Source organism: Bombus impatiens, unplaced genomic scaffold (assembly GCF_000188095.3).
Source record: "Bombus impatiens unplaced genomic scaffold, BIMP_2.2 scf_0319, whole genome shotgun sequence".
NCBI lineage: Eukaryota > Metazoa > Arthropoda > Insecta > Hymenoptera > Apidae > Bombus > Bombus impatiens.
Window position 1 is genome coordinate 90,117 of NT_176738.1, and position 68,135 is coordinate 158,251.

General features: G+C 37.3%; 2 protein-coding genes and 1 long non-coding RNA gene across 4 annotated transcripts; 2 read left to right on the plus strand and 1 right to left on the minus strand.

The window, feature by feature from the left end:
- Positions 1–10,772: 10,772 nt before the first annotated feature.
- Positions 10,773–11,585, minus strand: LOC117151620. Its single transcript, XR_004461664.1, has 3 exons — positions 11,441–11,585; positions 11,008–11,331; positions 10,773–10,910 (listed from the first exon to the last, which is right to left on the minus strand). It is a non-coding gene; the product is annotated as an uncharacterized LOC117151620 (long non-coding RNA).
- Positions 11,586–51,243: 39,658 nt separating this feature from the next.
- LOC100743670 lies at positions 51,244–54,922 on the plus strand. 2 transcript variants are annotated; one of them, XM_024367398.2, is made up of 7 exons: positions 51,244–51,428; positions 52,000–52,245; positions 52,329–52,583; positions 52,651–52,808; positions 52,984–53,147; positions 53,214–53,356; positions 54,761–54,922. In XM_024367398.2, exons 1-7 carry the CDS (start codon positions 51,426–51,428, stop codon positions 54,890–54,892), a joined length of 1,101 nt encoding a protein of 366 aa, XP_024223166.1. In that variant the 5' UTR covers positions 51,244–51,425; the 3' UTR covers positions 54,893–54,922. The 2 variants fall into 2 exon arrangements, with proteins under 2 accessions (XP_024223166.1, XP_024223165.1); XM_024367397.2 differs by lacking the exon at positions 51,244–51,428 and having other exon boundaries at positions 51,842–52,245.
- A 725-nt stretch (positions 54,923–55,647) lies between these two features.
- Positions 55,648–56,997, plus strand: LOC105680724. The gene is made up of 3 exons (XM_024367399.2): positions 55,648–55,966; positions 56,398–56,497; positions 56,575–56,997. The coding sequence occupies exons 1-3, from the start codon at positions 55,674–55,676 to the stop codon at positions 56,893–56,895; spliced, it is 714 nt and encodes a 237-aa protein (XP_024223167.1). The 5' UTR covers positions 55,648–55,673; the 3' UTR covers positions 56,896–56,997.
- The last annotated feature ends 11,138 nt before the right edge of the window (positions 56,998–68,135 follow it).

Here is a 68,135-nt window from a genome sequence, read left to right on the forward strand (position 1 = left end):
CACTTACTTTACCAGTCAGGCAATGAGTTATAAGGAAAGTAGTTTCATTATTTTTTGATCAGACCGCATATGCGAAACCATACATACAATGTCGACAACCTGCATATTGTTCTTTATCTATTTCACACATTTACAATGGGACATTAAAATCGACAGATAGGTATTTTTAGATTGCGTATATATGGTATTGTTCCGAATGCGAAAATTGAAATGTGAAAATTTGAATGTGAAAAGTATTTTACAATAATTCATATTGGACACATATGTGAGGTTCCACGATATAAGAACAGGCATTGTATGAAAATTATTTATTCGTACAATATCGTAGGAAATGAAAATGGGATACGTGGTCCACGTGTTAACACTAGAACTACCACACCAGTAAAATTGACTGGTTTTACAACTTTATTTTAAAATTCCTACTTCGTGTTATATTTTTTCCGCAATGATGTAATGACTTTCGCAACGATAACTAAAGGAATAATATAATGAATTTTATTTTGTTTTTTATGTATTCAAAATAATTTTGTATCAAGGCTACTTGTACCAACATCAATCAAAATGACTGGTACTTGTCACAGTCTAAGAGAATTCTACAATCTGTTTATCTAACTCCAATTAACCAGTTTCCTCGTTTTTCAACTTGCCACACGTTTTTAAAATTTTTACCGCGTATCATTCGATACGATGATATCAGTTACGAGGAAAATTCCGAATCGATCGCTAGATCGCTAGATGCCAACGCTAGAAATACCACAGCAGTTAAAATGACTGGTTCTACAATTTTATAAATCCTCGTTTAGGGATGATGGTCCCAGATGGATTAATAATACCAAAAATATTCTATTATTACGTATTTTTTGAAGACCAGTCATGTTCACTGGTTTTGGTAGAAATAGTTTCGCGTTAACTATCGGTAGTTGTAGAGTTAAAGCGAAATTCCGCGATAAACTGCGGGTTTTTCTACATTTATAGGAAATTTGATAGTGCAAAATTATAGAGAATTCACATAATATGAAAAAATATTAGCGATCCCTGTTCTTATTTAACTTTATTCCCCAAACATACAAATCTGTATAAAACATAATGTGTTGTATAGAATTATCCTTATGCAAGGAAACAACGTCGAATTTCATATTTTCATTCTTAGATGTCTGAGTAACAAATACTTTGTCATAAACCACGTTGTTCTGACAGGTTACGTTCTTTCACTGAGAACGAACTATCTATTCTATTCTATTCCAACTATCTAACTATTCACTCAGATAGAACTATCACTAGTTCCAGTGTTAAACATGCGCGTCGAAAACTGCATTTTTGCTTGGTCAAGAGATAACCACGCTTATTCGGATAGAGCTGAAATTTCTTATGATCTCTCGTAAAGTGACGAATGAAAAATCGTTTAGTTTATCACGGAAGCGTGGTAAATTCGACGTCGATCGATTTAATATCGGGATGGAGAAAGCACGGTCGACAAAAGGACGAGCAAAGAGGAAGCCGAGATACAAATTTATTCGCGGAGCGTGTTTGGTAGGCGTTGGAAGTGACGCAGCCCGCGCCGCCAATTTATTCCGGCGTGGTAAAGGTACCTTGAGAGCGCGAGAAGACGAAGTTGCCGCCGCGATCAAGTCATTCCATTATCTGAATTGAGTGCTGCTCGTGGGTACCTGCAATCAGTTTTTTCCCCCACTCTGAGCTTCGCTTCTGCTTCGTATCCTCTCGTCACGCCCTCGACATCTCTCGCCGAAATGAATGCACTTCAGAGAAAAAAAGTGAGAGATCAGAGGGTTGCTTGGTGCAGCTGCACATCGGATATTACGTGTAATAAGCGATTCTTCTTATCGTTGTTGTAGTCTGTTCTGTGCACGACGTTTAGGATGTTTGTCGACTTTTATAGGTGAGAGATTATGCTGTTGGACGAGAGGTGATATTTTGGTTTGCAGTTCGGGGGATGGGTATATTCGTTTGATGGAATAGGATCTTTGTTCTGATTATTAGATTGTGGATGCAAAAACGTACAGAATGTATGTAATGTGGAAAAATATATAAAATATTTCAAGCGAAGGACTTATTTAATGTTTAATGTATGAAACAAATCTGTATTTAGATTTTATATATTGGTTAAATTATTGTTATTGTATATATTGCTAGTGTATGTGTGGTTATATTGATCAATTTCCTCTATGTAAGAAATTAATTGAAATTTTAGTGTCTTCTTCCGATAATTAAGAGGACGCGACGTCATGAAAAAATAGTTCATATTCATTAAACAGGACGAGTATTAGGTAACAGTATTAGCATGACGCGATCTTATTACGCGAAGCAAAATCGTGAATTCGAAGTAGTTACATTTACGTAATAAAACCGTTATCTTTTATTTAAATGTTTATTTTATTAAAATTTTATTTTATATGTGTATAAAAATTATATACACATATAAGCTCGATGATGAGATTTTTGGTGAAAAAAATTATGGTAACCAAGAATCCTAAGAGTAGAATTTTCTAAAAAATATTTGTTGTTTTTTTCTACATTCCAACTATACGAATACTTTTATCTCTCATTGTAATATTCATGCTGTCCTTCGATTTCTTCGAACATTCCTCAATGAACACCTGTAGACGATCTCAGAAAGCTGCGTTTTCGTAAATGCTCGATGCAAACAGTCATTTCCTTCGATATTAAAATAATCATGGATTTCTACCGTGCAATAATCGCGACTAAATGTGCACTTTGGGTCTGACCGGTTCGTAATTTACGTCGAGCTCGTATGATCCAGACGTTTCTCTGGTGCCGCGACTGCGTCTCTTTATTTTTCGTAGAGAGCGTGTGGAACGGTTCGATCAACGGAAGCGGCGTTCAATGTCTCGAACAAAGTGGACGAGGGGGCACCCCTCGAGCAACAACAACTCGCCCCGAATTACAGGATCATTAAATCCAATTTGGGATTAAAATATTGCCTGCTAATAAGAATCGCGCCAGCCGCGTATGTAGCTCGCGCATAATTGCATTATTACGCTCTCCCTTTTAGCGAACAAATTGCCCCCCTGTCTCTTTGCCGTGAAACCGACCGATTCTTTCTTCCCCTTCCTATATCCCGTCGTTCCCTCCCATTATTTTCCCTCTTTCTTTTACCATCATGATTTTGTTCCACCATCTCACCGATTTCGTGAGAAATTACGCGGCGAGCGAGACGAATATTCCTGTTCTTGAGGCACTCTTTGAGAAAGATAGCCTCCCCGAATGGTTCTTTTGAAAGATTGCGTTGAAAGGTTTGAATAAACTCACCGGTAAAAGCGTGTGTTTTTCATACGAACGCGTAAGTGAAATAAGGTGGATAGATCAGACACGGATGGCGCGAGATGTGAATTTTAAGAAGCATCGTGCGTAATTATTTTCTCATTTAGATCGGTCGGTTGATAAATTCCCAAATGGCTTATTAATATTATAATTCGAGTATGTTTGTATGAGTTTGCGTGTATGTATCGCGTGTAATTAAAATTACACCTAACTAGTCACGTTATATCCTCGTTCGTTTATGGTTATGTGGTCGTTCTCTTCTCTTTATCCACGACCCTCCACGTCAACTTTCCTCCCTGACAAGCCTTGCACCGAGTATCGACACTTTCGTGTGAAATTATGCAAGCCTCCACGCCAGTTTAAGTCGCTAGTTTAATTATTTTATCGCTTCTTATTCGAGCCATCGTGTTTTCCCCCTTTCCTCTCTCTTTCTCTCTCCTTGTCCCTCTTTCACGTAATTTCACTTCCCTCTATGTCTCTTAATTGTTTTATTTACTTCTTTAATCTCTTCGGATTTCTTCTTGGTATTTTATATTGTTCCTCTTTTATTTCCTCGCCCACGTAAACTAAGTCCGCGTGAAAATAATCGGTGAGATCATCCATCGTGAACGATTTTTCTTCATGGTGCATCTACTACCTACATAAGGGGTGGGCCGCAAGTATGGCGCGGGAAATTTTACAGTTCAAAGCACTTTTCGCCGCACGAAGATTCATTTTTCAGAATAATTTTGACATTCTATCGAATACATTCGACTGAGACTTTGGAAAAATCGAACTAACTGCTGTGTTTAGGCAGATAAATACGAAGTCTGTATTTCAATACGACTAACACAAATTACGAATTATTTGCAAACGAAATTCTCCTGCTAATGAAATGTTTAAAGAAAGATTATTCTTATCGTTAATTGCAATATATCGACTTCCAGCGTTGTAGTATAGTATTTCGTGAACATAAGGCAAGGAATATTCTTCGATTGATCCTAAAAATATATTTCTTATGTGAAATTTCCTGGATTTCAGAATTGAAACAAGAAGCAAAAAGCGATGTTTTTATGAAACAGTGTTCATCACGAGTATTATATTTCTCAGTGGCACAGCGATTTTACAAAAAGCGCTATTATACCAAAAAGCAGTAGAAACGTTATACAAATTTACGCGTACGTATTATATTTCGGAAACAAAGATGCGATTACCGATCATCGGATCAAACTTGTAATTTACTTGTCACTTACTCGCATCTCTGATCATTTTATCTAGATCAGTTGGTAGGAAAAATTCAGATGCGTGCTCGGAGAATCTTTTGTTTATAAATCAACGACTATTCGCAGCTTTTTTCAACTGATCTTCCGCCCTTATTTATTATGTAATTGATCGTAATTGCTCGGGGAAATTCTTGTTACCGTTTCGATTGGGTAAGCATCGTTGCTCGCGAATATGGCGAGCTAACGGATCGGTGGCTGCTCGTCACAGAAAATCCGCCACGCTGCCTTTTACAACGGCTCGTTGTTACGTGAACGTCTGAAACGCGAGCTATTTCCTTTAACGGGCGTAAATCGCGTTCACGCTGGCCAACATTAAAATGGCGCGTGTGTTCAGGCAAGCCGAACGAACGTTCAACGATGTCGAAACCCGTCTAAACTGTTGAATTATATTTATTTATACGATCCGACACGGCCACTTTACCTCGAGATTATAAATTTCCTCATTTAAATTAATATTATCGAGATATCTAAAATGAATTCCAAATAAATGGTTACTCAAATAAGAGACGATAGCGTTCGATAAGAAAATGAAATTACCGTATAACGTAGCAGAGTTTATTCCTCAATAACAAATCGATTAAAACACACTGAAGCATTTCTGAATTAGGTTAGGCTAATAGGAGTATAACATTTTTGATATTTTACCTTACTGCACCTAAAACACACGATATTTTGATTATTCTGTACAGAGTGTAAGACTGAATTTTAAGTACAACCCTATCCATGCTGTATTTAGCTTTATTATTAGGTACATAAGCAATGAAAAATGGGGTAATAAATTTTGAAATTATATTTCTTTTTAAATAAATGCTTATGCCAGCCATTATCCTTTTCAATGCATGTACATATAACATTTCGAACGCTTTCGAGATCTTTTTCTATGGCTGTTTCCGGTAGCCTCTAAAACATACTTATGAGAAGTATAATTTTCAAAGTCGCGAATAACGATCAAATGTCCTCGTCAATTATTCGACAAATATCGTGTACTCCTAATCTAAAATGAGCCAGTAGTCATGCCAATCGTGAGGGTTAGTACAAAAGACGTTTAAAAGACGCAAGATGCAGCACGGAAACGCATCACGATCGCAAAGGAAGAGGATTTGGAAGCAGCGTGGCGCGACATTCGTTCTCGTCCAGGTGGTCAGCGCCATCAGCGAGAAGAACACCGCGATAGGACGAACGACGGGAAGAAAGGGGGATGATCAGTGGTAGTTTAAACGTTAAGGCCGAAAGTTTCACGAGACTGGAAAGCTCGAGGAGAAGTCAGGCCCACGATCTAATCTACCGGGGATTTATCCTCTCCGGCCCCCTTTCGGCGCCATAATATCTGCGGGCGCAGCTGCTGCTGCCGTTTCGGCTATCCTTTCTGGTAGGCGGCGACTTATCTCTACTTTACGACTGACTACGTTCGACGCTTAACGTCGAATCCGGCCTGGTGCTGCGCTGCAACAGATAAAATGGTGGTCCACCGGTTCCCCCGTGGTGGCCATTTTGCCTCTAATTAATTGACGGGACTTTCTTGCCGACTATCGGCCACCAAAAACCCTTCACCAGGCCTCGACAATCCCATGCACCGCGTTTCGAACCTGCTTTAATGTATTCGGATACCTATCTCGCCTTTGGTCGCCTCCTCGCGGCCCTCCAGACGCGCTTCTACGTTTAAATTTCACATTGACTGACGATTCAATGCCGCCTGGTCTCGGCGATCGTTCCACAGGTAAATGTAAATCCCGGCTCGGGAGGAAGACGCCACGTTCCTCGAGCATCGTGTGTCACCGACCCTCGTCTCCAACGAACCGATACTCTTTGATGCCTTTCTGCTCGATTCTCGCGTCGACGCCTGTTCTCGCGCTTCGCGATACGTGTTGCAAAGCGCCGGTTACTCTTATAGTCGTCCTTTTGTGCTGCGATTGTGTGAGAGAATGTAGGATATCGCGGAGGATCGTCTTTGGTGTTGAAATAAGCAACTTCTTTGTAGAACTTGCGACTGTATCGTGACTTGTTATCATTGAAAGGAGTTTTTATCGAATATCAAAGTCTAAAGTTTGTTTCTTGCATGCTCTGCTATGATTAATCACGAGAATTTCTTTACGGTGCCTGAGACTATACTACGGTGTTTATTAATAACAACCAATTTTGATCAATTCGAATATTATAATTCTTCGTGTGTTCCCTCTAATGAACGTGGTATGGATTTCTTTATATCGTTTGTGACTAAATACATTGTGAAGCTACTCAGTTTGGTTAATTGCGGTTTCAAAATTCACGAATATTCGTTAACAATCATTGTGAAAATTTTCTTATAACGTTTGCAACCATATCATGTGTTGCAATACAACGATATTGATCTTATACAGACACCTACACAGGCATTTGAACAGGACACTTACACAGGTCATACTCACTACTGTATAGAGAGTGGGGTTCAAAATCTTTTAAAGGAGCATGGGTCACTACGTACAGTCAGTCTGGGAGTAACTGGCCAACTGTCAACAATCCATAAATTCTTTACCTGCACACTTTGTTAATTATACCATATCCCTCACTTATATTTTAAATACATTTGGTTCTGTAATTCTGCATTAATAAATATCACCTAATATTATTTCAACATAAACACAATAATCTTCCACAGCTTATTTATCTTAACTTTAAGATTAAATTCTAACATCATGGAATCATTATCATTAAAAACTATTTCTATTCAATTTTAATTAATCCCAGACCCAAAATACCTCATCTTATCGACACTTCTTGCCAATGTTTGCGATCATATCGCGCGACTATTACCATTTTGTTTAGCTTTTTCTTTCAATTTTAACTGATTCCGATTCCAAAATTCCTTTCTCTTCCAACAAGCATCCTTTATCTACTTTCCACCCTCGATCCAACGATCTACGATTCACGCGAAGACAAAGGAGCTCGCCAAACAAAATGGTAATAACCCTTCCACGTACTCGGGAAAGTGGTACCAAACGGTTGGAAGAAGGTGTCGCGGCAAGTTTGCGATTCACCGGTGGTGGTAGCGAAGAAACGCGCAACAATAAGCGCGCATCGTAGTCGGTTCATTTTTCTCGCAGCCTTAAACGGTTGCCTTCTCCGGCTCTCTCGTGGTCGCTTAGAGGAAGGGAAGATCGTAATCTGAATGGGCCTCGGTGTTGTTGCCGGCGTGGCGGGTGCCAGCGGCAGATAGGAATCACCCGAAGGAGCGCGTATCGTGAGTCCCCGGGCACACTGTGTCTACGTACACGTACAGACGCAATCCACGCCGGGATATAGGATAACGTAGGACCCCACTTAGCTACTAATGCTGTCGCTACTCGCCCTTTCCCAGCGTAAATTATGTCCTCGAGCAGGATCGTCCGTTTCGCCTCGCGACTGCCCTCGCCCACGGGGAATATAACACGATCTCCAGGCTAATCGGCTCTCTCGTACGTGCTCGGGTCCCGACAATCGCTACTAGAGACAACCGTAAGACCTCCACCGGACCTAGATGCCAAGCCATGTCTTCTTTTTTTCCTTCTGTCTCATTCCACTTTTTAATTTTTAAAGTCTTTTATTTTTTTTTTTTTTTGCTCTTTTTCCATTGATATCGAGGTAGGCGGTTGTTGTAAGAGGATACTTCGACGATGTTGCGCGTTCCATTTTCAGCGACCGAAGAAACTACTGTTCGAGAGCGGCTTTTGGGGGGAAGATTTTTAAAGGATTGGTAAATAGGTAACGAGAACTCACTGTTGCAATCCGTCAAATATATGTGAAATAATTAAATAAATATAAATAAATATCGTCGCGAGACGCACGTACAAACGTATTCGCTAGACAGTGTAATAACAACTCGCAGATAACTCGTAGATACTGATAGATACTGGGTGTATACTGGACTCTTCTCGGTTGCGTCCGTTTATTTATACTGGTCGGGGGAAAGTCGGAAAATTCAAATTTGTCTTTGTTCGATGGTTGCACGTGGCGGCGACATCGTTTGTCCGGAGTTTATTTATTATTACATTACTCCAAGACAAAACAACATGATTTAAATTATCCTCTACTCATGTGCCGCAGATTCATTGGGAAAATAAAGTGAGAGAGAGGATTTAATATTAGTTTGGAGAATTGAAGCGATGCTGAAAATTTCCGATGTTGCGGAGGTGTGTTTGTTAATTTGTCTAACAACAAATAGAAATAATCACGAAACTTAATAAATACGAAGAAGCGTGAGTTTATATTTAATACATCAACATTGATAGTTTTTAATTAATATTTAGAACATTATATTATACTGAGAACCTGAAAGAGTTAAAGTCAAACACATATTCCAATTAAGTCTTCAAGATCTAAGGAAGACGATCAATTTTCAAACGTCAATTCTGTGCGTTCCCATTCTCACCGAGCAGCCAGCGCGAGAAGCCTATCTGCTTGGCGATTCAATAAGCTCGTGGACTCGTGTAGCACCTATGCAAAGTCTGTTGGAAGTTGGCCGTCAGCTCGGCGAGAAGCAGCCTCGTTAGCGTCATTTTAGATCGGATCGTGGCTGGCTAAGGTGGATCGAAGAATAGAGAAAAGGAAAGGTAGAGGGGGAAACGGGTGATTTGTGGCTTTTCCCAGTACCACGCGACGTTCGCCCGGACAATTTGTATTTCCGATTTCTATGGCGAACGCTTCAGGGCTGCCAGGTGCTGGAAAGGTGGCTGTTAGATGGTTCGCGTCGCTCGTCTCATTGTGTCGGCGACTTTTGAGACATGTGGAGTTACGTTGCGTGTCATGAGAGCCACGAGTAGAACGGATAGACCAACCAGAAGAAATGTTTAACGAAGGAGCAGACTTTCGAGGATCGATAAGGATGTCTTCGGCTCGTAAATTGGAGAATAACGTGGATAGTAACGCACAGCCTCTGGCCATGAAATTATAGGGCCATTCGAAATTGAGGCGCGAACAGACTTTGTATATAATAGTGAAGATAATTAGCTTTGATTCCAGCTCATACTCTTTACGTACTGTATCTTATTACGTACTTTATGTACTTATTATTTTGTCTCAAACATTTTGAATTCTTTGTTTTTAATCGAATAATATGGTGTTATGGAACGAGTGCAAAAATGGCTTAAGCAGGCTGCACACATTTCTATCAAATCAAGTAAATTGTCTAACAATAACGTCTATCTATTTAGAAATAAATTAGACAATCAAACAATTTTCTGTCTATAACACAGTGATGCAGTTAGGAAATTGTAGATTTAACGATTAAGCGTCGTAAAAGAAAAAGTGGAAACTAGAATTAATCTTCTCTCGTTATCTTTTCATTTCAAAGTTTCGATGAACTATAGAGAACATCTGAAGTTGAAAGATTTATCAAAAATCTACCCCTACAACATGTCAAGCAGAGAAAAACAATTCTAACTAATAAATGCCCAAACACGAGGTAAAGGACATAAATAGAAGAAAATGAAAAGTTCTTGAAAAAGAAGCACCCCATGAACTTAATACTGAGAGATACACGTGCACTTCTAGAACGTATCGTCCTATTGTGACGGTCGTATAGGGTGGTCGCTAGGACAAATCTGTCCCTTTTGTCGACGACCGGTGACGCTCATTGTGCATCGCGGTAACGTCGACAGCGAGCACGGCAACAGCGGCAACAACAGAACGACAATGCCAATGTACAAACGATCGAGTGGGCGGTAGCCGTGTTTTCGGATGTCCCGTCCCTTTCATTGTCGCCGCAAGAGCGCAGTATCACCCTGATTCCTTCTCCGTCGGTGAAGTCTGCGCCCTGCTGTTAGGACACGCGCGTCCAGCCATTCATCTTCTCGTCTTTCGTGTTTTCCTATTTTCTTCTATACAGAGAAATCGCTGGTACGTTTCTTTTTCAGGGTTGAATAGAACAAATACCGATTTTGTGTCACATACGTTTTGGAAATTTGCGTTCTACTATTGGGCTGGCAACTAAGTGATTGCTAATTTTGTCATTAGGCGGTATTGACAAAATCCAACATATATCTGGAATCTTCTCACAAGTGTAAACTTCTTAAAATTTCCATGAATTTTGGGAAATTGCTCTATGAGAACAAGTTTCAGTAATTTAATGTATCTAAAATTCTGAGAATTAATTAGAAACTAATGTGTTTAGGTATGCTCCAGAATATTCGTAAAGTGACAAATCAATTTGGTGTGCGATGATTTGAATATGCAATATATGTATGAGACCTCCGCAGTACATGTAAAACCTCCTACTTACAGTTACAGACAAAACGCGATCACAGTAGCTTCCTTAATCTATAGAAACGCTTCCGGTTGTCCAGAAAAATTTCACGATTGCTATGTAGTCTACCAATGCATCAGTAAATTTGCAAACTGAAAAAAATAGAGTCTTAAAATCAGTAAAAAAAAAAAAGAAAAAATAATCCATATCAATACTTAAGACGACAACCCTTCGAGTGGCAACCCTTACGTTTCGCTGAACCGCAGTTTGTAATAAAATATTTCTTGTGGATTCTCAGAAAAGCATCTCCCACGTATCCTCCGCAGTAAAGTCAACCCCTCGAACGTAGATTGCCCAGCAGTTACGGTTTCCCAGACGTCGTCGTTTTGCCAGGCATCATCCGCGAGACCGTTGCCTTTTTTCCAGGGTGCGTACACAAAACGTGGGACGTAAAGCCGGCTTCCACCGAAATGGAACATAGGTATCAGCGATGATCCCCGTGTGAGGCGCCAGCTGGCTCATATTGAAACCAACCCCCTAACGTGCTCGGCCAATGCCCTCCCCACCATCCTTCTACAAAGAACCTAAATCATTTTCAGCCCCTCTACCGGTGCTTCCTGCGTGTACTAACAACCCCTGGTTTCCTCAGGGGCCACACCCTGGCTAGCCAGGCTCCACCTACCGAAAGGTCTAGCGTTTATAGAGTCCTCCTTCGCCAGTCAATGGAATCGTCTCTCCCTTTTTTTCTTTTTTTTTATTTATAGTTCTTTCTTCATTTGCGGCTCTTTGACTTCTTTATACAAAAATGTCGACAACTGCGTTGTATATCCGAGAGAATAGGGAATGAGAGCTGGAGATTTTTTATTTTGTAGCTTATAAAATTTGTTTGGGCTAATTGATTCTTAGAATTTCAGATGTAATGAATTAATAACATTTTTAGCCGTAATATTGGTTTTTTTTTGGCAATTGGGAGAAAATAATGGAAAAGTTAATTTTTTTATCAAAGTTTAATAGTTTTTGGAATTTTATACAGTAGATCACTGAAGCTTTTACTCATGATTTTGTATCTTTGGGAATGGAGAACGAGAGTGTTACAGCAAAGATACTTATTTCATTATTAACATTGGTCTGAAAGTTAATTTGAGGTAACTAACAGTTAGAATTTTAGATACATTGAATCACTGAAATTTCTATTCATAACGTTTTCAAATATAAGAATTTGATTGATGAATAACGTCGTATAAAAGGAAGAGAGTATGTCATGCTCGATAAGGCACTTTTCATTCCGTTATTAATGAGATTCCTGTTCTCACGATAATCGATTAGACGCGGACCTGGGAAGGATTTTTAATTAAATCGAACAAATAGGAATTTCAAGCGTACACATATCCGTGCGATTTTCAAATGATTATTTAGAGTTTCTGTTGCTAAGATTTGCCTGAACAGAGTTTCCAGTGAAAGATATTAGCTTTCTCTCTTCCTTTTCCCAGGGATGTAATTAGATAATAATCACTTGTAGACCTGACGGAGCAATCTAAGCGACCGAGTAATGACTCACGCGGTTGACAAGCCCAAAGACAAACGATGATCGCGAACAGAAAGGTAAAATCGTTAGCCACGAACAAAGCCAGAGCCATATGTAACGACGAAAGGAACACTGTGTGAATTCAAGTGTTCTTCATCCTTGGTGAGCTCTCATTGCCAGACACGAGAAGATTGATAGTGTAACATTCTCGTACGAAAAATATGCCAGAAACTATGATCGTACATACCGGCGAGTGGTTTCCAACGATTTTTGTTTCCTTTTGCTAAATGACAAGAGAGTGTTCGAGAATCGAGGCGCGAACGATTCTTCAACGCCGTACAACTGTACAAATATGGAACGAACGGACGCGACGCTATACAAGTAATTCAGACTTCATTTTGCTTAAATGATATTGACACAACGTCTCACCTATTAGCACGATCCTCTTAATTGATTTCAATCCACCATTAATGGAACAATTTTAACTATACTCGTTTCCATTAATCATATCATCTCAGTTCTTTCACCGATCACCAAACAGCTGTTCTCCATTTCGTTTGCATTTTATTGACACTCGTCGTGAGAGCAAACTTAACTAATTCGCAACTGTACATTTTTTATATGAATTTATACTATGTAAAGTTGTATATCCTTGATGCACGTTAATTTTATTATTTTTTTTCTATAGATCGTTGGACATTTGATTAATTAGATTTAATATATGGAGAATCGAAGAGGTCAATGATTTCTCCACTTCTATATCGGAATATCGATTTTTTAGAGGATGAAAGTATTCTTTCGTATTTCGGTCGGACAAAAAGAAAGAGAAGCTCTTTCTGGTCACGAGTTTCATTGGCCAATAAGAAAAGATGCCGGCCACCAATGTAAGTACGTTGTTCATCGGTTGAATTCGAGCCGCTTCGAAGGTAGTCCACGTCGTAATAGAATCGTTCGATACGGACACGAAACCGAGGCGAACGAGACGCTGAAGACGTAATTACGTAGGATCGAATTGCCGGCAGGATCTGACAAGTTCCTTCGGTTTCATCGGTTAAAAAAAAGAAAGAAAGAAGGAAAGGAAAGAAGGGGAAAAAGGATGTCGACGCGGGACGAACGAAATTGCCGCTTTCGTAAAGCGTCGCGAGCCTGACGTTAAAACGATCGCAAAGAATCTTCGTGGAATTCAAGATCCGTGGTCGTCCATTACAATGGGGCAATTAGAATTTTTTTGCAACTGGACGTATTAATACGATCTTACGGATGGAATTCGCTAGTAAATTGGGAAATCGTGTGTGGAGTTTTTCAGGGCCATTTGGGCACCATCCAGGTACCACGACCAAACGATTTTGCTCATTGGTGAAACTGAAAAAGGCGATCAGGTAAAAACGAGGTTGGCCCGCAGGTCTCCCGGGAAGATAGCTTGGGTAATTGCGGGCCTGGAAATGCCCAGGGATTAATCGCGAATGAAACATGCACCGCGTCCATCTCGGGCCTTAAAAACAGCGACGCGAGCCAATTATGCAGGCAATTGTCTAAATTGAAACCAGCCAATTGTTGTCTTCGGACAGCTGGTAGAATTAACGAGATAATTGTCGGTGAAACTGCGTTCGGTAAAAGGTAGGTTAAACTATGGTTATCTATTTTTCCTTTGTATAATAATCTTTAACTAGATAGGAGAGGCAGGAATTTTCCTTGAAATATTCTTAAGCCTTGATAATATGTAGGCTTCGTTACAAAATTCTAGATTCATTGTCAGTCGTATATTTAGGAAGATACACTGGCAATAATGTTTCGTTAATTGGATAAAGCCATTGGAACCTTGTCTGGACATTTGTTGAAAGTATATGTATTTCTAGAAAATCGCGAGTATCTATTTTTCCTTTTCATTGAGTGTACACGTAAGACCAAGGACAGTTTGTAATAATTTACAACTTAATATTAATGAATCGAGGAAATATTCGATTCATTAATTATACTAAGTTCGGATATCATCAAGAATGTTTAAAAAAGTCTTTTAATGTTTAAAAAGTACCTTTTTATCCACAGCTGACCATTTAGCTGATATTGCTTTTCACGTGAAATTATAACGAATCGAAATCCACGTTGAAAATGAATTTCCTGAATTTTTATTAAAGAAAATTCGCAAAAACATTTAACTCCATATTGGAGAAATTTTCGCTAGTAACTATAACTTGTAACTTGAACAGTTTTATTAACGATATCGTGTAATATTATAGTTCTGCAAAAAGATTTCAAGACGGACGATAAAATTGATTCTAAAAGCCGGGTATAGCGAAGGACAGTTAACGAAGCACTACTGTAATCTTTTACGACTTGATAAAGACCTAACTATAACAATATTTCTCGTACCGCTACTTCGACGTGAATTTAACCAGCATACAAGCAATAACATTAACGAGGCTAATAGCTCGTCTTACGGAATATTCACAACAAAATGTTCAAAAGGTAATCGAACAACAACCACGTGAATCACGGATCGACAGGCGGCGAACGAGCCGAAGACGAATGACTCGAGCGAGTTCCAGATTCCCTGATCGATCATGACGAGCGGCTATCATAATCGATAATGGTCCCGCTGACAGACAAGCGGAGTCGAATGGCCACGGTGCTGATCGTTATTCATTTCCCTTACGAACCGACAACACGCGCATCGTCATCGCATCGTCATTTGCAAGATTCTCTGCTATTTTTTTCGTTCGTGTACGACGCCTTTTCATAGGCCCTTCGCCAGCTTCCATTTCAGAAGAATCCAACTCCAAGCCTGTTCTTCCTTCACTTTCTCATTCTCTACAAAAGATGGACGCTGGAAGTGGCTTCCAGATCGAATTTCTGGCGCTTCTCTGCATCCGTTGATTTTAAACTCGTTGCATTCGTCTGTTCGATGCAAATGATCGTAAAGTAGACACAGATGAAGGAAGGAAATTTTGTTCGTTGCAGTTGTTTATTCAGTTGCGATTGATATTTTTAGATATAGTTTTCATATGAATTAAATTATACAGAAATATACGTAATTTTTAATAAGAATTTTGCAGTCTGAGTCATTGAACAATTAGCATTTTGACGACGGAGTACTCTAATTGGCATTCTATGTGAAATAATCACACTGCAATGTGTAAACATGAAATAGGTATAAATATTTCAAAAAACATCTATGTAATTAGAACGATATTAATATAAATAATATAGACATAAAAATGAAAGTTTCTTCGATATATTCTTAACTTTTGCCCTTTTTCCATATTTTCATTATGAAATCATTATTCACAATACAAGGTATACTAATATTTAAATAAAGATCGCAAACGAAGCCACATAAATACAAAATTAGACTGTAATAAATATAAAAATATTCTTCGACGATAGAAACAAAATTTTCTCAAAGATAAAAACATCGAAATTGCTAATTCGAAGGCAAATTCAACCATCGCAACGAATGGAACGTTCGATAAAGGGATGACGCATTCGATTCCATTAGCGGTTCCCAGTTTGAACGAGCAAGATCTCTCTTACCGTTTCTAATAGACCGATGTTCGATCAATCATATTACCATGTCGTTCTGACAAACGATCGCGTCCGTTGCGCCCGTAACAGATAACAGATCCATGATGCCGCGATCGGTATGATGTATCGCGAGGGAATCGAGCGTTCAATAGCCAGACACTTAATATACCATCTAAATCACAGGTAGTATCTATCGACCGGAGCCTGTGTACTGGTAAATACAGAATTCTCTTACGATCAACTTAATACGTGACAGGAAGCGGGAAGTCAGATCTGATTTCCTGAACGAGCACAGTTAGGAAAGAAACTAATTCCCTTAGCTAATATGAAACAATGAAAACGTTGTTTGTTATTGTCGAAATGGTCACCACTTCTAAGAAAACTCTACATCTGGTCTTTTTAATTTTCTCAAGCACCGAAGCCATCGACAGCGTATAGACAAAAGACTGCGACGAAGGCAGACCATAAACAGTAGACAGGCGACGTTGGCTTCGGGGTTTTCAGTTATTGGGTAACACAGCTAGCGTGCGGATCTGGACCAGCTCAAATTGTATTCTTACTTATAATTAAACTTCTATTTAAATATATTTTCTACCTTACAATTTATCCACCAGTTTCTCTGTTTACACATCAAATAACCTCAACAGTTATTAACCTGTTAAGTAGGAAACAACAAGTTAAACTAAACGCTCTTTCTACCATATACGACACGCGATCTCTAACACTTTGACTGCCACGCCGAAGTTACATGTTTTGCTCAGGACGCCACGGGAGTATTTTTATTATTCAAAGCATATAATGGCAAAATAATAACAAATTGATGATGTAAGACAACATTCTTCCTCAATGGGCCGTTTATCTTATTGGTGGTCACGGCTGATCACCGTGGCGCTTTGATAACAGTTGATAGCGACATATTATAACAAGGTTTCGTTTATTTCAACAAACCATTCGCATTCGTTATTTCGTTGCAAGCAGAACGTCCAGAATATATTGTTGAAACGTGTAGAAGATATTAGTAAACGGTATTTACTCATTCTACATATAATAGTAAGGTAGAGAGACAAGCGTGACATTTTCATGATTTCGACGAAACATTCGGCTGAAATGGTGGAGGTTCGCAAAAAAATTATGTTTGTGATAAACCAATGGTAGTGGTAGATCACAACAGAGGAAACTGTGCTGTAGATTTATCGGATCAAATGATAGCATATTCTACACCACATAGAAGAACTCTCAAGTGGTATATCAAATTAGCTTTAGAGTTATTGTTAAATACATCAATTTCAAACGCGATGATACTCTATAAACAAGCAACAAACACAAAAATCAAGGTATCAGATTTTAGAATGGCACTCGCAATGCAGCTTACACAGTGCCATTCACCAGAGCCGTCAAACATACTTATTCGACAAAGATTGCGACACGGAATGCAGAAGAAAGAAGAGCAAGCGTATCTGGCACGAAAATTTTGCAGAGAGTGCTATAAAAAAATGTTAAACAGTCAGGATCAAAAATTGCTAAGAATCGGACCAAAAATGTGACCACCTATCGTCCAGATTGTATCGATGAGTCACATTTATGTTTAAAGTGTTTTGACACAGTGCACCGTTAGATGCAAGATTTCTTCTCATTTTTTTATTGATGTTCTAATAAAAATGTTTAATTGTTCAATGGGACACTTTTTATTTCAAAGTATTTTCTATTTATCGGTTATATATAAGTAAAACGTCCAGAATATATTGTTGAAACGTGTACAAGATATTAGTAAACAGTATTTACTCATTCTATATACAATAGTAAGGTATGTTCACACTTCTAACTTCAATTATATAATTATAAAGCAGCATTTACGATTATTTTTTAAGGTGTGTTTATAATAATATTCGTAGATTACTCTTGAAAGATATGGATGCAAACACAGTGCACCGTTAGATGGAAGATTTGTTCTCATTTTTTTTTATTAATGTTCTAATGAAAATATTTAATTGTTCAAAGGGGCACGTTTTATTTCAGAGTATCTTCTATCTATCGATTATATTCAAAATGCCCTAACTGTCAATTTTCATTCAATTTTTACAATTGTAAAAAGTTCAAGCGCTCCGATCACCAATGGCCACGATGGCGTCACAGGAGAAACTGTGGCGGGTCATATATGACCATCGTGGCAATCAAAGTGTTAACACTCGTATCTAATATTACATCGATATCTCGTACAAGATGTTAATTACATCTACTTACACGAGATATATCTAGGCTACTGGTTTAAGTATTTCATAAGGTAATGAAATGACGTGCGATTCAGAAAAAATGATTTTTAGAATATTTTTAGTTGTTTTAGCTAATTCCTTTTAACAGTAGTTACGTACCAAGGAATGACGAACGACCTTACTGATTTCAATGTGCTTGAACTATATTGTCAAAGTCGACATTTTAAAAAACTTTTTCCTATATATGTTACCGTCGCGTCGCTTGGCTTTAGCTTTTGCGATATTTGCAAAAGTTTCTATTTCGACGACACTACGATTTTGACAATCGAATAGTCGCTTTTCTAATCTATCATGACTGAATGCTATCATAGTTATTTCATGATTATATAATATAAAGTTTAGTATGAATTGTATCTGTCTTATTATTGAATAATTTAACTTATTTCACAGCCTAACTATGTTAGGTTGTCTGGAAAGTGTTTTTCTTTCGCAAACGTGTTTTTTACAACAGTGCACCTTCATATAAACATAAAACCAAGCCGTGAAATGTCATGGTGTTTATCTCAACAAAACAAAATCATCGCACGTAATTTGATAAAATAATATAAAACAAAAAACGTTGTGCGTCTGTTATTTCCTCATAAACCGAAAGAAACTTTTGGGATAAAATAATATTATCTACCCTAAACCTAATGCCTTGATTTCTCTTTCTTATATCAATTAAAAATGATTATCGAAAATGATTTAGGTTGATTTATATAAAAGTATACAAAAGGATGCCCATAGCGGAATGATATGTAATCGCAATGTAAATTGAATTGAAGTACGTTGCCAATATTTCGGAAACTAAAGGCGAGCGACGGTAACATACGAGGAAAAGTTGTTCGGAGCGTTGATTTTGACAACGTATTTCAAGGTTTTTGAAATTATTGGGATCGTCCGCTTTGTAAATAATTGTCGATTAATCTTTTACGATACGAAGGTTTGCCCCCCAAAAATTTACTTTTTACTTTCAATCGTTTAACAGTCTAATATTTAAATTTATTGTAACTGAACTAGTTTCTTCCAGTTTTAATTCGCAAAATTTATAAGATAACAACAGAAGATATTCTTCTAACAATCCCGATTTCTAAACCAATTTTCCTTCATAAAGTAAATAAAAAAACGTTGTATCTCTGCCGTGCCTATCCATTCAAAGTAAAAACGAACAAAATTCAAGATTCACGTCCACAATCACAAGGTTAATAAACCAGCGATTCCATTGATTCGAATCGCTAGTGGCGCCCACTTAACCGGCTCCATCGAATCCAGCGACCGATCGAGTAACAACCGCAAGAACGCTCCCGAAGGTGCAATTAACCCGTCGATCGTACTGGATGCGGAAGCATCGAAAAACCGTGTGCTCCTCCTCGATCGGATCGTATCGTATCGAATCGAAATCGAATCGCGTTTACGTAGGCGAAGGAGCGTGTCCCACGGCGGGGAACGCTGCGAATAAGAAGGGTGAGAGGGGGTGAAAAATAGAAATTAAGGGCCGGTGAGTTATCGCGGTTGCGTGAGAAGCGGCCCAAGATAAATCAAACCGCAGCAGCAACCACAACGCCACCCCGAGTTCGGATCACGAACGCAAAAACCCCCATGGCAAATCCCCTGGGATTAATAGTGTGCCACGTCTGGAACCGGTGCTCCTGATTGGTCCAATTCCCTGGGGCAACATGTGCTCCTTTTTTTACCCCCTCCCTATATCTTCGCCTCACCCCCAGTGTGCCCTTTTCCCTTGTTTCCTCGTTCTCGTATTGCCGCTGATCCACGGAGGACCTTCCTCGTGCTCGATGCAACTCTCGTCGAATTTTAAATTGACCGATAACCTCGACGTCGTCGAATCTTGAACGTTTTTTGCTTTCTTTTATAGAGAATCAAGTGGAAGGGTGGAACTGTTGGGTGGCTATTTCGATAAAGATGTTTCGATTTACGCGGAGAATCGTATTGTTTGTTTGCGAGGCAAAGTGGAGGAATTGGTTAGGTGGTTGATCTTTTCTAATCTTTTCGTGTTTGAATTTGAATAATTATGATGTCTATGATTAATATTAGGCGATTATTGTAGATTATATATAGGGGCTATTATTCTTTTTCTCTAAAATTATATTATTTTCCTGTGTTAAATGTAATGTACGTAAATATGGTACCAAAGCACGCATATACAGTAAATATATCAAAGAAACAAAAAGAACTATACACAACGAAAGGAGAATATCTATTCAATTTTATATTATATCGTGTTCACGGTCTTTGTATTCGCTGGACTAAAAAGAAAACCACTTTCATATCGCTGATATTCAGGTGATTGTTTTGTCGTATGGTAACAGCGCTACTACTGCTTTACATTTTACATTTGACTTCACTCAAATTCTAAGACAATTTTAAATAGAAACATATCAAATCCTTGTTATTTTGAATCTATTATTTCGGAATTTATTATTATTTGTTATCTTTTTGCATTGACAGTAATGCAATTTCATCAATGCGAATTTAATATTATTTTGCAATCATTAGAAATCTAATGAAAGATCATTTTTATAATCGTCACAGAGCCTTCACGAATCTTCTCAATTTCACACGATCGAACGCAGATCAAACGCTAAGGCACAACCGTCTACATATAAATACACACCGAACAGTATAACAGTTTTCATCTCACACTTTCTTCATCCGGCTTATTCTAACTTTAACACCAACTGTACGATAAACCGACTACCTGAAGGGGTGCTAGTACGTCAATAGAGATCCTCTGGGTTAATTCCTCCGACACCGTTTCGAGGAACAGGCCATACGGGACTGGATGAGTAAGACAGCCGTCGAGAGAGTTATGATCTTCACAGACTATTAACGACGATCCGGCCACATTCCACGGACTTGAGTTTCTACGCGGCCTGTGGGCTGTAGAAAATGCAGGTAAGATGGTTAACGATTTGGTCGCGTTTACATATATAACCGGAGTTAAGTAGGAACTAAAGCTTGATGAGGGCTCTCACAAGGGGGCCGTACGAGGCATCGGTTCCACGGTCAGAAAAAAATTCATGTTCCCCTTCTTGAAGCGTCCAATAAAATGGCTGCACGTTCCATCCGTTGTATATATTAAAACTATAGGTGTCACGATTTACGCTTAATATCGGTGGACAGAGAAAAAAGAAGATAAAGGAACCATGAGCTGCGACCAACTTCTATAAATATCGTTAACGTTTCTGATGGTCAATTTTTCAGAGAAACGAAACAATATTCGGTGGATTTACGATGTTTCGAAGACTTGCTTGCTTTTGTTAAAGTATTTCGTCTAGCTAGCGCCTAGGAGAACTGTGGAGAACACTCCACTCCTTATCGTGCAGCTGTGACAAACGGGAAAAATATTTATGTACCACCCAGAGCGTTTCCGATTTACCTCGGAACGATACATTATTATACCGCTGGAAATGTGACAGTGAATATTATTCAGATAGCTGAAATCGATTTTTAAAGGACAAAATTAATCCTACGAAAGATTCACAATATCAAGATTAAAAGGCGAATTAATATTTCATATCTGTGAACATAACAGAGAACGTGGAATTTTACATATTAACTCTCAATTTGTATTATTGTATGATAAATAAGCTACAAGGGTTAGCTTAAATAAAATAATTCATTTTAATTTATATCTTGTATTTTAGGTCATGAAGACTCGAAGTAGAAAATTATAATCGAGCAAATCGATGAAATCAAATATCAAATAAAAATGATGGAAGCTAACTAAATAATCTAACTCGAACCATATAAATTACCTATGATCCAACGATAGAAATAAACATTAATATTCGACGATATCCCTTTCGAAAAAGTACCATCGTGAGTCGATTCACATAAACATAATTTAACTTCTACCGAAACCAATCCAGATATACTTTCTGGAAATCAGTATTAGATAGAAAACTACAATCATCCCTTTCACCATGCCAACAAAAAGCCAACAAGGCTTTCAAACAATTGTTCCAACCGATCGATACAACGACAATAATAATCAATGAAGTGGAAAAACAAACGTAACGAGAAGAACGAGATCGATGAACGAATCGTTAAATATTTCGCTCCGTTTCTATTAACAGCGGCTCGTTGAAAACAGGCGCGCGTAATTGAAGGTGGAAAAATATGGCTGCATGTGAAGTGTGTGGTAGGCGCGCGAAAAATGGCTGGGCAAATGAAGCTCGTTTTGTCGCGGGCTGCCAGATCCTCATCTAAATTACAGCGCCGCGTCGGACGCGCGTGTGCGTGGTCGCGTGACACAGACAAGTGTTACGCGTCGATCTTATCCGCGTCGTGAATCAAGTATGAATGCTGCACCTGTCATTATCTCATTACGCGACGCGACGATTCCGTGGTGTATCGGCTCGTTAGCAGGGAACCCGGTCGAAATTCCGATCGCAATCGATTAAACGATCGCTGCCGTATCGCGTACTTTCATCGTGCGCGCTTAACAATTTCAAAGTAATGAGTCGGATTGGCGAAGGTTTAAACGGAGGGAATGACGACGCCTCGTTAGTGAAAATAATCTTGTTTTAATTAGAGAAATTGATCGAGGGTAATTTCTTCTTCTTCAGGTTATTAGATATACGAACAGGGTAACGCGTGGATAAATTGTAAAGTAGAAAATATATTTTAATACAGAAGTGTAAGTACAAGTAGGAATGTAATTTGAGCTGGTCCAGATCCGCACGCTAGCAGTGTTATCCTATAGCAGAAAACCTGTCTACTGTCTATGGTCTGCCTTCGTCCCAGTCTATTGTTTATACGCTGTGGATGGCTTCAGTGTTTGAGAAAACTAAAAAGAAGATGTAGAGTTTTCTTAGAAGTGGTGACCACTTCAACAATTCTTTTTAAGAAACAAGGGAAGGTTACGAATTTTTATGGATAAATGAAATGGCAAGTAAGATGATTTTTTTATTTGTAGTACCACCTAATGACAAAATCCGCAATCACTTAGTTGCCAACCCAATATATTGTATCTTTTGCTAGTTTTGTTTAAAAGTTTGATTAAAATATTTTTGCTCTAATACTCGTGTTATATTATGTGATTCTAAACGCAATTGTTAAACAAATAATTGCTAATAAATTATTATTTGGTAGACTCTTATGAAACTTAAACTTTGGATTTAACTTGGATTTAACTCAAACTAGTGATAAATAAGAATTGATCTTTAAATTCCCGGTTTTACTTAAAGTTACAATTTTTATTCTATCAATACATGGAGGATTCAAGTTTCAAAAGTTTCACCGTGTATTTCTAGTTTACCCATAGGGGTTCGATGTACGAGGTATTATCTGACGAAATTAGTAGCTAGGTGAAGACTCGATGAAAACCGCAGCCCCTTTGTACTCAAACGAGGTCCACAATTTCACGAAGAGCGCAGGAGTGATATTAGAAGCAACATTACAAGGCTTCGCGTTCCGTACTCTGAAATCATAGCTGATTCTAAATGGCGGTGCGCGAAACGCACGAAACGTTTCGATTACACGGTTTTATCCGTGAACTCGTTTAACGCTCACGGTACTAACTGATCTGCGTCGACGAATGGACTATGTTTTCCCTCTTAAAGATTCCTAAGGGCTGCAACCACGTCTCACTTAATCGAGAGTGCACGAGGAGTGGTCACCTTCAGCAAGAAGAATCCCGCGAATCCACAGGATTGCTAAAGGAAACAACATAAAAGAAAGAAAAGGTAGAAAAAGGTGGATAGGTAGGTACGAAAGAAGGGGGGTTCCGTGGCGTTATGCGACCTGGCTTTTACTTCATCTGGACACGAACTGGTAGACACAGGCCGGCCTGCGTGTCCGCCATTATCTGATCCATACGTGGGGAGCCGGTGACCATGCGCGAACTTCCAGCGAAATGCCATTTCAATCGTTGAAACTCTGCAGTAACTCGCTGCTAATTTCGGCATCCACCAAGCTACTACCACCAAGCCAAACTTTGCCAATTTCTCTTTGCCAGATATTTATCTACTCGTTGAGTTTGCTGGCTCGATTAATCTGCTTCGGTGTTCCATGTGCAAACTAAGTACATACGTTGTGTTTCCAAACTACGTTCCTGCCATTTTCACCATTACGTATCGCACGAACGAAGCTACTGCTAAAAAATTTGAAATCATTTTTTTAATTGTATCTATATTATCACCTATATAAACTATATAATCTGAAATCTCTGCTAAATTCGTTAGTAATTTGTTAAGGCATCAATGGTAACTTTTCTCGTTGCAATAGACGTTTAACTAAATAATTTTCTAAAGGAACAGAATTCAGATATTGATTTTTATAATACAGATCCTTGGTGGTTTTTCGAATTCTTGGGATCTATAGATATTACATAAATTATTGGGATTCATAAGAGTGTATATATTTTTGAACGTAGCTTATTATAATAATGCGAGCTTCTCGCGATTTTGTAGAGGGGCAGATATTTATTTTACGGAAGGAAAGGAATAATGCAACGAGGTAAAAGAATAACGCGACCATGGTGAACGTGCGAGACGAAATGCGGGACACGTCGATCATTGCAGATGATGAAGATCGCAGAAAGATAACCAGATCACGGAGCTCCTGTTCCAGCTTTGGTAAAAATCGTTGGTTGCGTCCGTGTTCCCCTGTATTACTCGCGAAATAATCGTGCTACGGTAGGAAAGGGATGGGATAAAGGGCTGGGAAGGGAGAATGGAACAGAAGCTTTCGTGGAGAAAGAATGTGTCCGGTGTACGAATGAGCGAGCAGAGAATGGAAGGAAAAAAGTCTGCTCTGAAACGGGGTGCGAAGGATGAAAGAAAAAAGAGGAAAGAAAAAAGAAACCGGCTGATGAATAAAAGGGAACGAATGGTAAGAGGAAACAGCGGTACGAGGAATACAAAAGGAAAACCGAATGAAATAAAGTAACACGTAAGAATAGAATGAAGCAGACCAGATGTACAAATAAAATAAAATAAAACAAAATAAAACAAAAACATAATGAAAATAAAATTCATAGAAACACGTTGGAGCAAATTAAAAATGGTAAAGGTGGACAATTTTCAGAAAACCAGCAACTTGTTTGTTGTAGAACGCAGAATAGAAATGAGTTAAGGAGGAAATAGTAGCGAGAGTACACGATGTCCCTACTTCGCCCTTCCTTTTATAGCGTTTCGTCGGCCAAAAAACAGAGAGAAACGAAGAGACGTGTAGCACGGTGCCTAGAATGGGACAAAGAAACAGCGAACAAGTCAGAGGAGAAACGGAGACGCCGAAAACAGAAAGTCCAGAAATAGGGAGCAAAAAGGAGTCAGAAAAAGATCGTCGGTATTATGTGGTCGGGCCCCTACTTCATCGAAACACGAGCGGGCAAACAACAGGCCGGGGGCCCGCGTGTATCCGCCATTGTTTGGCCCATGTGAGGAGGCATGCGGCCATGTTTCCCCACGTATACCGGGCGACCGGATAAAAAGAGGACGGCGGAAGGGGAGCAGAAGGTGTATGTGAGGTCGACTGGGGAGGGAAGTGGGGACTTGAAGAAGGGTGGAGGCGAACGAGGCCCTGTTAAGTCCCTTGGGCCCCTCGAGGCAACGCATCGATACATGTATAGGTACTGGCCTTTGTGTGCGCTATGTGCATACACTAAACGTCAAAAGTTTCGCTACGTCTATTAGAACGTTTCTGCTTTCTTGAAATTGCTGCCAGGTGTGACGCGACTGTATGGGTTTCTGTGGCGCATAGGCCGAAGGGAAGTGAAATATGGCATGATGGAAGCTTAGGTTCAGATAGGTATATCGATATATAACATATTAAAGATTACATTTTGGGGACTTTTGCGAAATATGGGTAGATGGAAGTTCGTATTGATACAAGCATGAGATATGGGCAAAGATTTGCATCGGTAGATATAGGTATATTAATGTGTAAAAAATTGAGAATTACATTTTTCAAGTTTTACGGATATATTGTCGCGCGAGAAATTATCCAACGATAAAGCATATACTTATCATAGATACTTAATCGATTGGTAATTACTTCAAATTTCACGCATACTGAAGGTTTTCAAATTGTATCTTTCCGACGAAGAACACTCTTTGAAGAAAATAATCCTCGAAGCTATATTTCATTTCCTAAACGCGTAATAAAAGGAACATCGAGAGATTACAGAGCGTACAGCTTTCTCGTTAGCATACGTACTTATGCGTTTAAGTTTTTGCACGACGGTACATAAGACAGACCGGTATTTGTTCGTTTATCCGTATAGGTATGAATTCGCGAGCGTGTGAGAATGTAAGTAGATATGTACGTGTGACTGTCTTAACATTAATTATTGAGTATCGATAGGCATGCACGGCGTGCATTACACGAGCTAGCGCGTAACACGTTTCCCCGCGGACAATTCCGTTCGTGTGTGCTTCAGTCCCTGTAAATTTACGCTTATGCGCGCATCGATTTTTATATTAATTATCGCATCGGTGGTCCGCGAGACACGCTCGGACCGAGAAATCCTCCGAAGCTGTTCGTTCATTTTTCTTCGAGCCTTTCAATGTAAACACCGTAAATAATCGTATTCGCCGATGAGTATCGCGATAGTAACCCAGGCGAATATCTCGTGTGATTAAAATCCAGTATTTTCTTCGACGCCATACTGATTTACAGCAATAACTTCGTTTCATTCGGACGCATTTATCAATCATCGACGATAGGAATCAACAGGATCCGATATTTACTTCGAATTTTTATACCGCTTCTTTTTCAAATGGATTATTCAACCCGTTTCCAAGTACCTTCGTTTCGTGAACACGATAACACTCCATTCATCTGAATTTCCTTTTTTAAAAGAAAATTTCAGTTACTGTCTGATCAAGTGAATCCTTCGATCACCTTGCAGGATGAAATTGACGAACGATGAAGCTAATACGATCCAAGTGATATAACACTGTGCATAACAGTGACGATAGCAAATGAATTAAATTTTTACAAAGTAATTTTTTAAGCTACATATTATTTGATTGTGCAGTTTGACTAAAAATTACAAAATCGTAAAAGAGAAATCTACAACTTATAATTTATATCCTGTTCAAAAACAAAAAATCATAAATAGTGGCACTGATGAACTGTAGATTCACATAAATCGAGTTCTACTATACTACGAACCTCCGAAAAGCCAAAGAATATAAAGAAAACTTGAAAGTATCCATTATTCAACGATGTAATTAACGGATCCACAAATATATTCCTGTACCGATCCCACGCTCGAAACCGTCTTCAACGGCGTATTCGTCGTATTCGAGAAATTAGAGATATTCGTGAGCAGGATCGGTGATGCACGTAAATTGGCATATTTAATTTTTCGCCGAGTAAACATACGTGTAGCCGCAATCACGCGTACTCGCGTGTGTATAAATACGCTCGCAGATATATTCCCATAAATTGACACGTACGGGTGGCCAGAGCTCGACGAGCGGCACACATTGCCGTGCAAACTACACGTTAGCCTGTTGTGTGTGTACAGAAAGGACTGGTTCGGCTTGAAAGCTAATTATAACCCATAACGATCGGTCCATCAAATCTGATCACCTGGACGGCAGAAGATCCTGCGGAACGGCGTCGGTGTATGGGTGACTACCACCAACGAGCCCATGGCTACCATAACGTTATCCACCGACTTGGCAATGCCACGGCTAAATGAAGCTTTTACGCACGCCGTTGGATTGAGTTTGTTATGGGATCAACACTTCCATCGCGCCGCTCCGCGTTAGGCATACGAAGGCCAGCCATCGCTCGCGTATAATCGTTCCTTAAGCGTGGACGTGCCACTTCGACGAGTGAATCGAGAGCCTCTTTGTTCCTCCTACTCTCTTCCATAACGCTGACTATAGTCTTCCTTCGCATCTAGATAGTCTTCTCGTTCTTGTGGTGACTAATCAGGCTTGGAGAATCGTTGTATTACGGCTTGCAATCCTTTTGCGTTCCATGGCTGTTAATTTATTTGTCAAACTTTACTCTACTTGAGTAGAATTAATATATATGCAGATCTTTTATGGTAGGGACAATTTATGGAAAACTGTGAGTAATGATGGAAGGTAAGACAGGTCGTGTGATTAAATAGAATATTTATTATGCGGTGTATACTTATTACGAAAATACACTTGTTGTCGATAGACGTTGAAATAATAATTTCGCGAAACATGGTTGACACGTATTATATTGTCATTTTTGCTGCGATTGGAAGGAATGATTTATGAAAATGTGCTTGTACTTTAATGGTTGATTAAGTATATAACGCACACCACTTGGGATTCTAGTCGATGCGTATACAGTGGCTCACGAAAGTATTCGAACGCTTACATTTACAAATTTTAATTAATAAAATGAGGTGTACTAGACTAATTTGTTAAAACAGTTTGGTATTTATAGTGACGAGAAAGTGTCAAGATTACATCAATAAAATTTGAAAACGATTCAATAGTATAGACAGGAGTTGTGACACATTTATTAGAAACATTCACGATAAGTGTTTCAGAAAAGTATTCGAACGTTGTAACACTGTTGATAATTTTTCATCTTCCTCTGCACCGAATGTAAACATCATCGCTAAATGGAAATATTGGTACGTTCACTTGATGTTAGGATATCGTTTCAGTAACAGTAACGTAAAAGTGTGCACAATAGTATTTAAAATGAATACCAAAAAGTCTGAAACAAAAGTGTGAAAGAGAAATAATATTCCGATTACACGAGGATGGCAAATCATGTAACGAGATTGCCGGAATTGTGAACAGAAGTAAGTCCACAATACATTGTATCATAAAAAAGCCAAGGAACGAGGAAACATTTGCAAACAAAGCTCGATCAGGTCGACCAAAGAAATTGACCGGAAGAGAAGAGAAAGTTATCATTCGCGAATTAAAAAAAATCCTACTACATTCGCTCCTCAACTCGCAAGTATGGTAGCTGATATGTTTGATAAAGAAGTTCTCCCGGAATTATGTCGACGAATCTTACGAAACAATGATTTTCATGGCAGAGTACCACGAAAGAAGCCATATATTAACGCTGTAAATTATAAAAAAAGATTGACTTTTGCAAAAACCTATATTAATAAAGATAATTCTTTTTGGGACAAAGTCATCTTTTCGGACGAGTCAAAGTTTAACATTTTTGGCTCAGATGGTCAAAATTACGTGTGGAGAAAACCAAATACGAAATTGGAAATTCCACATTTGCATGAAACGGTGAAACACGGAGGTGGATCGGTCATGGTGTGGGGGTGCATGGCTGTCAGTGGCACCGGAAATGTGATATTTATTGATGGAATACTTGATAAATATAAGTATTTCAATATTTTAAAAAATAACCTTAAAGAAAGTGCCCGCAAATTAGGATTATTGGAAGATTTCCACTTCCAACAAGATAATGATCCTAAGCATACTGCTAGAATTGTGAAAGAATGGATCGTATATAACACACCACACATGTCAATTACTATGTGCAGACATAAATCCGATTGAAAATTTATGGGCTGAAATCGGAAAAAGATGAAATAAATTTCATATAATCTCAAAGCAAGTATTGTAAGATGAAATTATAGAAATATGGAACTCCGTTGAGTGTAGTTTTACAAAATCATTGGTTTACAGTATGGAACGTCGATTGAGCCACACTATTGCTGCTAAAGATGGTCCAACAAAATATTAATATTAAATAATTTAATTATATATGTAGCTTTCAAATACTTTTGCGAGTCATTTACAATTCGTATTTTTAATAAATGTATCATGATTCCTACTTACATTTTTGAATCCTTTTCAAGTTTTACTGACATGATCTTAAGACTTCCATCTTTCTATTAACATCTGCTTATCTAAGCAAATTACTTTAATGTACATTATTTCGGCCATTCAAGTTTGCATATGGTAAGCGTTCGAATACTTTCACGAGCAAGAGTATCATAACTCCTACCTACGTTGTTGAATCCTTTTCAAATTTTACCGACATAATCTTAAGACTTCCATCTCCCTATTGACATCTGCTTGTCTAAGCAAATTACGTTAATGTACACGTATTTCGGCCATTCGAATTTGCATATGTAAGCGTTCAAATACTTTCGTGAGCCACTGTACATTACATACACACGCAGATAGACGAATTCGCATAACACACATAGCTACTAGTAGAATTGTAATTTGTTTTCTTTCGAAGGATTTGAAAGAAAGAACGTAGATTTCCATCATCCGTGACTATTGTAGGATTGAAATCCTCAGAACATCATCGAGCAGTTAATAAGAAGAGGAGCAATAGCAGCAGCCGTCGATATTATCAACCTTCACCCTAGTTTCGCTTCATCCCAGCGTATCTAGCGTTCATGAATTCGCGTTGGTTCATCCTCTAATGGGGGAACAAGTTAGCCATAGCGGTGTGGTGAAGGGGTGTGTCGCGACAGATGTTCCGTCCCCGCCGCTAAGGGGATAATTGAGTATTGTAAGGCGACAACAAAATCAAATTTCCTTCTGTATACACACACATTAGTCACCTCCCCTCTGATGGCGAACTCTATTCTCATTGCGAATAGTCAAGCGGACGACAGATTTTCGAGGCCTCCTGGTGAATCTTCCTGGGTCCCTGGGTCCAATGTTCAATGACGAAACGATAAATAATTCAAGCAAATATGTAGTAACGACAACGATTTGTGTATATTATGTGGATATGATTTATGAGTGTTGCAAAACTGTGCAATAGGAAGCGCTGGTCTAGCTTTCAATACGAAGCAACAAGGTGCTTAATTAAAATTATAAGGTTTCAAGTTCTTGGAAATATTACGAGATATGTGAATATGATTATTCGGATTATCCGACGAAATTAAGTAAGAGAAGATTAGAAGATTACATCAGGAAGTTCCAGGAAAAGATTTTTCAAGATCTCTCAAAGTTACGTGAAGATCATTTGAAGGCTATCCAAGGTCATTTGTGTTTCATTTGTGTTTCAAGATGTCTTGAAAATCATTCGACATTCATTGAAGATCATCTAAGAATCAAACTCACTTAAATATCACCTAATCACCACCTAAAAAGTTTATTAAACGCATCAAATTCTCAGTGAAGATTTAATTATCCAAGCACCGTTGAATCTTTTGGTAAAATCGCTATTTGAACCAAATACGAGGTGACATTCCGTTTGCACGGATTTTTCCATAACAACAAATACGATCTGTCCCTGGTCCGAAGGGGACATTCTTCATTTCAAGGTCGATAGATGGGTCACGAACGAATCGACGAATTGTCGAAACGAATTGGTCTTCGTTGGCAGATGTCCCCTCGTATTCGTCGGTGAATTCTAGCGGTTCGCAAGGACCATCGGTGGTGGTGCGATAAAATGTAAATCGTAGGAGGGACGATGACTGAAAACGATGCGATGAGCGGTTGATCGTAAATCATGGGGATCTACGATTCACTTACCGCTTTTTCTTTTATACCAACGAGCGCAGGCGATATACCGCGGACAGGCAGCAACGTAATTCCACCGATCGGCCCGTAGATTAACCCTTAAACGGACTTATTCGTTCTGACAGACACCCGTGATTCCTTTTTACCTGCATCTCCACGCTTCGCGAGCCATTCCTTTCACGGATCTCCACTCCGCCATTTTCTTCTATTCACCGTTTATTAACCGACAATTTCGGAGAAACAATCTGCTTCTCTTCGTGCAGGATTTTTAACGGATCGGCGTAGCTTTCGTTGAAAATCAACGATGGAATAGCAAAGGTTATCGACCGATTACATACCTATATAGCTTTGCAACTAGGATCACACATGTGTGTTCAATCTTCCTGGCTTTTTATTATAAGAATGTATATAGGTTTTTCTGGACGAGGTTCGCAATGTTGTTGAACAGTATCAAGAAGAAGAGAGTAAGAAATAGAAATTTAGAATAGAATTTGCAGATGAAATTAATAATTTTAATTGCAATGAAGATATTATCAGACTTGTAAAGCGATGAAAGTACGAAAACGATGTAACTGATTTTGTGGAGAGCAAGTACTATTAAATTTGTGTCTTGAGAAAAAGAGATATTGTACTTATTAGTATAATTATCAAATGTGCTCATAATATTATATTGCTCAATTTAATTATTTTCATACCGTATAGAAAGTAATGAAACTAATTTACTGTAAGAAATTAATCTACATTGTTTTTCTTATTATAAAAAATCTGATTATATTTCAGAATGAACTAACAAAGTTATTAAAAAAAAACGTTAATCTGATGTTGATGAATTTAGCTGGATGTAATTTATGCTAGATAGGAAGATTATATCTATGTTGTACTATCCAAATAATTCAATGTGACCATGATAATTTATCAAAAAAAAGTTTTCTGGACATTTCTCGCATCATACTTTGTTACCAATTTGGTACAGTCCTATATTTTTCTATCAGATTTTCTATCAGAACACGTTTATAAATTAGTGAACTACTAAGTTTTTACAACTTTTCAAGTACTAGCACGTAGGCATAATATAAAAATATTTAGTGATAAGAGTAATAAGAAAATTAAGTGATTGCGGAATTTGTCAATAGGTGGTCTTAGCATATTCTTTTGTTTTGTCAACGTGTTCGAAGCACCTAGCCTATGTCGTTTTCTTGTTGTTTGGACTTCCATCTTTAATTAAAAAAATTGTATCGATTAGTTATTTAGTTTCGTTTTTATCCCAATGTAAAAATGGAAGAACAAGACGCGCATTTCAGACATATTTTATTGTATTATTTCCGAAAAGGCAAGAACGCATCGCAGGCACACAAGAAGTTATGTGCTGTATATGGGAATGAAGCCTTGAAAGAAAGGCAGTGTCAAAATTGGTTTGCCAAATTTCGTTCTGGTGATTTTTCACTGAAAAATGCTCAAAGATCTGACCGTCCACTTGAAGTTGATGGGACCCATATCAAGGCCATTATCGATTCAGATCGTCGTAGCACAAAGCGTGAGACTGCAAAGAAGCTCAATGTATCGCATACATGCATTGAAAAAAAAATTAAAACAGCTTGGATATGTCAAGAAACTCGATTTATGGGTCCCTCATCAGCTTAAGGAAATTCATTTGACGCAACGCATTAGCATCTGCGATTCGCTTCTGGAACGCAACGAAATTGATCCATTTCTGAAACGACTGATTACTGGCGACCAAAAGTAGATAGTTTATAACAACGTTAATGGGAAAAGATCGTGGCTGATGCAAGATGAACCAGGCCAGACGACACCAAAAGCTGAGATTCACCAAGAAAAGATTATGCGGTCAGTTTGGTAGGATTATAAAGGAATTCTGTACTTTGAACCTTTACCAAGAAACCAAACGATTAATTAAAACGTGTACGTTGAACAACTCGCCAAACTGAGCGATGCAGTTGAAGAAAAGCGGCCACAATTGGCAAATCTTAAGGGTGTTGTTTTCCAGCATAACAATGCGAAGCCCCACACATCTTTGGTCATTCGCCAAAAATGATTGGAACTTAGGTTGGGATGTGTTGTCACATCCACCATATAACCCTGACTTTGCGCCTTTAGATTACCATTTATTTCGTTCCATGCAGAACTCCTTAAATGGCAAAATTTTTAATGACGCTGATGATGTAAAATCACATTTAATTCAGTTTTTTGCTGGCAAAAGTCAGAAGTTTTATGAACATGGAATTGTGACACTGCCTGAAAGATGGCAAAAGGTCATCGATAAAAAAGAATAATATCTAATTGAATAAATTTATATTTCTAAGCAAAAATGTTGAATTTCCTTCTTATTTATTTAAAATACACAATCCCTTAGTTGCCAACCCAAATACTTTATATTTTCCCCTAGAATGCAAGCGGGTTGAGGAGTTTTCACCCTTAGAATTTTGCAGCCTCATTGTCTATTCCATTTATCCCATATTCTACTTCAAACACTTCTTTAGATAGTAATCAGCAACTCCACTTTAACGTAGAATTCAGAATTTATGAACGAACTCCATTCCCCATCAGAAATCGTTTCCGCAGAATCCTTCTAATTCCGCGCTGTTTGCTAATTGACTCCGCAGCAACAGTCGTAAAATCGTCGGAGTAGAACAGCATACCGTTTTTAGGATCGCAATCACGGATCCGTTGGATCGTAGCGATCCTCGTTACGAGAAAAGCGAGCTGTGGGAAAGCAGGAAGCATGATGGCCGGCTCGCGGACTTATGGCTTCCCCGAACTTCTGTCAGCGAACCGGTTTCACAGTTCCAACGCTTTCGCGCGAATATTCCGAATAATTAGGCAGCATTTTTTTACCGAATTTGTTGCAATTTACCGAGTCGTTCGAGATTCTTGGCCACCTGATTTCATCGATGATTTAAGGACCTCTTTCACGCACTTCCGCCACCCCTAATCAAGCGGCTGTTGATTGTGCGCCGTGTTATTACGCGAAAGGGGCACCCTGCTCGAACTACCGATCTGATAAAAAAGCTTCACATAGACCATATTCCTTGTGGAGACTTAAAGTGTGCTAGTATACACACATGGTACGCTTGCACGCACGTTCGTGACTATCGGGTGTAGTATGATGCGCCGATGTTACTAGTTGAGAAAGATTTACAAATCGTTAATTACATTCCTAATTGTGGATGGCACTTTTTATGTCCCTTTTTCTTATCGACCATCTAATTTGAATGTTATTCAAACTGATGACATGTTGTTCACAATGAAATAATTTAGAGTTCGTAGACTTTGAAGTTGTATTTATATCTAATTTCTTTTAACAAACATACGAAACTGAAACCTGTTCGAGGAGTTAATCATCGAAGAACGGCTTTCCAATTAATTGTTGAGTCAAGATGACAGTGAGTAATGAATAGATAACATTATTACAAAGACATAACTCTTTATATGCCCCAATAAATATTTATACTCTAATGAGTATAAAGATTTAAAAAATGAAGAAAAAATAATGTATCAATTTTTAAGTCTAGGATATAGTATTCTTTTTTCGCTAAGCGAGAATCGTTTCGTTATCTAACAGTTCACAATTCATTCCGCCTACCTCTGTTTAACACCGTCCGCGTAACAATCCCCTCTGAAGTCTTGTTTCTCAAAGCATAGTTACCGCGGGTAACTAACTCTCTGCAAGTTTCCTCGGAGACGTTGATGACGTGACCGTTCCCCATTACCGTGTTCTCGGCTACCCGCCGCGCCATTCTACCACGCGATCTCTCTGTCACCTAATAACGCTCCTCCTAATCGGTTGATAAGAGGACACGCGAGTGTCGTTGCATAAATAAAGTCAAGAGTCACCGCATGCTTCACGAGCAAACTCCAACTTCCAAGAGGGTGGAATCACGCAGACACCACGTCTTTCGTTCTAACTTCGCTATTATCGGCTACAAAGTTAACTTCCAATTAATATATTCGTTAATTAACATTTTCTTAATTATTCAAATATATTCGACGTATCAAAGATTCGAACAAACAAATTTGATAAATTATCGGAATCTCCAAGTCTAAGCAGAATCTTTGTTTCACTGTAGGGGTTCACTGAAAAGCTGATATGTAAATCGTACCCGTAAATCAGTAGCTACGATAAACACGTTGTACGTGTCGGACTTTTTTATGGAGGTTTTATGAAAATTGCACAATTGAGAGATAACCGGTGACTGGTCGCGACGTTGACTAGCGTTCTACGCGCATAAACGTGCTTTAAGATCCTTGTAATAATGTATCGGTTAGAATCTAACATATAGATACGGCATCAACGCGTGACAAATTTTCTACGAGTTACGGCGAAATCGCCGAAGTAACGCCTGAGGTAACATACACCTGCACTTATATCGCTCTAATACAAACATATAATTCTTGTCCTTTACTAGTTTTTAGTAAGCTACCACGAAAAACAATGTTTATGTTTGGAGAGTTTAGCTAATTGAAAGCTTTATGGCTCTTGTAACTTCGCGAGCTCAGCTCAGCTTAGAGTATTATAAAACGTAGAAACGCTCTAAACGCCAGATTTGAGAATTTGATTCTGAGAATCGGTTCTGAGAATTTTTATTGGACAGTAAGCTTCCCACAGCTTCGAAAGCTTTGTGGTTCCTGTAACTCCGCGAGCTCAGCTCAGCTCAGCGTATTATAAAACGTATAAATGCTCTAAACGCCAGATTTGAGAATTTGATTCTGAGAATCGGCTCTGAGAATTTTTATCGGACAGTAAGCTTCCCACAGGTTCTCTATCTATCTGAGGATAATAATTTTCGACGTTACTCTGAAATGAATACACAATTAGAGAGTACAGCTATCCAAGGTACAGCTATCAGCTATATAAAGCAGCTATCGTAGAAAACTCTGAAATGGACACCTAGCTTCACGCTCTGGATTTTCCACCAAAAGGTGTTCGTCGCAGCCGAAAAGGAGGAAAGAAAGCGATCGTCCGCTTTCCAAATTCGAAGGAGAGTAATGTTGGTCCAGTGACTCGGCAACAACCAATCTCTCGCGCACCTCGTCGAGAGAAGAACACGAGGTTCGTTTGCCTTCCTCCTACCACCTCCCCCTCGAATCTCCTACCTGCAGCTTCTAAACGAGCACGACGGGAAGAAGAAAAGTGATGCATCGCGGGGCGTGACTGGCCGACCAAAGAGGATTTCGTGGCCAGGATTGTGTTTTGACGTGTTTTGACAAACGGGCGCCATTATACCGGCACCGAGCCTAAAGGCGCTTTGAGTGCTAGCCGGCTAACCGTGCGACCTAGGTGGCCGTGTTCGAGCAAACCAACCTGCCATCTGAACGATCCTACGAAACAATTACACCACCGGAAGCCTCTACTTTCAGCCACACCGAACGTCATTTTTCCGACCGCTGGCCCTGGTCGCGGATCTTGCAAATCTGTATCCATGTTTTTCTATAGAATTTATTGTAAAATATTCTTCACCAAGTTTCATTCTTTTCGTCGAGGTGTATCATTTTTGAAGTACTCTTATCATAGTAAGGTTCACCCAAAAGGCAAACTACCGAAGTGTCCTGTTTTGCGACCAAATTTTTCAGGACAGAAAAAGAAAAAAAAGCTTCGCTCCCCAGAGGCTTAAACCCAAAAACCGCATCATACAACGAAAAATGTAAACCGCCGACACATAATACAGCATGTCTACGTCGTACCGCCGCGTATCGGTACCTTTGCCTAACATACTATTATAAAAATTCATGTTTATTGTGAATAATGTAATTAAAATCTGTATTTTCTGGACTCAATAAACTCCTTTGTAAAAAATTATCATAGTAAGGTATGGAATTTAGACATTATATTTCGATGTCTGTAGATACGATATCTCTCTAATAATAAATATATCCATAAAAATATTTTTGTTATGGACTTTATAAAATTTCACTACGCGTGCTTATCCCATTTTTCATTTTCAAGACTAGTATCGTTAGAAGAACATTGGGAAAATCAACAACGAATAGTTTAGGGGTTTAAGTTTATCAAGGAAGATGATTGGAATTGTTTGTGCATCTTGTGCTGTAGTGTCGCAAAGAGGACAGAAACTGAAGAATTTTCCACACTATTTCAAACCAATGAAAACGAGATAAGTTAACGCTTGTATGAGAAGAACTTTTATATAAAACATATTGCGTACAAACAGTGTGGGTATTTTTTACTATAAAACCTAATATTTAACGGAGAATTCTTAAACATACAATAAAATTCGATTTACCGTACGATGCTATTTATGATTATAATTTATAACCATTTTCTTTAGCAGATACAGACGTATAAATACATAAATACAAGGTACCTGCTCTTATATTAATCCTTGAGCTTGGATTCCAAGAATCATGCCACTGATAATTACGTTTAATCTTGGAGGAATTACGTAAATTACGTGTGTTTTTCTCGCTGTACAAATGACACGATGAAAATAAAAAGGAATGAAAAATGGAGGCAGAACGAGTGGTATGGTAGGATGTAAATCGACCGATAAAATTTCCTGGCAAATTGAAGCGTTACCAGTGGTGTTACAGTTTCAGATGGCACCAAACTAGTCGCTAATTAATATTAATGCGACGTGATCGTGCAGAGAATTCAATTCTGGAGGCAGGAGGATGAGATAAATTGGTTGCTTATCGCCATCTCGGTATTTCCAATTAATTACGCGGAAGATTGCGATCTTCCAATCGCGAAGACTGGAAATAAAGCGTTGCTCAGAGGTTGTAATGAAATTATAAAGGAAGAATTAGCGAGAACTACATCTTGCCGGCTGACGAAGAAAATGGCGCCTGTGCGTTGTTAACGAGCTTTCGATCATTGGCCAACCAACTTCTTTTCTTGTGTTGATTATACTATACGAAAGAGAAGAAGGCTCGTATAATAACTTGTACACCGTAATTACAAGTCGATAAACGTGAAGCTGTTTTCGCGAAGACTCTTGCAATATTTATGAAACGGATACAGTTGAGGATTAAAATTAAGTAGTATTTTATATGATGACTATAGGCTAAAGATATGAGTCCACTTTTTACAAATTAGCTTCCTGGCTTTTAATGTCACTTGCTGGCTGAAAGGAAGCGCTTTAATGCGATGAAGTACTTTAATAGACGAAGAAAGTCTTTAAGTCTTTGAAAATAGGCGATATCTTCTAAGTAATGAACGATGTTAACTTAATTGTTATTTCGGTTAAAGTTAATTTATCTATATATAGATAAATAATAATTCTTAATATTTTTAAGATATTTAAAAGGATAACGAAAAATATATATACAAAAATATGTAATTAAATGGCAATATATCGAATTTTAAAATTGCTCTTTTATAAAAGACAGGAAATGTGTTCATACGATACAAGTAAGTAGGTGCTTACTTGGAATTTTGTTTCGCCAGTTCGAGAATCTTACCGACATGGGAAAACTTTTGTTAAAGTTATGGTGGCATGTGGAATTCCACGTAGAAACGCGTCCCTGGGCGCCTCCCCTGCCGAAACGTCCTACCCTCTGATTTCACCAGAACGGAACAACAGATGATCTTACGAATCTGTAAACTACCGACTAACATCGTGTTCTGGGGGCGGGGTTCCCCATGAAAATTATACGGGGTGAACCGCTACGATGGCCATCTCTTAATATCCGCCGTAGTAAACTCCTAAGGGAATTTTATTTTTATCCATTTCGTAATTTTTAGTCCTCGAGGCTTCTATAATTTCGTTTCGTTTCTTGTTGCTACAAAGCATACGAACGCTTCTCTGTTTTAGAATAAAAAAAAAGGAATATTTGTTTGAAGAAAAGATGACGAAAAACTCTATTCAACTTAGAAGATTGTAATACGAGATAGTGACATTGCTTGTAAGTTGGGGGATGTTATGGAGGGATGGAAGAATAAAAGGACGACAGCCTGTTTTTTCTGTCGCCGAAAAGAGACGCCGGAGAATAGGGCGAAGGGATCCAGCTGTCGACTTCTCACTACTTTCTTTGCTACTCTGGCTACGTTTCATTGAAAGAGTCTTCACTGCTCTTGTCGATGCTGCCCTCTACTCGGAGGTCTTTGTATTAAGAGTGTCTACATAGTTTCTCAGCATTTCGGTGTATGTATACGGTATCACAGGCATCTCATCATTACGCATTGTATAAATAAGATTGTTACGATAACTTTTTGTATATAAATTTTCTAGATTCAGAAATAAGTGAAAGATAGTTTGCGTTCTTAACATTCCCTCCAAATTATCGGGAATTCGTCGTGTATGAAATAAGAGTGGCTGCAAAAAGCCTTCGTTTTCAATGACGCGTCTTTTATCACACACTATATATATGTATCTAGAGGACAATTCAAATCATGTTGTTTTGCCTCGGAGTATCAAGATCAAGAGGACACATGTAATGTAAGAATAAATAAAGTCCAAAACAATGTCGCCGCTACGCGCAGCTGTCGAACAAAAACGAATTTGAATTTTCCGACTCCCCCTCCCCTCGACCAATATAAATAAACGGACGCAACCGAAAAGAGTTTAGTATCGACGAGCTATGTAAGTGTTATCACGAGTTATCTACCGAGTTATCGACGAATATCTAGCGAGCATTTATTGAGAATTAATTAGCCATTTTACTTTGCGGTTTATACACTGTACGAGCGACTCAGCGAATATAGGCTATATATTTATTTATTATTTTAAATACTGGGTGGTTGGTAACTGGTGGTACAAGCGGAAAGGGGGTGATTCTACGCGAAAAAAGAAGTCGAAAATATAGAATAAAAATTTTTTTTTTTAATTTTTTTAAAAATCTACAGTGAGATCGGTTATAACGAGACGTGATAAAGTGCACGCGTACAGAGCGAAAATTCAAAGTCGATTTTCTCGAAAACAAAGCCTCGAACGAAAAATTGTTATTCTATATTTTCGGCTTCTTTTTTTCGCGTAGAATTACCCTCTTTCCGCTTGTGCCACCAGTTACCAACTACCCTGTATATTTTATTTTCATAGCATCAAATTGTTGTAGTCGTATGAAAGGATTACTGAAAAATGGTACGAAATTTAATATTAGACGTAATTAATTAGTATGTAAATACCAATTGATACAATGCCACGATAAATATTAGGTTGTCCGAAAAGTTTATTTTGTTCTATAAAAAATTAATAATAAAAGACGCACAACGTTTTTCGTTTTATATTATTTTGTCGAATTACGTACGATCCATTTTGTTCTGTTGAGATAAACACCGCGACATTTCACAGACTTGGTTTCACGTTTGTACGAATGTGCACTGTTGTAAAAAACACGTTTGCGAAAGAAAGACACTTTTCGGACAACCTAATACAATGGTGTACAAATACCTTTTGTAGCCTCGTAGATATCATTATCCTGTCAAACTACGAGTTTGTAAGTCTTCCCAGTCGGATTTTTGATTTATTACGATAAATTAAAATATAACAGTATCCCAAAATATTCATTACACATTCATTCTCTGATCCACTTGAATTGAGTCGCATTCAACTTTACGGTCTCTCAGAATCTTTTGTTTTTCTAATGTTCTTGAATTACTTTTACTACCAATAAACTAAACATAATGTAAAATCCTATATCCTTCGCGCATCTAATCTATTAGGCTGTCAGAAAAGTTTTTTTCGTTTCATAAGGTGATAATAGATGAACAACAATTTCTGTTTTATATTATTTTATTGAATTAGGTATGATCCATTTCGTTATATTTCTATTATCACGTTCGTGCATAATTCAATAAACTAATAAACTAATATAAAACCGTGCATAATTCAATAAACTAATATAAAACAAAAAGCAGAAACTATAATCGCGAGTTTTATTTACGTTTGGGCTAATTAGAGTAAAGGTCATAGTCTGGAAATCCAAGCAACATCGGAATCGCTATCTCATTGTATAAATAAGTATATTTTTGCCTTTGGATCGTTTCAAGTAATTGCTGGATTTGTAAATAAAAAAGGCCTTGCCAATTTTTGTCTTTTTTTCAAAGCATACAAAATATACTCTAACTTCTCTGTCTTCTGTTGTGTCTTACTAAACCTCACTAAAGAAATATTGTCCGAAAAGTATCTTTCTTTCGCAAACGTGTTTTTTGCAACAGTGCACCTTCGTACAAACGTGAAACCAAGTCTGTGAAATGTCACGATGTTTATCTCAACAGAACAAAATGCATCGTACGTAATTCGACAAAATAATATAAAACAAAAAACGTTGTACGTTTATGACTTCTTCATAAAACTAAAAAAACTTTTCGGACAACCTAATAAAATAGCCAAACTCGAAGATTGTATCCCGCTGGGGGTAGCCATCCACATGTTATTTAGCAATTAAGTTACAAAAATTTACCAAATGTCCAGCTGGACAAATTGTAAAGTACAAATTAAATAATAATAAAAAAAAAATTCTAAATTCCATAGTCGTAAACTTCATACTACAAAAATGGCATACTTAAAAGTATTAAAAGTATTCGTCAAGCTACGAGGCACTCACTATGCTATATGCAAACATTCTCACCCTCCGAATATTGAACAATTTTAATATTGAACACTTCAAACTCTGTTCAACGATTGTTGATAATCTTAACAGATACTTAGGAACAACATGATCGTCGTGGTGAGTACAATTGTTACAAATAAATAGTAATTGTTACAAATAAATAGGTGTATCTATTATTTCCTCATAAAACGAAAGGTTTTCGGGCAACCTAATATCTCAATACCAAAAACTCACTGATAGCAAATCTCCTGCATGATTCAAAATCGATTTTTCCCGGCTGGCTAATTACGATTGGCCGAACGACCGGTGGAACGTATTCGTCGAATATTTACGAGTGGCGAGCGGTCGGCAGTAAACATTCGACGAACCAACGAACCAAAGGAGCTTGCTTAATTTCTCTTAACGACCGGCTCCGCTCGTCGACCGTTACAACGGTCAAGCCAGCCGTAATTACCAAGTCACGGAAACGTAAAAGCCACCCTGTGAAGCCGCGTCGCGGTTTAATCACCTCCATATTGAGGCTCGATCTTGTATGCAGAAAAAAACACGTGGCTACCGGTCTTTCGAAGGGAGCGTTCGTCGCCTCGTACGACCACCGTCCATGGCTTCGACTTTTCTAATCGCGTCTGGAAGGGTCCCGTGCTCCATGCTAATGTGTCCTCCTGCTCGACGATCAGCAGACAAACGCGCGTTCACCAACTTACAGGGCGTAACCGAACCACCATTCCGATCATTAGAATCGCGCGTCCTTACATGCAACCGATAATGAATACATAGTTCCTACTGCGAGCTTGTAACAAGATTGAAGAGACGAGGACGGATGATTTTGTACGAGATTTTTGTGGGCAGTTCGTCGTTTTGGTATATTTGTTTCATGCATGAAGGAGCAAGTAAGTTTAGGCGGCGATCGAGAAGTTGGAAGCTTTGTACACATTACGAAAACGTTATTTTTATTTGCATGGAAAATGTATAATTTATAATGATATGAAACAATAGTTGTGTGTGATACAACTAATGTGTATACTAATGTGTTATTAGTATTACTAACTAATGTGTAATAATTATATAGTAATATGAAACAAAAGTTGAAAGCTCTGTACACTTTGCAAAAATGTTATTTTTATTCACATGGAAAATATATAATTTATAATAATATGAAACAATAGTTGTATGTAATACAAATAATATGTATGTAATAATTGTATAGTAATATGAAACAAAAGTTGAAAGCTTTGTACATTTTACGAAAACGTTATTTTTACTTACATGGAAAATATATAATTTATAATGATATGAAACAATAGTTGTGTGTAATACAACTAATGTGTATACTAATGTGTTATTAGTATTACTAACTAATGTGTAATAATTATATAGTAATATGAAACAAAAGTTGAAAGCTCTGTACACTTTGCAAAAATGTTATTTTTATTCACATGGAAAATATATAATTTATAATAATATGAAACAATAGTTGTATGTAATACAAATAATATGTATGTAATAATTGTATAGTAATATGAAACAAAAGTTGAAAGCTTTGTACATTTTACGAAAACGTTATTTTTACTTACATGGAAAATATATAATTTATAATGATATGAAACAATAGTTGTGTGTAATACAACTAATGTGTATACTAATGTGTAATAATTGTATAGTAATATGAAAGTATAATTAGTATATGTGTACACTAATGTGTAATTAGTATTATTAACTAATGTGTAATAATTGTATAGTAATATGAAACAAAAGTTGGAAGCTCTGTACACTTTGCGAAAACGTTATTTTTATTTACATGGAAAATATATAATTTATAATAATATGAAACAATAGTTGTGTGTAATACAACTAATGTGTATACTAATGTGTAATTAGTATTACTAACTAATGTGTAATAATTGTATAGTAATATGAAACAAAAGTTGGAAGCTTTGTACACTTTACGAAAATGTTATTTTTACTTACATGGAAAATATATAATTTATAATAATATGAAACAATAGTTGTGTGTAATACAACTAATGTGTATACTAATGTGTAATTAGTATTACTAACTAATGTGTAATAATTGTATAGTAATATGAAACAAAAGTTGAAAGCTTTGTGCACTTTAGGAAAACGTTATTTTTATTTACATGGAAAATATATAATTTATAATAATATGAAACAATAGTAAAATAGATCTTAATCATTCTGATAAAGGTGCACTTACTTTGCAACGGTATTTTGTAGTATTTTATTTTAATGAAAATGATCTGTTTGTAGCTCGTGCAAAAATTCCTGTGGGCTAACTGTAAATACCAGAAACGAAGACTCCTAATAGAAATAAACGACCCAGTTCTCTTAGTTTTAATGCATTTAATGCTAATTATATTATTAATCACTTGAAAAAATACACATAGATCCTTAGCGCTTATCATCTTCATGAATTATTTAAAATCCCGAATTTACATCCGTTCTCACTAAAAGAAATCGTTTTTTATTCTTTTGACACTTACCTTATTCTTCGAAAGTTTCCCACTTTCTTGTTCCTTTGATTTATCATTTAAACTCTTCAATTATTCAACGTTTTATCTTTTGGGTATGAAGAAGATTTCTAAACGACAACAGTAGGAAACAAAGTAAAACGACAGAGTAGAGGGAAAGAGAGGTTTGTTGTTTGGAAAATTTCTTTCTCTCGAGACTGTTTCAGATAAAGTGATCTTCGAAAACGTGATATCCTAATGGTTCAGTGGGTGTGGAAAAAGGGAAAAGGGTTTGGTTAGAGTGGATGCACTGAGAAGATCGTTGGTGGTTAACGTTGATCAATGGAGTTAGGCTATCAGTAGATAAGAACTGATAAACTTTGGTGAAACGAAAGAACTTTACCAATATCTCATGTTCGTAAAAACAACGATTTTTTGCTAAAGCAATGTCTGTTTGTTAAGGAAAATTCAGTCGTGAAATGATATAAAAAGTCATGGTTCTAGCAGTAAAACTCGTATCGAAGTTACTCTGTTAATCTGATAATCACAGAGAAGATACGATGGATCGTGTTCGGGACAGAAGTGGGATTTATTTACGATATTTACTGGCTGTGTAGCGGTGACATCAATAGCCGGATCTCAGGATTGCCTTTGGACCCAGGTATACAACGAACGCGCCCTCTTTTTTTTCTACCTTCCAGTCGTATAGATCTTTTGAAAGGTCCGCACTTAATAGACCCCAGGGACCCGGCGACTTGTTTGGACGTTTGTGGTATAAACAGAGCGACACCTGGTGATCTATGCAGTCGCCTTGTTGGGATGAAACGAGCCGAAACGCGAAAGTCCAAGAGCTTTCGGCATTCAGGGCGTCCCTGACTCTACCATACACCAGGAGGATGTCACGCGTCGGCCGAGGACTCGGAAAAATCGTCCCTTTTGCTGCTACCGAAGTCTATTGGTTGCGAGAAACTAATCTGATGTTCTTCTTGTAAGCTCGTATACAATGTCTGATCATGTACGTCATGTAGCTGATTCTATTTATTAGACATGGCGTATCATTCGACGGTCTATATTGACTTGATAGGTGTGAAAATTGTTTAGGAAGAAAAACTTGCTAACGCTTTGACTGCCACGTTGATCATTGCTGATCGGAGCGCTTGAACTTATTACAATTGTAAAAATTGAATGAAAATTGACAGTTAGGGCATTTTGAATATAACCGATAGATAAAAAATGCTCTGAAATAAAAAGTGCCCCTTTGAACAATTAAATATTTTTATTAGAACATCAATGAAAAAAATGAGAAGAAATCTTGCATCTAACGGTGCACTGTGTTAAAACACTTTAAACATCAATGTGGCTCATCGATACAATCTGGACGATAGGTGGTCACATTTTTGGTCCGATTCTTAGCAATTTTTGATCCTGACTGTTTAACATTTTATTTATAGCACTCTCTGCAAAATTTTCGTGCCAGGTACGCTTGCCCTTCTTCCTTCTGCATTTCGTGTCGCAATCTTTGTCGAATAAGTATATGTGACGGCTCTGATGAATGGCACTGTGTAAGCTGCATTGCGAGTGCCATTCTAAAATCTGATACCTTGATTTTTGTGTTTGTTGCTTGTTTATAGAGTATCATCGCGTTTGAAATTGATGTATTTAACAATAACTCTAAAGCTAATTTGATATACCACTTGAGGGTTCTTCTATGTGGCGTAGAATATGCTATCATTTGATCCGATAAATCTACAGCACAGTTTCTGTAGAATATGCTATCATTTGATCGAATATGCTATCATTTGATCTGATAAATCTACAGCACAGTTTCCTCTGTTGTGATCTACCACTACCATTGATTTATCACAAACATAATTTTTTTTGCAGACCTTTACCATTTCAGCCAAATGTTTCGTCGAAATCATAAAAATGTCACGCTTGTCTCTCTACCTTACTATTATATGTAGAATGGGCAAATACCGTTTACTAATATCTTGTACACGTTTCAACAATATATTTTGGACGTTTTGCTTGCGACGAAATAACAAATGCGAATGGTTTGTTGAAATAAACGAAGCCTTGTTATAATATGTCGCTATCAACTGTTATCAAGGCGCCACGGTAGTCACCCGTGACCACCAATAAGATAAACGGTCCATTGGGGAAGAATGTTGTCTTACATCATCAACTTATTGCTATTTTGTCATTATATGCTTTGAATAATAAAAATATTCCCGTGGCGTCTTGAGCGAAACATGTGATTTCGGCGTAGCAGTTAAAGAGTAGAAAAATTAGTTAGTTTAGTTATGACAACACATAGAAGAATTTTACTACTATTTTTAATCCCTTAATTTAATTTAATTTAATTATCAATCATTTAAATTAAGAAAGCGACAGCCAGATGATTGTATAGTAGGTTGGGTAAAATCTATCTGCTATAGCTGAACAAAATAGCTAATAACAGTTACTATTAATATTCTTTTTCTAACATGGAAAATCTATATCAGTTAGTGAAAATTTCTCTCGCTTACTTTTCCATAATTGTTCACCGATACCCAACAAACCTCCAATCAATCTCGTTATCAAAAGCTCGAAAGTCAATTTCATTCGATCTTTACAGCCTTCCATTCCCCGTATCATATGAACAATTTTAGAAGAAGTCGACGTAGGAACGTGGAGACCAGAAAAGAAGTGTTAAGCAACAAAATATCCAGCAGATCGGATCGTTTCACAGCGGAACGTAATTTGGAGCGTACTTCTCCGGATTCGTGGCTAAAGTAAGCTATTAAATTCTTCAAATAAGCCGCCGCGGATGAATACGACCGGCAATTAGCCAATCGTGACCGGCTTTCATGTGGACGAGATTATTCGATTGGCGGCGAAATCGGTAAGAACGGTAGGGTGTATGCAACGAGGGCGCAACAGAAAAGGAGAGGATCGTACGCCGTTACATTCCAATATTCCTTTTTCGGCGTTTGCCGCGATTTTTCCCCGCCACTGGTCCTTTTTTCCCTCGCTAACCACTGCACAATTGGGAACGCTTTATATAGTTGCGTGTCCTGCATAATATTAAGAACGTAACGCGTTTTATGGCACGGCCACCCAGGATGCGTTTTCTCAGTCCTTCTGTGTTCCCTCTGTCGAACCAGTGTGACGAGCATAACGTTTATCCTGATTGCTCGCAAGAACTCTTCCACCTATTGACGATTCTATACAATTCTCCTGTGTAATCCGTGTCATGCGATGCGTGACAGCCCCATAAATTAACTCTCGGTCTCGTTTAATTGAATTAATACGACTGTTTTCAAGGTTCGTTATGGTTTTATTCGTTTTTAGTAGAAAGGTAGAAAAAGAGTTAGCTGAATGCGCAAGAGTATTCTTCGATAGTCTGTTCGAAGGTTAAAATGTAGGACGATAAAAACTTCAAGATTACGTAATTTTTATGTAAGAAAATAAATTTCAACGAGCTCGAAACAGCCTTATAAACTGGCTGCCTAATACGTTATTCCGGGATAGTAATCTTTAAGTGGATCTTATACATTAGGAAATGATAGTAAAATATAACAAAGGTGAAAGGAAAATGACATCTTTCGATTGTCCTATGGGAAATTTGAAACTGAAAAAATCCACAAACGTAGTTAATATGCACAAATGTATAAAATGTTCAAGATATTAAAATACTAAATATTTAATTATATTGACAAAAATATGAATTTACATAAACATCTACAATCTAATTGTAAAAAACCCTGGTTTCCTTAAAACAACACCGTTTTACAAACATGATTTTTCTATTAATTTGTATTAAAATATCTTTCCCAAAGATGTATTGAAATACTCGAAACAGCTTGTTCCACGCGAAGTGGACATTGCACGCGCTGCTAGTATTACACTGCTATCTATCCGTTTAACATCGTATTCCTGGTGGCACGACCACCCAAGGTGATCGTTTCCAACTGTCGCGAAAGCTACACACGACGTAGGGACGTGTCTCAAGGTTTTCACGTATCACGAATGGCGTTGACAATCGTCAGACCGATCGATATACGATCGGAGAACGAGCGAGAACGAGAGAGACGGCAGGAACGCGACCGTAGGAGGTCCTCCATTTCGATTCACGGCGGTCCTGAGGATCTTGTCCTGGGAAAACCATAAAAGGTGATCAAGTCGTGCTGATCCAGAGACCTTGACCATGCCACGTACCTCGTACGTCGCGCGAAAACCTTAAAAAAATTTGCCGCCACGTTCCCATTGGTCGAACGAGTCTTTTAAATTGGAAGGAATCACGTGGAACGTGTCGGATTACCCTCGAATCCCAATGAAAAATTATGGAAATTATTTTTTTATATTTATATTTATTTATATATTTATATTTACTTATTCTTATATTTATATTATATACTTATTTATTTTTATTTTTATTTTCACTGTACAAGCCATGCACAAGCTAACCTGATCAAATCGATAGAGGCGGACCATTAAGTTTCTAAATGTTTCTTGGTTCAGAAAATGGAATCAATCAAGTTGGTGTTCCGAGTGGCTGCATATTTAATTATTTTCATCGCAATGATATCCAACGACAAATTATAGAAAATTTAAGAGTTGCTTCTACAATTTAAAATGGGAATTAAAAAATTCTGTCCGTTGTTTCTTTTCCAGCTGTTGATATTTAAAAATCAATGAAAATATTCTCCGGTACTAAAAAGAAGAAAAAAAAAGAGATAGAGGTGAAAAAAATTCTAGTTTCTAAGAAAACGTTCTGGTATTTTACAAAATATGTTCAAGAAAAAAGAAACAGAGAAGAACACGGCGGTAGGTGGATTTAAGAGGACGACGACAAAGGTGCAACAATTACTTTATTTTGACTTTGCGGCCGGTTTTGGGAATCTTTGAATCGACCCGCTCTGTTTTGTCCCATGTCGGTCGTGAAAACGTGGCAAAAGGGGCACCTGCGGCGCATTTACCTGTTTCGTTCCTGTCAACCTCGCTAAAAGATCACGCCGATCTCCCGTATCGCGACAAATGGTCTTACGACGGCCAGTCGCTTTAAGACCATGCCGAATTCTATACTCTCCGATATGTATGCATACCTAGCTGGAGTTAAAGGACAAGTCATCCAACGCAGCGTCGGAAACCCCTTGGAATTCCAGCTTCCTCCTTTCGAATCACGTAACGTTTGCAAACAATCCGTTCTACTGGAGATTTATGGCATGAGGAACTTTCGACTGCTCGCTGAACTTTTAAAGCGATGCAATTTGGAATGGAAAGTGCTTAGAATGTGTGATATTTAGTAATTGATATTTTTAGGAAAAGTATTTCCAATCGAGACTCTTCAAAGAGGTGGAATTTGCATTCGGTTTGCAAAACGAGCGATGAAATTTGATGAGAAATTGAGGAACTGGAAAAATGAAAAATTAAATAAAAATTGAATTAGATGGAGGGGCGAATATTTCGTGGGAGATTTGGAAGATGAAAAATAGGAAAAAGTCAGGAATTGAGTATAAGAATTCGATTGGATATAAAGGTAAAAGAGGCTTAAATATTTTTAATATTTAGCTCAAAGGATATTTGTAACTTGACTGGTTTCTTTAAGGGGTTTGTCGCGTTTCGACAGAGATCCTAAAATTTCCGCGTCGAACTCGCGGCAGTCGGTTCAGAACGTTGTTTCAAATGGAAATTAGTGAATATTGAGTTGGTTTTAATGCTTTTCACACAGTCGAAATCCGTAGTTTGGAAAAAAATGTTGCTCGAAACGGATGACGTTGAGAAATCGACTGGCTCCTGTCTGTTTTGCAATTGAATGACCTAATTTCGGAGAAAGGTATGGTTCTGGTTTCATTTGAATGTCTAGCTGTAACAATTGATTTAACGAAGATTTACGACTCTAAATTTACCGTACCCTTCACCTATATTCAAGTTATTCAATCAAAAAGAAAAGTATTTCGTTTTTCGTTGTAGAATATATTTTTTTACGCAATAGAATAAATTTAAAATAAATTAGTGAACAAAATTGGTAAAATTTAATATACAATAGGAATTTCGGATAAAATAGTAAAATTTAATAGAATAAATTCATCAGTGTCCGTTTGGGTAACTGTTTCCAAAAATAGTTAAAATAATATTAAAAGAGAAACCTGTTGAAAACTTAAAGAATTCGACGAACATATAGATCAAATGTTAAAATGGTTCGCAAGAATCTCTCGAAGATCATGAAAGAATGTATGGTTGATGCTGCTTTGCACTTGAATGATGTAATTCCGATCCTCAGCGGGGTGCTCTTCTAACGTGTTCGCAATAAAGTCGATCTGTGATGTCTTTGAAGCCTAATCTCCTTTGCAAATGAATGAAAAAATACACTGCGGTCGACTACTCTGATTTTCCGCGGCGACAATCTTGTTAACTTTTTGTCACGATCATTGTGAACCGGCGGTGCGATCCGAGGACCCTTAAGGCCCTCTTCACAATGCAATTATGCGGGTCTACGAGCCGTTTCGTAAGATTTCAGGGCGACTGATTCTCTCGAGCAGTTTGTATTATGGTAAACGAGCCGTTTAAAAGTCGTTTCTTCGTGTGACTCGATCAACTTTTTTGTGTTTCTCAAACCACACGTGAAAAGGTGTTCTTCCGTGAAACGGACTATCTGTAACGAATTCAACAAGATTTATAAAGGCCCAAGTGGATCGATTTTATCGACAGTGGATTTTAAACGAACGTTCGATTTCTTGCGCACGAATAAATCGCCAAACAGATGACGCTGTCGTCATCTTGGAAATACGATTTATGCACATATAACCACAAATCATGAAAAATTATTACAAGTATCTATCATCACTTTACAAAACAGATGGACAATAATGGCACGATAAAGCAAATTATAAACGATAAAATTACAATTCATCCCATAATTGATGGCAGAATGTATTAAACAGAAGGAGAAAAGACTACATCGTGGATGGTACGTAACCTAATTAACACTTTACGCGATTTCGCTTTCTTATAAGGAGCCAATCTTCTTTCTACCTATGACCATAAATTTGTGCATGTACGATTAAACGTATTGGTGCATATAGTGTCGAGACGAGTTAATACTTTGTATAGTCAAATGTGTTTAAAACTATTTGCAGTACGGAGTTAGTCGTCGTTCGCTCAGTGTTGCTCGATATGCGTATACACGGTAATGAGTACGTTCGCTGGATATTAATCGTTATAAGATTGCTCGATATTAATTCGTTATAAGAATGCTCCATACTCACTGATTGTCTTAACGATCGTGTTCGTTTATTTATACTGGTCGGGGGAGTACCGGAAAGTCTAAATCCAACTTCTGTTGACGGTCGCACGTATTGTTTTGCCCGGATTGTTTATTTATCGTTACGTTTTGTACGTCAAGACGGTGTCAATGTCCCGAGGCAAAACAACAACACGAGTCGCTGTCGATTCGCATCGTCCTCTGACTCATGTGCTGCTACAAATTTAATCGAGTAAAGAGTAACGCGATTAGTGCAATTGTGATTGTTGGTTATCAGGAATCAAAACGAGGATGCTGCGCGCCTACTTTCTCTTCGATTTCCCCTTCGGCCGGTAATGAACCACAGAGCAATCGTTATCAGGCGATCAAACCAGTAACAGAATGCTGCAGCTTGAGGAAGTGTAAGTACGCGAAATCACAAGTAGAGACGGAATTTTGCAACACACAAAGATTGCTCGACAGGATTCGACACTTGAAGCAAAGTATTCAGGAGCTAGAATGTGCTCAGCAACAAATTAGACCAGTAAAATGATCTTAATAACTAAAATTAAGATACACTTTGTCTTGTTAGCGAGAATGGTAATTATATCGATATTTGTTTAATAGAGAGTTAATGAGAAGAAAGATGCTCCTTGTCAAACGCAAGATTCATTAGGATCGGATGTAAATGATTTTCGAGAAATTTTAGACAATTGTATCAAAGAAATGACGAAGCTGAAAAGATTTTTCGATGACGAAAATTTCTGGTGGAAGATATTCAAGAAACGAAATTTCAACTGTTGCGAACAGAAATTACCACACTTGCATGGTTACTTAGATGGAACTATGGTTACTTTGAAGATATTGGAGGAAAAGATCGAAGTATAAAATTCTTATATACTATACAATTTTTAAATAAATACGCATGTACAATTTATTCTGATTTTAGCCGAACGATGGTTTCATTACTTCGACACCGGTAAAATCAGGTTCTTCGTCACATTCGGCTAAACCGTCTACTCAGAAAAGAAAGTATAGGGAGCAAGACGGAGATGAGGTCGAGGGACGTCCTAGAAAATATGTAGATGCGTCCGTAAATACCGAAAGGTAAAGAAATATGTTTCCGGACTCCTTCGTGGTTTTATAAATTAATATTATAATTTTTTTTAAATATTATAACATTAAAAAGAGTCATTTTTTATTTTTCTGCCACATACATTGATCATCATTTTTACTCTTCAAATCTATTCTATCTAAACTTACTGTAAATTTATCTTTTCAGAATTGACGATTCTTATCAAGATGGAAATCCTGTCATTTATAAAAAACATCAAGACAATCCAGGAAGTTCGAAAGCAAAGAAAGAGGATGCAGAGGTTTACCAAGAGCAACATGATTCAGGGGAACCACAAACGTCGAAAGATAATCACGTGGCTGATACTACAAGTAAATTTTCAGAGAAATACGAATTTATAGTTGAATAAAATATTTATCATCGAATTTTTGGTTTAGTGAGATTATCTAGAAATTGGTATACTAAGAATGCCATGGATGTTGGAAATATGGAGAGACCATCGGTTACATTTAACAGCGAGAATATGGCGAAAAGATCAATTATTGCTGCTGATATCAGCACATCGATGGATATACTACCGGTATTATTATATACAGTACTGTACATGTAAATAGAAAAATCGTTACTCATAAATTCAGCTAATCGCAGTATGCAAAATTTTATTTCTGTTCCTTTTTTTTCTATAATATAGAATTTATAAAAATATTTAGTCGTTATAAATGTACAGGGTATCTCAGTTAAATCAATCGCCTCGAATATCTTTTGAGGTATGCGTTGTATGAAAAAATTGTTTACAAAAGTTTCATAGTTTGGAGGGGCATATTATGCGGTGCGTGTATCTTTTTTATAGGTGAAGGCGTTCCAGAGATTTCAAAATCAACTTTATTATTTTAAATGGAATGCTATATTTCTTGCGTCAAAATATGGGAGAATGCTGAATTTTGAATAAAAAAATATTGACTTTTATTAATCCTAAACCTAATAGTTGACGATTTGTTTTTGGGAAGTTTACTCTGTGTGCCTAATATCAGGTTGCAGATTGAATATCACGCAAGATTTTCGTAAAAGAGCGGTGTTTACGTAACGATGCTTATCAGTACTATAGATTTTACCTCTTCGCACTCATTTAACTCCATTAACTGCTGTGTAGTGTTGTAGATGTTGGAGATGATATCAATTGACATTAATACAATGATGAAATCTATTAACCAAACAGAAAATCGCAACCTGAAGAGTATCCACACCAATCGTAATGCATGCTTCGCGAATTCGTTCTTTCATATTCTCTGATATCGTTGTTGGTTCACGGTATACTATATTTTTTAACGTCCCCTACAAAAAGTAGTCTAGCGGCTTTAAATCTGGCGAACGTGGCGGCCACAGAAATTCTTCATCGCAGCTAATCCAACAATTGAGAAATTTGTCTGCCCAGCATTTGCCTTGTCACATGTGCGTGATGTGCAGGGCAAGATATAAGCACCGCCGCTTTACGGAAATCTTGGATGATATTTAATCTGCAACTTGATATTAGTTACACAAAGTAATCTTGCCAGAAACAAAGCGAAATTAATCGTCAACTATTAGCTTCAGGATTAATAAAGGTCAATACTTTTTTTATTCAGAATTCAACAGTCTCCCATATTTTCACATAAAAAAATAGAGCATTCCATTTAAAATAACAAAGTTGACCTTGAAATCTTCACCTATAAAAAAGATACGTGCACCGCATAGTATACTGCTCCACACGATGAAACTTTTGTATAAATATTTTTTCATACAGCGCATACTTTAGAAGTTATTCTACGTGATCAAGTTAAGTTAGCTTATACATCCTATAGAATAGTTTTCAAATTTTCATTTCGAATAATTACAAACTATATCGATTAAATCGAATTTGATGCAACAACTTTTCCTATTTATATGTTTGCCGTTGTATATTAATTGTTAAAAATTGTTTATAAATTCGAAGAACAATTTATTTCAGAACACTCAACATAAGACTATAAAACCTTCGATTAAAGGCTTAAAGAACGTAATGGAAAGAAACTTTTCAGTCAGAAATTCCTTTACGAAAGAGCAGAAAGGAAAGATTAAGAGACAACAAGGAAACCATTAACATGAAAGACGTATATGAAAGTTGACGTTCGCATGTTTAAATGGCGCCACCCTCCTAAATCAGACGAACACTCGTTTTACTTTGATGGACAAATTTTAGTCTGTCGTTTTTTCGATTTCTCCTTTATCGCAACATGCTGCTGTTTTTAACTACCCGTCTCATTGGATAATTTGTGCCGCAAGCTCTTCGAAAACCTCCGAAACATTCGAAAAATATGGAGGAAAATGCGAACGAGGTTAATGAAGGACGAGGTTAGAGTATCGATATTTCTTACGAAATTTGACAGATTCAACTAATGGGGCGGCATTAATTAATGATAAATATAAAACCATATTACCGAAAGCTCTTTCCGGTTATTTTTTTTGAGTATTGAATTAATGTTTAACTGTAATGTTTAAAGGATCATGACAGAGTCATCATAATAGCAAGGTGCTCAGCTCCTTCACACGATGAAGACTTGAAAGTAGGCACCAAAACCATGCTGATCTTACGCGAATGGGCGGTACTGCGAATTCCGTATTCGACTTCGATTAGTTCCTGTGAAAGCACATATTCCGCTGAAGTTGAAGACCCCTAAAAAAATTAAAATATTCAACGATATTGAAAAAATCAAAGATCATAACAACTCACCAGATTAAAAAATTCTATAGGCATATCAATATTGAAATTCGTGAGAAATCTTGAAATTGAAACGCGTCAAAACTTCATGGAGTGTCCAAGATCAATCTTGAAGTGAAAGAAACGAGATTAACACTGTGGTAAAGGGAGAAAATGGAAAGATATGCATAAAGAATCTGTGGTCGACATCGGAATAGGGAATAAAAAAGGGATACTGAAGATGAAGAACAACGAACACGAACCGGCTACAGAGAACGAAATAAATAACTATCAATCGATGCCTTCCGGTGCTCCCAAGAACATAGAACAATTGTCGGACGTAGAACCAGCAGGGTGTTATACGGATCGACGTCGTAAGAATGTGAGAGATTTTAGGACGAAATTTAGGCCGCCATTTTTTCGACGAGGGTGCTCGAAACATTGTACGGGATACAGAAAGGATTTGGACACCTCTAGGTAATTGACGCTATTTCTGTTTCTGTTTTGTTTTTAACATTAGAATTATAGTCAAAATAGTTAGGTATAAGGATAATTTTTCACAGAAGTTTTCTAGATTTACAATGACGAATGATATTTTGGTAAATTATATGAATAAAAGTTTGTTTTTCTTTCGTTACTATTAAGTTTTGTATTTTGGTAGCTTTCGTAAAAACTCGATAAAAATGACAGTGTATCCCTGAGGATTTAAATGAATTTTTCTAAAACATATAAAGAAAAACTTGCTTTTCTTCTTCTGCTAATATACGTTTTCGTATCCTCTGCTTTCCGATTTCTTTAATACAGTTTAATTATATTTTAGATTTAGGCTTCAATAGTCCTAATAGTAGTTCTAGTACTAATTGTTAGGAATTTAGAAAAGTTGTAAGCTGAACTAAGCGTTGCTTCAGTTTCGAATTGACAGTGTGCAAGTCGGTAAAAAAGAATAATTTGGCGCACAGGATAAAAAGAAGCAAGAGGAAGTTCCAGCAATTTTCAAACCAAGTAAAAGTGAGAATAAAACAATTTTAATAATACCCGTATGTTAGAATCGATTTGATGTGATGCACAGACTGTTATACTTGTAGAAAAGAACTACGGAGTCTGCAAAGAAAATAAGAAAAGTGTACAGGGACTTTGCTGCAAGGAGAGTAATGGGGTTCAACTGCGATTTAAACAAGTGCCCGAGCACCATAATAGAGTGCAGCACGACTTCCTGCACGGAACCTACTATGCTCTTCAACAAGTTTCACAAACTGAGGGATCCTGAGAAAATGACAAGGGACCAGGAAGAGGAATATGACAGCATATATAGTCCGACAATTCACGCAGGAGCGACGGATCACGAATTCAAGGTGCTGAAGGATCAATCTGTGGGAACAAGCGTTGACAAAGAAACGAGCACTTAAAGGCCGCACCGATGTTTTAATTTCGTCCTATCGTAATACGTCTTTATTTCTCCTTACTCTACATATTCTACGAATAAAAAAAAGAACGATAAATATAAGAGTGAAAAAATCCACAAAAACTGCAAAATGAAGGAAACTATATAATAATTTACACTAAAAGTATGTGTTCTTTTTTTAACTCTCTCTTTAGCTCTTAATTAATCTTTCAGATTACTTGGTGTTTTATACATTAAATCTGTAACCTTTTGTAACATCTCAGACTTGAGTTACCGTAGCTAAAACAGGATATGGAGATGTTTAATATTTTTGGCTGCTCTTCAAGCCTGCGAAGTCTTATCGAAATAGGTGGCGGATCATTTACGACCATTTCTTGTTAATTCTTTCACTAAAATAAAAAACTGTAATCAATAGCAATTCATTGCCTCATCTACAAGAAGAAATATTTTATACAGGATTAATTAGCAATCTAAATTAAAAGCAGAACATAAAGAACTACTTCGAAGCTGACTTTAAAACATTCGATATCAAACACCTAATCTATAAAAGACGTAACAAGAGTACGGCAAGTCTGTATTAATGAAGTGGCACTCAGTCTATAGCATCGTTTCCGGCCTTCCTCACCTCTTAACTCTTCTGCCATTCGTCGTCCATTAGGTATTTAGTCTGGCATAATAAGCGATCGTCCCAGGGGATCGGGTAATCAGCGGGGAATCAATTTGTCGACGGAAAACCGGCGAGATTGACGAGCGAGATAATCATGGATCAGGAGTCGAGGAATATCTGAGCAAGTTGCGGCGAACATTTCGGACGTCTGCTCGATGATTCGATAATAATGAATTTATAATTCGTCCTCTTGATTATCTGGTCTCTCGGATCGTAGCTGCGATAGCTGAGCAAATTCCATTCTTGACTCATCACTGGACTACGGATTTTTATGGGAATTTATATTCTTGAGAATATATTTAAAAATGTAGAACCTGGACAGGAGATTGTTTTATCTAGCAAGTATTACAGCAAGTGCTATACTTTCGATATATTATACATTTTTGCATTTTGTGCAATTTTGTACTTTCAAATTTCTTATAAATTCATAAAAATCCACTGAGATACTTTTCCTTTATGCTAAAAATCGTTTTAAGTCGTTACAAGCTGTTTATTCGATTGAAACGAGGAAAATGAGATTAAAATATAAAAAATTCGAGAATCGCAGCAGAGTTGAAGCTGTGGCGGTCGGTGAGCTCCTTAGTTACGTGGGCGCTAAGGTGCAATATATCACCAGGTCCGTATTCACCAGGCAAATCGACTTTTATTGCTTTATAGCTGTTGTAAGCCGGCCACGGCGCGGCGCACGTGTAATCTGAATGTAAGGAGCTCGTTATTACCGCGGGACCATTCACGACGCGACTTCTTAACGATGGACAGCACGTCGTAATGGCCGGTTTGAGTCTGACCGCAGGATTAACTGTCGCAAGCTGACGACGTTATCGTCCCTTCTTTTCTCTTTTCTTCTTAGTTTTCATTCTTTTATTTCGTCGTCGTTGTTATTCACTGTGTTCCACGGTTGTGGAGAAACAACCAGAACGACGTGTAAATGGACTCGTGGAGAGATTGATACGCGTTGAATTTAATTATGAGACAGATAGAAAAGGTAACCAGCTGGTGGTGATTATGTCATGGGTAAACTTTATTTTTAAATAAACAAACACATCACTTTTTCTAGATTTATGCGTACCATTCCGTGCCATAATCAATCGATCATTATTGTACTTAACGTTTGGGACTTTGTTCAAACTGAAATACTCCTGCTCAAACTCTTAGGTTTTTGAAATGTGCTTTAGAATTGTCAATAATTATAGAATTCGCAATAATTATTTTATTTTCATACTTTATACGACAGGAAAGTATACTATTGTACTATATAGTAATGTATATTCAACAACTTTATATTAAAAGTGCGTAGCATTTAAAATGTATATAATCCACACTACATATTGAAGTTTTTTCAAAAATAGGAGATGTCATAACAGCAGAAATCTGTTAAATCGTCATTTTTCTAATTATACGCTACTTTACAACAGCGATTTATGGATAAAAGTGTACGTAATACTAAACGCAAGAAACGTATCAACGAGATAGTGTTAAGGCGCTAGGAAAAAACAAGCAGCGCCCAACGAAACGAGAGTCGCTCAACGCCTTTACATTCTCTCGTTCACTCGTTCGTTTCTTTCTCCGCTGTGTCTGTGGCGAGCTGTCAACGTTCGACCGCTCAATCCGCGTGATTAACTTTCGACAGACCCTGTCGAGGACAATTTTCCACGATCGTAAGTTCATTTAGCAGCACCCTCCTCTGGTACGCGTATCACGAACAAACACGAACGCAGAAGGATCGAGTGTAGCACGAATGGCGTGTTTTCCTTATTGGCTGATTGAATAATACATGGAACCGAATGGTATTAGAGCGACGGTGCGCGACACGCGATGCCCATGACGCCTGTCATGTCGTGCAGGTCATGTGTCATGGTTTTGACGAGTTGTTTAGCCCGGCCGATTTATCGATCAGGATGCAGCTCTCCGCGTACGATCTGCTCTTCTGTATTTCTCTTTCGCCCTACTCCAATGATTAATAACGCCGGTCGAGATAAGAGGCAGATTGGATTTATGGGAAATTATCTTGACCTATGAATTATATTTCACGGGAATATTATAGGTTTTCAGACTGGTCATCGAAATCGAATTACATCTTTTTAGGTTCATTATTTTATTTTATGGATTATTAGATATTGAGATAGATTAAAAGAAGGGTTATCTAACGAAAGAAACGAACATTGAAATTGATTATCGAATATCTGAGAAACTCGTTCATCGAACAGTAGTCAGTGTCCTGTGTAGTGGTATATTCGAGATGAGGATCCTGAAATTGAATTTGTTGTAAATATAATTGAAGATTTCGTTAATGGATACAAACTGGGATTAAGAATCAGCCAAGTATCTTAGTTAATAATCTGTACGGTGAATATATGTTAAGATGGCTATAAGAAAATACCCAAGTGATTTAACCCGTTAATTTATGGTATGGAGCATAATAAGATTTTTTGATGTATTATGAATCAATGTGTAAATTTTGAAGGAATTCTGGGAAATAGAGAAGTGAAAAGTAAAAATAGTCTTTATTACCTATTCGAGATTCACTTTCAACGCTCTGTCGTGGTGTCAATTTTACTTAATTATTCGAATGTTCTAATGGTGTCGTCTCCATCTACATAACCGTGTCTCTTGACGCGGTACGAATCAATTTGTAAATTTTGTGTAAATTCTGTTGAGATTTTATCTCGGAATAGAAAGAGGCAATGCGTGAATGAATGTATACTAGAAATATATTTAAGTAAGTTTAAGTATATGTTATTAAATAGGTTTTGGAATTTGATATTTATTGATTCACACAGATTCAGTTTTTACGTTCACCACCATGTACAGCCATATGAACACACCGGATACACTAAGATAATTAACACGTGGCCAACACCTAAGACAAAGGAGCGTCGTTAGAAGTCGTACCAACTTAGCATGTAGGAACTAGTGATCATACCAACTTAATATTTTCCTCAACTGTGTAAGTATTAGGTTGTTCGAAAAGTGTCTTTCTTTTACAGACCCGTCTTTTACAACGATGCATCTTTATAGGAACATGAAACCTAATCTGTCGAATGTTGTGATATTTATTTTGATAGAACAAAATGGATCATACGTAATTCGATAAAATAATATAAAACGGAAAATGTTGTGCATCCATTATTTCCTTATAAAACGAAAGAAACTTTTTAAACGACCTAATACAATGTGTATGCTAGTCCAGAACTGCACTCTGGCAGTGTTACTTTACAAAAGAGCCTGAAGCCATGGGCCTATGAGTATTTATATGTCGGAGATGAAAGAACATCGGAGCCTTTCCTTTGGAATTTTTGAGAAAATCCCTAATACTTTAATCCAGACTTTTTATTATAGCTGTACTTAAATAATAAAACTTAGAAGTACTTGTTTATGATTTAATCCGATTATGTTTGCCCGAGATTTTTGACGGTAGGCTTGGACTCGAAGTGACACATCTGGTCGCTAAACGTAGCCACGGTCACGGGATGCACGTTTTAACCTAACAGAAGTATAGAGTAGTTGTATAGCTCTCCTTAAAAAATATAGTTGACCCGAGGAGTACGGAGAGGTACAGAGAAGAGTACATAAGTGGAGCGCCACTTGTACTGTGGGCAAGTAAGATGAATTCTACTTGTGGACGAGTAAATTGAGTTACACTTAAACTGTGGACAAGTAAGTTGAGTTCGACTTGGACTTTGGAAGAAGGCGCATTTGCTATCCCATTGAGCGTGTATTCGTTATTGAACCTAAAATTATTGTCACTAGCATCTGAAGGGTCTAATCACCACGGCTAATTGTCAAATTCTGTAATAACCATATTTGTACCGTTAACTATCATCTATATTGTATAAGAACAATGGCTAATCCAAATGAAGGTTCGTTAAACGCCCCAATGGTAACTCGACATATATAATTACGAAAAATTTGCCTGTATGTACCCCGTTGCACCAACTGTGCAAGGTGTGTTCCTAAAAAAAGCTACGAGTCTGACAGGTCCTTCAAGTTCATTGAGGCTTCGAGGACTAAGAAAACTAAACATTAGAGAAGATGCAGAGTTTTTCTAGAAGTGAGAATTATTTCAACAAATTCAAAAGAATATCTAAACAAAGACTAACAAAGGAGGGAATCCTGTCAATACAAAAAGATTCACTAACACCTCCGATCCCCGTATCAACGTATAATTCTCAGTTTGATGTGAAACTCGTGACCGTAGTTTTCGTACGAATCTCTGGCCGGTTCATCGCAAATTTACAAGCAGCAGAACAAGGAAGGTGATGTCTTGACACGGAGCAAGTTGGCCGCGGCATAAATCACAATGAAACGCACGGCTCATTATACTTGCAGGCACTCGTGTAATTGCTACGGGCGTGTCCACGCGTATTTACTCGCCAGATCCGACGTTTCGGCGCTCGCCAACTCGCGCGACCGACTTGTCTGCATCGTCTGTCTTTTTCTCCCCAGACAACGACGTCGTGTCCAATTCAGTGCTTTTCGTAGAGCGGAAATACCCGGCCGGATATAGGCGTGACGCGTACCCTGTCCTTAAATACAGCCCCGAGCTACACCTATTTATTTGTAACAATTGTACTCACCACGACGATCATGTTGTTCCTAAGTATCTGTTAAGATTATCAACAATCGTTGAACAGAGTTTGAAGTGTTCAATATTAAAATTGTTCAATATTCGGAGGGTGAGAATGTTTGCATATAGCATAGTGAGTGCCTCGTAGCTTGACGAATATTTTTAATACTTTTAAGTATGCCATTTTTGTAGTATGAAGTTTACGACTATGGAATTTAGAATTTTTTTTTATTATTATTTAATTTGTACTTTACAATTTGTCCAGCTGGACATTTGATAAATTTTTCTAATTTAATTGCTAAATAACATGTGGATGGTTACCCCCAACGGGATACAATCTTCGAGTTTGGCTATTTTATTAGGTTGTTCGAAAAGTTTCTTTAGTTTTATGAAGAAGTCATAAACGTACAACGTTTTTTTGTTTTATATTATTTTGTCGAATTACGTACGATGCATTTTGTTCTGTTGAGATAAACATCGTGACATTTCACAGACTTGGTTTCACGTTTGTGCGAAGGTGCACTGTTGTAAAAAACACGTTTGCGAAAGAAAGATACTTTTCGGACAATATTTCTTTAGTGAGGAAAGACATTTTTCGGACAACCTAATATTTCTTTAGTAAGGTTTAGTAAGACACAACAGAAGACAGAGAAGTTAGAGTATATTTTGTATGTTTTGAAAAAAAAAAAAAACAAAAATTGGCATGACCTTTTTTATTTACAAATCCAGCAATTACTTGAAGCGATCTAATGGCAAAAATATACCTATTTATACAATGAGACAGCGATTCCGATGTTGCTTGGATTTCTTGACCATGATCTTTACTCGAATTAGCCTAAACGTAAATAAAACTCGCGATCATGGCTTCTGTTGCGGTTTTCACCAACGATATTTACGATCCTGTGGAGAAATAGAGTACCAGAACGAAATGCAAACAGAAGAGGGTGAAACGAATCCTCGAGCTACCTGCGGTGAAAACTGACCCGGCATCGAGCTTTGCGTTCATACAAATTACTCTTTAAAGTAACTGCTACTAATTTTTCATTCACAAACTTTTTAACTGTTTGAAATCGATCCAATTGTTGAAGCCATATACAATATGAATTCTGAAATATACCTGTTCTTGTTTATAGTAGATAAAACTTTTTTATGAACTCATTAGGGAATATAGAGTTTATATATTGTAACTAGAATTATATCTAATAATTCACTAATTTTCCCCAATACGCATTGTCTTTCATTCACATAATAGGATTTGAAAAGGCTGCTGCAATAAATGCTAATGAATGCCAATAAATATGCAATTATAATTAGATTAAATCACTTTTTGAAAGGTGCTAAATTCATAGTCAGTTAATATTCATGGTAATAAACGTAGACCATAAAACTCTTCGGTATAAAACCTATACATTAGCTTTTCTCTTCTAACTACAACTTAAATATCGTAACGTGTTCTCAGTGCTACAAGTCCTTCAATACACGTCGAGGTAAGCATTAACTAAAATTTCGTTTCTACAAACAGAATTCAGAGAAACGCAGTCCTATTGTAATCTCAATTCACGGCGCATAATATTTAAACAGTTGTCAAAAGACAAAGTAACCGTGTTGTTTCGATGGTTCCCAATAAATTAGGGTCAAGTTACGTTCACCCTGCAGGTTTACTACCCTCGTGAAACTGAAACTAGTGGGATCAGTTACAAAACAATGGAAGGTGAATTGTATCCGGGGCAAATTGCCTACTGAGAAAGAAGAGCGGCCACCCGCAGTCTTTTACACTAAAGTTCCACAATTTTCATGCTTTTCCTTCATTCTTTCGCTTCCTCTTTCATCCGCGTCTTGTGCAAATGAAGCGTCACGAGGGTTAAATGGCGGTCAGAGTTTAACCGATACTCTGTCCATTGGATTCGTTATGGATCGTTACTCAATGTTCACAAGAGACAAGTGGACTTTTCAGGCTGTTCGAACTTGAATTTCTTAAAACTTAACACACTGGCTGCTATTGGCGCATACGTTGGTTTATGTAAGTCTCTGCTTGGAGAGTGAGAGCTGGGTCAATTCTGACTGATATAGATTTCTGATATTTATAATTAAACCGCGGATTTTTTATACAAATTCATATTTTTGCGAATATAACTAAAGAAATGAAATCTAATCAGAGGCTTGTCTCGTTCGTTGAATATTGTAATGAGTGCTATACTTTGGATATTTTCTTTATTTTTCTGTATTATATGCATTACTTGCATTTTTCTTGTTTTAAATTTGCTGCTTTAAATAAACGCAAAAACGCAGATGTCTGCGGAGTCTACTTATTATTATTCTATCAAACTATTTCAATGATTTTATTTTTTAAGTAAATTTATTTATTAGAAAATCGCAATACGTAAATATAGATTCTATTAAAAATTATATAACAATATTATTCCATTGTAGCGGTACATGAGCTACAGGACAATTCAAATCATGTTGTTGTTTTGTCTCGGAGTAGCAATGTCGTTAGGATACGCACAATGTATTAATAAATAAACTCTGAGCAAAACAATGTCGCAGCTACGTGCAACCATCGAAGGAAGACGAATTTGAATTTTTCGACTCTCCCCCGACCTGTATAAATAAACGGAAGCAACTGAAAAAAGTACAGTTATCAGCGATTATATTTAGCGATTATACACTGTCTTAACGAATCCGTTAGTACGAACGTCTTTCTGTACTTATTTATTTAACATTTTAAATATATTTGACGGTTTCAACAACGAGCAATCTCGTCTAATAAATCTCACGATCAACCATCCCCTACACATTTATGGGAAATTTCAAAGGGCAAGATTGCACAGAATACATGCTAATATGTAGAATATTATACGTCAGTGAAACAAATTTCTACTGAAGCTCCGTTTTTAAAATTATCTTCATAAAGCTATAAATTGGCTTAAATATTCGCAATCTAATCACCATACGCAACGCGATTAACAATATCCATTTGCCACTAACATTGAAAATATCTATTATATGTATACTTTCATATTTGGCATCAGGAATTGTAAAACATCTTGATAAGGAAATAATTATCTGTCTCCACACAATCTCCATCGATCTCTACACAAGTCCTGTACACCATTATAAAAATAAATGTATGGAGGTTGGCAAGGGGGAGGGGGTTGGAAAGCCTTTTGAGTCGACTCTTCGATATATCAAAATAAAAAATTTCACGCTTCCGATAATAATGATCCAGTGTTTGCTGGCTGAGGGTTAACGGTTAAGTAATACTGACTCAACTATTCAATTTGTATAATATTTCGATAGCAGCGAATATTTGATATGTTACTGGCACCGGGTCGACGATTTGTTATGCAATTTGTTGTGCGTATTTTTATTCAAAGGTACCTAAAGATTATTACAAAGTTGTATTGATTAGGAATTTCGAAATCGTATTTCCACGCCTTAGCTATGTAAAGAGTCGCTGTTTTCTATTAAATTCCTCTGCTACGGGAAACATAGAAATATTTCAATTAGAAATATTTCATAACGTGGAGGATTTACGGCGCATAGTTTTGCTAATTCAATAGGATAGAAATAACGCAATCTAAGATATTGATTTTAATAAGTGGGATATTTGAGATTCTATTCAACATTTAAATTTTTTCTTTATTTTATTAACATATCATTTATTGTTATTTTAATAAAAAATTACAATTTAACAACTTTATGTCATTAAATAGAAAAATGACACGTTGACTAAGTAACGGATTTTATATATCTTGCATGCAACGTTGAAGTGTTGTTGCTTTTTTCAATGCGACATACATATTACACATTAGACAGATTATGTTATATCTAGTATTAAGAAAAAATGTTTATGAATATATCTATAAGATGATAAGAGTACAAGAGTTAGAATAAGAAAGAATATCTATGAAAGAACAAAACTGCTTAAATATTTTATACTGCAATTCATTCGTTAGATTTTTATTGCAATATTAAACATATTACAAATTGTAAATGTATGTGGTTAAACACTTTAGGAATCCTGGCATTATCAGTCAGCAGAAATGCTCATGTTTTAATAGGCTTCAAAATAATATAATTTTGTTCTTAGTTTCTTAAAATTCTGATTTTACCTTAATTTAAGCTACCCACATTTCATTTAGTTGATTGGGAACAAACTTTTAAAATGTCGATGAACAACATTCAGAAACTCTGATGTTATTATTACAATTACAAAGCTTTCTCCTTAGCATTCCAGCCTTACCCCAATCTCCTGTACTTTCCATTTTATTTTGATTATGAACGATTTTCTTATGCGTTAACATTAGATTTACTAAATTTTATTCTTATTGTCAGTTTTCCAATCTTATTCTACTCTTCCCCATTTTTCATCTCGCTATGATTGAGAACAAATTTCCAAACCCTCAGGAAGTATCTAGGGTTGACAACTAAGTGATTGCGGAATTTGTCAATAGGTGGTCTTAGCACATTCTTTTGTTTTGTCAACATGTTCAAAGCACCTAACCTATATCGTTTTCTTGCTGTTTGGACTTCCATCTTTAATTTAGTAAAAAAATTGTATCGATTAGTTATTTAGTTTCGTTTTTATCCCAATTTAAAAATGGAAGAACGAGACGCGCATTTCAGACATATTTTATTGTATCATTTCCTAAAAAGCAAAAACGCATCGCAAGCACACGAGAAGTTATGTGCCGTATATGGGAATGAAGCCTTGAAAGAAAGGCAGTGTCAAAATTGGTCTGCCAAATTTCGTTCTGGTGATTTTTCACTGAAAAATGCTCAACGATCTGGCCGTCCAGTTGAAGTTGATGAGACCCATATCAAGGCCATTATCGATTCAGATCGTCATAGCACAACGCGTGAGATTGCAGAGAAGCTCAATGTATCGCATATATGCATTGAAAAAGAATGAAAACAGCTTGGCTATGTGAAGAAACTCGGTTTATGGGTCCCTCATCAGCTTAAGGAAATTCATTTGACGCAACGCATTAGCATCTGCGATTCGCTTCTGAAACGCAACGAAATTGATCCATTCCTGAAACGACTGATTACTGGCGACCAAAAGTAGATAGTTTATAACGTTAATGGGAAAAGATCGTGGCTGATGCAAGATGAACCAGCCCAGACGACACCAAAAGCTGAGATTCACCAAGAAAAGATTATGCCGTTAGTTTGGTGGGATTATAAAGGAATTCTGTACTTTGAACCTTTACCAAGAAACCAAACGATTAATTCAAACGTGTACGTTGAACAACTCGCCAAACTGAGCGATGCAGTTGAAGAAAAGCGGCCAGAATTGGCAAATTTTAAGGGTGTTGTTTTCCAGCATAACAATGCGAAGCCCCACACATCTTTGGTCATTCGCTAAAAATTATTGGAACTTAGGTTGGGGTGTGTTGTCATATCCACCATATAGCCTTAACTTTGCGCCTTCAGATTACCATTTATTTCGTTCCATGCAGAACTCCTTAAATGATACAATTTTTAATGACGCTGATGATGTAAAATCATGTTTAATTCAGTCTTTGCTGACAAAAATCAAACGTTTTATGAACATGGAATTATAACACTGCCCGAAAGATGGCAAAAGGTCATCGACAAAAACGGACTATACCTAATTGAATAAAGTTACATTTCTAAGCAGAAATTTTAAATTTTCCTTCTTATTTGAAATACGCATTACTAAGTTTCCACGTAATCATAGTTATAAAACATTATCCCTATCATCTTTCATCTGTATTCCATCTATTTAAACAAAACTAAATTCACGAAACTTCGCCGGGCATTCACAAACACTTATCCACTCATGTGTCACCGGATAGCAAATCTGCAAGACCCGAACAGGCGGAAACACTGCCACGAATCGGTTTCTCGGGACATTCCGCGAGTGTCACGACACCCGTAGAAAAATCAGAAATTACGAGGTTATCCGATGCGCGGAATGGTACTGGGAACCCACACATGCCACGGCGACAGGGCCTCGTGCACCGCACCCACACGGACGCTC

Bases quoted from the DNA above. Each gene is read 5' to 3' on its own strand.
- LOC100743670 (XM_024367397.2), top strand. From the start codon at position 51,931: ATGTGCTGCTACAAATTTAATCGAGTAAAGAGTAACGCGATTAGTGCA. The intron at 52,809-52,983 runs GTAAAGAAATAT...TTATCTTTTCAG, and splicing joins GCGTCCGTAAATACCGAAAG to AATTGACGATTCTTATCAAG. The intron at 53,148-53,213 runs GTAAATTTTCAG...TTTTTGGTTTAG, and splicing joins TCACGTGGCTGATACTACAA to TGAGATTATCTAGAAATTGG.
- LOC105680724 (XM_024367399.2), top strand. From the start codon at position 55,674: ATGCATAAAGAATCTGTGGTCGACATCGGAATAGGGAATAAAAAAGGG. The intron at 55,967-56,397 runs GTAATTGACGCT...GCGTTGCTTCAG, and splicing joins AAGGATTTGGACACCTCTAG to TTTCGAATTGACAGTGTGCA. The intron at 56,498-56,574 runs GTGAGAATAAAA...TTATACTTGTAG, and splicing joins AATTTTCAAACCAAGTAAAA to AAAAGAACTACGGAGTCTGC.